Source organism: Homo sapiens, chromosome Y (assembly GCF_000001405.40).
Source record: "Homo sapiens chromosome Y, GRCh38.p14 Primary Assembly".
NCBI classification, from domain to species: domain Eukaryota; kingdom Metazoa; phylum Chordata; class Mammalia; order Primates; family Hominidae; genus Homo; species Homo sapiens.
This window is the reverse complement of record NC_000024.10, coordinates 19700885-19772973: the sequence shown is the minus strand read 5'-3', so window position 1 is coordinate 19772973 and position 72089 is coordinate 19700885. Positions and strand designations below refer to the sequence as shown.

Below are 72089 nucleotides of genomic sequence, written 5' to 3'. Positions count from 1 at the left end.
GAACTATTTTCCTTAACACTGAAGGTCACTGTAGTCTTGTTAATTGGACAAATTTTATTTAATTTTTTAATTTTTTAATTTTTATTTTTTTATATATATTTTTTATTATACTTTAAGTTTTAGGGTACATGTGCACAATGTGCAGGTTTGTTACATATGTATACATGTGCCATGTTGGTGTGCTGCACCCATTAACTCGTCATTTACATTAGGTATATCTCCCAATGCTATCCCTCCCCCGTCCCCCAACCCCACAACAGGCCCCGGTGTGTGATGTCCCTCTTCCTATGTAATTGGACTAATTTTAATATTGTTGTGTCTCAGGAAATAAGCAGACCAGAAAAAAGATAGATGGGGGAATGGCTGAACCATGGAGATGTCGGAAAACACAAATAATTTGTTAATTTTGTTTGCCATCTTATGTGAGAACATTTTGTGGCACCCAAAAATATGAACAATAAAGACATCAAGGATCACAGATTAGATTATTATACCCAAATATAATAAAAATAATGTTTGAAATGTTACAAGAATAATCAAATTGTGACACAGATAAATGAGCACATGCTGTTAGGAAAATGGGCCCAAAACATTTGTTTCACTCAGGTTTCCTCAAACATTCAAATTGCAAAAAAAAACGCAGTATCTTAAATGTCTGATAAAGCAAACCACAATGAAACAAGCTATCCCTGTATATTATATCTCTTTCTTTGTGGGGTCTCTGCTGAGAAGTCTGTTGCTAGAATTATTGCAACTCTCTTTTTAATTCTTCCCGCTTTAAGCATCCTTTGTCTTTGACAGTTTTATTATAATATGTCTTGGAATGGCCTTGTTAGGGTGCAGTCTAAAGACATTTTATTTTCTATATCTGGATATTTATTCCTTTTTATAAGTATGTTTATATTTGGAAAGTTTTCAGCTATTATTTAAGTAAACTTTCAATCCTTTTATTCTCCTTTTTAAAGCATCTATAACTCAAGTATTTGTCTTTTTTATGCTGTTCCATGACTTCCACAAGCTTCTTTTCTTCTTTAGTCTTGTGATAAGGAAAATCTGTTTTTCAGGACTGCTGGGATTCCACCTAATGCTGTGACATGTGTGGAGACCTCGTTTAATTGAAAGGCCTGATTTTTATAGCTATGGTTTCTAGCTTGGAACTAGGAGAAGATTGAGTTTCAGTGCCTTGTTACCAGCCAGGAGCCTGAAGCTGTAGGAGCTACCTGGTATTAAAAAAAGGTCTGGTTTTTGTATTTGGAGAGGCCAGACTGGCACCGGTAGTGGTGAATGCCACTCAGTTGGATCTGCTGCATGCCACAATATGTAGGATGGGGCATACAGGTGAGCAGGTACAGGAGCCAGGGTGAATGCTTTTGGGTGCTGCCAGAGGCAAACTCTGTGTGGGCCCCGCAGCAGTGTCTAGGGGTGGTGTCCATGACCCATAAAGTCCCAGAGAGAGTGTTACAGTGCTCTTTTAGCTCTAACATCCAAAGACAGCTTGAAGTGTTTACAGCTCAGTATGCCCATAGCTTTTTTGTGTGAGGCAGCTGCTGTCTACCAGCAATGGTTAAAGGTCAGTGTGACAGCAATTGGATTTGCACTCATGGCTCCCAAACTTTTGTCTAATATTGAGGAAAAATGAAGTTACACAGATGAATTGAATGATGGTAAATGTGGAGGATTTTATGTGATAGAGGTGGCTTTAAGTGGGAATGGGTGCTAAAAAGGAGGAGGGATGAATATTTCCCTTTACTCTGGCCAAGATTCAAATTCAGGAAATGCAAAAAAAACCCCAGTAAATATTGTGGATGATTTTATCTTCTACCCAGATCACTAAAGTCTCCAGCCGGATTCTTCTCCAAAGTTACACCATCAAGCTGTTCCTCTGAAGTCAATCCACTTTTCTCTGACATTCAGGTATAGTTTCAGATGTTCATCTACTTCTCTCCTTTCTGCTGGCTCCATCTGGGGGTTTACAGGCAAAGCCTTGGGAGTGAGATGGGGTCATGGGTGGTGTTAGAAAAGCCAACATTTGGCCAGGCGTGATGGCTCATGCCTGTAATCCTGGCACTTTGGGAGGCTGAGGTGGGCATATCATGAGGTCAGGAGATCAAGACCATCCTGGCTAACACAGTGAAACCCAGTGTCTACTAAAAATACAAAAAATTAGCCAGGCGTGGTGGCAGGTGCCTGTAATCCCAGCTACTTGGGAGGCTGAGGCAGAATGGTGTGAACCTGGGAGGTGGAGCTTGCAGGGAGCCAAGATCGCGCCACTGTACTCCAGCCTGGGCTACAGAGCGAGACTCTATCTCCAAAAAAACAAACAAACAAAAAAAGAAAAGGCAACATTTGAACAGGAAAACAGAAATTCAAATTATTATAAGGTAGATCTCATGCTGAAAATAATATTACTTCTTTATTTATGTAGCTTAATTTGACTAGATAATTTTTTATTGGAAATTTTTTTCTTTAAAATTTTGAATAGAAGTTCCCTTCTTTACTGGCTCACCGAGTTTCTACTGAAAGGTCTACCGTTAACCCGAAGGAGTTTCTTTTGTAGGTAACGTTACTTTCCACTTCTGTCTAGCTGCCTTTAGCATTTTTTTTTTCGTTTGAAACTTGCAGGTTCTGATAACTTTGTGTCTTGGGAATGGTCTCGTGTATTTTACTGGGGTTTTTTTTTGCATTTCCTGAATTTGAATTTTGACCTAACTAGTGGGTTCAAAAAAAAATTTCATCTTGTTATAATGAAATATATTATCTAAGTTGTTGCTGTCTCTCCCTGTTTTTCAGGAATGTCAATGAGGCATAGATTTGGTCTCCTTACATAATCGCTTATTTCTCAAAGGTTTTATTTTTCTTTAGGCTTTATTTTTTCTGAGTTACTTCATAGATCAGATTTTTACGTTCTGAGATTCTTTCTCAGATTGGTGAATTCTGCTTGTAATACTTCATCGTATTCTGAAAATTTTAATTTTAATACATGATTGAATTCTGATATTCTTGGCCGCTTTAATAATAGGGTTTTCTTAACCGTGAGAGTCCCCAGCTGACAAAAATGTACTGAATTTGCAGTGTCCACTGGAGCCTTTTTGCATTCCCTGAAGTACCAGGGGTTGACAAGAAAAAGGAATACAAACATTGAGCTTTACTCCCACTTATGCAACGAATAAAAAACACTTTTATATGATGCATAGGTGTCTCATGCTTTCTATTAGCATTCATGAAATTAGAAGGTTAATACGTTGGCTTAAGAAATGAGTAAAATCTAAGAAACTTGATATTTATTGACAGTTTTGGAAATGAGATTGGGATGTTGAGAGAAAAATGACTTTTTGGAAAAGAAATGGACACAGATCTTTGCAGGCCTGCTAAGGGAATATGACAGGGCTCCCCAGGACCAGTAGCAAATTCTCTCAGGCAAGCGGTGCACAAGATGGGATAAAGAGCCCCACGCTGTACTGTTAATGATGCTTATGTGTATGTGAGGTGGGATTGAAACAAGGAACCCGAGTGCTTTTGTTATTGTTTATTTTTCTCCTGCTAGGAAAAAGATAAAGGAGTCTCCAAAGCTGACCCTGAGTCTTTGGTGAATCTAAAGCTGTGGTAGTTGATGTGGTTGGAAATATGCCTTGTTTACCCGCATAGAGGTGCCCACTTTCTCAGCACTCCTTAATATCTCCCTCCCTCTGTATCTAACTTTGTTAACCTTAAAGATTAAACTAAATTTAAATGGGTATTTGACAGAGGGGAATAATGCAAACATTTACAGTTCTATTTGATACATGTGCCCAATTAAGCACCCTGTGTAGTCCCCTGGGATGCACAGGAGTTGTAGACGCTGAAGACTATAGGGTCTAGAGTGCTTCCAAGCAGGCAGAATGAACTAAGTTCTTGATCCTGCGTACTCTCAAAATGCTGGATGTACAAAGGAGAGAAGGCAGCACAGACCTGACAGAAAAAAACGATGACCCAAGCCCTCTCCCCCATGCTAGCCCGTTCTGGACTCTTGTGTCCCTATGCCCTTGCCAAGGAGATGGTGCAATCCTATGACAACCCCTGACTAGACAAATGTTAACCACCATGGTCTATTTTTCCACAGAAGGAGTTAATCATAGAATGAATTGGGCTATGTTAAGAGTCATTCATGACTCTGTATACTAAATGACAAATTTGTTTGGGTGACATATGAACATAAGAGTTTTAATTGGCATTATATGGTAATAATGGTTCTTGTATGATAAAGTACATATTCAATGAATTCTAAGCACAACTCCTATAGCATTTATTTTATTCTTAGGTCATCCTAGCAAAGTCGGCAAAAGTCAAGCCAGGTCCTTCTGCTTTGACTGGTGGTAGAGAGGCAGAGAGTGTGTGAGTCACCAGGGACTGGAGAATGGAGAGGAGCCAGCATGTGCTGTAGTTCACTGATATAACTGTCTTCCTCCTCTCATAGTCACTCTACAAAGTTCAGCAGAGTGTGGTTTTCACACCCTGTGACCCAAGGGATCAGGAGTTATGTGAGGACCCGGCTTGGCAACATCTTCGGGAAACACAATTAAGCATCTGACATGTATAGAAAAAGATGTATGCAGCTATTTATTAAGTACAAACTCGGTTTCAAGCACTGCAGTGAGCACAAGTTTATAGTCTCAAGTTGACTTCTGCTTGGGAGCAACTCAAAGATGAATAAACTCATTATCCCCATTTTACATCTGAGAAAAGTGCCACTTAGAAAAAATGAATATGAAAGATTACATGGCTGCTAAGTGGAAAATGGTATCTCCAAGTCAGACAATCTTATCCTGTACTTCAGATGAGCTGGGCAGCCTCTTACCAGCTGTCTTTGTAAAGGCCAGAGGCATAAGAGGGTGGCATTTGAGCCTTTGATACAGAGGTACAAATCTCAAAATTTGGTGCTGAAGGTAAAGGGGTTAGATAACTACACAACTTGATAAGATAACATTTTTTAATTTAATGCAGCCCATGAAAATATTCATAAGACTTACATATGTTTTGAGACTATCACTTGGGACAGCATTTATGCAGAAAATATTTTCTAAGACTTGTTTAGCCACTGATAACTCTATGTAGCTCTATAAAAAATGTGATCATTAGGTAGATGGTGTTTCATCTATGAGATGGATAAAATTGTGTTTCTAAGAAAATATACTTATAAATAATCCCAATCATAAATATTTAATTACTAACAAATGGAACACGTGTCTGGGACAAGGATATATATATATATATATATATATACACACACACACACACACACATATAATGTATATGTATACTTTAATATATAACATGTAATTATACATCTACAATATATATTTTATTACATATACGTTATATTTTTATATATATATTTTATTACAATACTATATATATATATATTATTACAATATTACAGCACTTTCTGTTATTGTGGGCTTCATTGCCCATCAGCTCCAAGGTGTTGCCCATCAGGTGCAAAGTTGCAGCAAGAAGAACAGGTGTGGATGAGCTCAGGCACTGGGCACAGCTGATCTCCCACAGGAGGTGTCCACAGGGCTTATGGGAACTGTAGTTCTGCTCATGCTGAGAGGGGGCAGGCCTACTTCCTATGTCTTTGAGAGCTCCAACATTTCTTTTTCGTAGTTCTGTGGTTTTGTGAATGCTATGATTTTGATGTAGACTGTCTACAACAAAACTCATTTTGAAATTCAATTCTCCATGGGACAGTATTGTAAGGTAGGATCTATTTGAGATTTGGGGTCATGGGTGTGGATTCCACATAAAGAGATTGATGTATTCCTGCATTGTAATTTCTTGCTCTCATTTTCTGCAAGAATGGGTTGTTAAAGAGTGTAGATTCCTTGGTTTCTCTCTCTCTCTTTCTTCCCCTCTTGCCATGTGTTCTCTTTGCACACACCTGATTTCCTTCCACTTTTCAACTTGAGTGGAAGCAGCATAAGTAGTATAAGGCCCTCCACAAGTTAAGCAGGTGCCAGGGTTGTACATCTTATTTATTATTATTATTTTTTTGAGTCAGAGTTTAACTCTTGTTGCCCGGGCTGGAGTACAATGCTGTGACATCGGCTCACCACAACCTCTGTCTCCCAGGTTCAAGCGATTCTCCTGCCTCCACCTCCTGAGTAGCTGGAATTATGCACCACCATGCTTGGCTAATTTTGTATTTTTAGTAGAGATGGGATTTCTCCACATTGGACAGGCTGGTCTTGAACTCTCAACCTCAGGTGATCTGCCTTCCTTGGCCTCCCAATGTGCTGGTATTACGGGCATGAGCCACTGTGCCCAGCCAATCTTGTAATTCTTAGGCTGTAGATCCATGGACTAAATAAACCTCCTTCCTTAATAATTTTTTTAGTCTCAGCTTCTGTTACAGCATCATGAAAAGGACTAAGTGAGCTTTGCTCCAGTTGACCCAACTTGACTCTCCACGTGGCCTTGGAGTCTCAAGACAGCAGTGCTCAGTCTCACCCACTGTGTACCTCTGGGCCAGCCCCTCACTGGTTAGGGATCAGCCTTTGTGACACCCTAGACATTGGGATGCCATTGGTATTCATTTAGCCATGATCAGATCTGGGACTAGAAGTTCCCATGATAAAAACCTGGTCACCTTAATGATGGTACCCTGTTCTTGAGAAAACTGTAACTTTTCCACTTGACTTTTTATAGTAGAAATGTGTTCTTCAATGGTAAGCCTGAGCCTGTCTAAATGACACCAATCCAGGTTATATGATTCTAGCCTGCAATGCCATTGAGTGCTTTTACAGACCTTTGTTAAGTTTTAGGTCACTGTCAGATGAGCATGGTGTCTTGTCCAATCGTCTCTCCTTTCACCCTATAATGAAATGAGTTTTCCCTGCATTTTTACATTCACTTAGATATTCATGAATAATACTCTTCTGGCTGATAGTGCTTTTTTTAAAAAAAAAAGATTATCATATCTGTTGGTCCTTCATTAGTTAAATATTATTTTACCATATGTTCTGAGTCTCATGACATTTTTTTAAAAATTATTTTTAAGCATATTTTACATTACACAGATATACCTAGTTGATTCATCTACCAAGACCAGGTATATTTCTATGACAGAGTTGCACTAAATACATGGCTGAAGCCTGAGTGTGTCTATTTTTGGCTTTCCTAGGTTACCCCAAAACACCAATACAACCTTGATGACTCGGCTTTGCTCATTTTACCTTTTCATTCTGTTCATTTAATGTTTCTCTGTGAGTGTGTGTGTGTGTTTTCTACACTTACATTTGCAGCTGGAAAGATGGTCTGCATTTTGGCAACAATTATCTTGTTTATTTTTAAAAATTCATTTTATTGATATTAAAATCATATAACAAAAATGTTGATCATGTTAAAATTTACAACTTAGTGTTTCTTGATGTATTCACAATTGTTAATATGAGGTAACTCCAGAACAGTATAATCACCCCCAAAATAAAAGCCATACAAATTAAGCTGTCCCTTCCTACTCTCATTCCCCAAGCTGGCAAAAAATTAATTTATTTTCTGTTTCTATGAATTTGCCTGCTCTGGGTATTTTATACAAATGGATTCATAAAGTACCTGGCCTTTTATGTGTTGCTTGTTTCATTGAGCATGTTTTCAATCTCCATCCATGTCGTAGCTCATATTGGTACTTCATTCCTTTTTATACCTAAATACTATTCCATTGTATGAATGTATCACATTTGTTTATCTATTCCTCCACTGATTGTCATTGTGGATTGTTTGCACTTTTGGCTATAATAAATAATGTTTCTGTGGGCATTTATGTACAAGTTTTTGTGTGGCTGTATGTTTTTGTTTGTACTGGGCGTATCCTTTGGAGTGGAATTTCTGGATTATATGGTAACTCTATGGTTACCTTTGGAGGACTTGTCAAAGTGTTCCCAAATGGCTGCATCATTTCACCATTTCACCAGCATTGTATTAGTCTCTACTTATCTCCACATCCTCACGCACATTTATCTATCTTCCTAACTGTACCTATACTACTAGCTATGAAGTGATATCTCATTGTGGTTTTTATTTGTATTTTCCTAATCAATAAGGACGTTGAACATGACTTTATGGGTTTCTTGGGCATTTTCATTGGTTATTTCCATATCCTGATGTGTTGCCATCATGAAGAGTTGAAATGTTCTCTGTTAATTTTTTTCTAAGTTAAATTGCTTAGAAACAATGTATAAGGGTATAAAATGATTTCCTCAGTGAATGTACTTGTCTCATTTAATTTGTAATGTATTTGATGATATGATTTGATCCTCTTACTGGTATATCGTATAATTCTGAAATAAACCATTTGTTATTATTTGTATACTTAGATACTAGTTGTATATCCAAGTCCATAATTTATATTGGCCTAGTTTTAAATCTTGCATGTTTTGAGTGTAATAGCCATATAAAATATTTCCATGGCTTTTCCCATTTTCCTGATTAGTAAAACTGCTTTGAATAAGGAATACCTAGACCTTAAAAATGGAAAAAGAATCATTTAAAGTAATGAGAACTTTTGATTAATACTTCCAAATATTTAAAATTTGTTTTTTGAGTCCTTGTTTATTCTTATTCTGGTTTTGGTAGCCTATAATTTACAGAAATTATTATTGTCTCTAGTTTTCTAATTTATTCCTATGTTTGTTTTCCTTAATCTCTAGGGGTTTTACAAACTCTATCAATAATTTTAATGCTGTTTATTCTTATTGTCTTTTCACATCTTACTCACCATTGCACTATGTGAATTTTATCTTAATTTTATTTTTGTATAAAATGTAATTATTCTAAATGTTATTAAATTATAATGTATTATTACATATTACTTGTATTCAATCTATACTTCATTTAATAAATTTCAAAGATTTACCTATAGCACATATTGTCAGGCATCTATTATTACAGTACTTAAATTTGTAGCTATCTTATTTGCCTAAATACTATAGAATACAGTTCACAGCTTTGATATGGAGAATCTCTATTGTGATTTACAAACAAAGTAATTATTCATTACAAGTGTCCCAGTTTCAATTTTTACTATTTAAGAAATTTAATACAGCATTTCAAAAATATTATTACTTATTGGGTAGTGAGGCTATATTCTATAATTAAAAGGTTATAATTTGTTATATAAAATGTCATAATTTGTTAAAATTTTTGAGAGGAAATAATTGACCCATATGTACTGAAAAACATAACACAAAGCTCAGGTTCAATATATGTCAGTTTAGGACAAGGCTTTTTGTTGTTCAAATTTTTGAATTATCAGTAAATTTTATTTGTATTATGTAATGATAATCAAAAAAAGGTCTGTTAAAATTTTTTTACTATGGTCAAATACACACATACCCAGTTTAATTTTTTCAAATTTTTTTTTGAATATTTCAAACCAAAAATTATTCCTCCCCCTGCTGAAAAATGGTGCCATGACCTTCACCCCCAGATACTTTGTGCTCCACTCCTCCATGGACAGTGAGCAGCTCCAACACAGATTTACCTCCCAAAGTTCAGAATATGCAGTCCATCCTGCTCCTGCCTTTCAGAATAGGTTAATGGAGATTATTGCTTGATACAGAACACTTTGATGTCTTCCAAAAACCAGCTGGTTTTCTTTATAATTATCATATTTATTAGATGAAAATTTAATTATAGTTAAAACCTCTCAATGTGACCCTTGTGCTCACTTTGTTCTATGTCATTTTCTTCATTTTTACGTAAAATATTTTAAAATATGCTAATCTCCCAGCATATTTAAAATACACTAAATTGCATATTTCAAATGACAAACTTTCTTCTTAAGACTGAAAGTAAATGGCCACCCCCATTTGCTGGTGTATGTATGCGTGAACAGATCTTGCTTTTGGTTGCCTACCAGCATGCATGTGTGTGCAACCTGCTGTGCCACTGCTGTTGGTGTTAGTGCATCTCACACCCTCCACTGGACTGCCACTGTCATCAGAGTGTTGGAGGGAATGAAGTCCACCAGTCCTGCCCCTGCCAGTGCTCCAAACCTGAAACAACACTGCTGCCAGCATAAAAGTAGGCACAGAAAACAGTGCAACCTACCACATCTGAGTGATCACCACTGCCCCCACAAATGCACAGAGAGGGCACACACAGTCCTGCATCCAAAAGAAAGCTGCCCCCATGCTAACACCCACCAACACTACAAATATGCACACAATCACCAACTGCCCTCCACATAACCTCCCATAGTGTGCTGCCACTGTCAGTGCTGCATATGCTTTCATGGAGACTGGAAACCCAGCACCCACTGACACCCTGGCACAACTGATGAATGTGCACCCCATCATGCTGCCACTGCTGATGCTGGTGGCATGTGAGTACGAAGATGAATCCTGCTACCACCCGCATATGAAGCACATTGGCTACTACCAATCATTAGAGTGTTGTGACCATTTCTCTGAGAGCATCTTGGTCCCTCCAGTGCAGCAGATTTCTAACCTCAGGGTGTAAAGGAACAAAGCCAAAGCTCATTCCCAGTCCCTAGAGTTACAGAACACCATCCAGAAATCCTGAGATAAAATATCTTTAAAATATTCTAGAAATAAAGCCAGTTGATTGAATTCACTGTTGCTACAAACCAACCCACTAAGTTATTAAATAGGATTTTTTCAAAAATCCAAAAGACAGCAACCTCAAAGACTGAAGAAACATCAGCCCATACAGATTTAAAAAAAAAAAAATCAGCTGGGCGTGGTGGCTCATGCCTGTAATCTCAGAACTTTGGGAGGCTGAGGCGGGTGGATCACCTGAGGTCAGTAGTTCAAGACCAGCCTGGCCAAGATGGTGAAACCTCATCTCTACTAAAAATACAAGAAATTAGTTGGGTGTGGTGGTGGGCGCCTGTAATCCCAGATACTCAGGAGGGTGAGGCAGGAGAATCACTTGAACCCAGGAGGCAGAGGTTGCAGTGAGCTGAGATCACCCCACTGCACTCCAGCCTGGGTGACAAGAGTGAAACTCTCTCTCAAAAAGAAAAGAAAAGAAAAGAAATCAGTACACAAACTCTGACAACTGAAAAATCTAGAGTGCCTTTTATTCCCCCGCAAATGGCTGCACTACCTCTCCAACAAGGATCCTTTACTGAGCTGAGATGGCTGAAGTGACAGAAACAGTATTCAGACTATTCACAGGAGCTAAGACCACTGAGATTGAGGAGGATATTGAAATCCAATCATAAAAAATTAAGACTGAAAATAAAAATAAATAAAAATAAAACAATACAGGCACTGACAGAAAAAAATAGCCAGTATAAAAAGGGACATAATCCTTTGAAAGGCTGAGGTGGGTGGATGAGGAGTTCAGGAGTTCAAGGCTAGCCTGGCCAAGATGGTGAAACCCTGTGTCTACTAAAAATAGAAAAATTAGCCAGGCTTGGTGGCAGGTGACTGTAATCCCAGCTACTTGGGAGCCTGAGGCAAAGAATTGCTTGAACCCAGAAGGCTGAGGTTGCAGTGAGCTGAGATCGTGCCACTGTACTCCACTCTGGGTAACAGTTAGACTCTAAAAAAAAAAAAAAATGGACATAATCAACCTGATAGAGCTGAATGACACACTATAAAAATTTCATAATGCACTTGCAAATATCAAAGCAGAACAGACTAAGCTGATAAAAAAAGACTAAGAGGTCAAATACCGGCTTTCCAAAATAAGACAACAATAAAGAATAAAAAGAATGAACAAAATCTCTGTAAAATATGTGCTTATGTAAAGAGACCAAATCTATGACTCACTAGCATTCTTGAAAGAAATGAGAAGAATGGAAACAACCTGAAAAACATACTTCAAAATATTATCTATAAGAAATTCCCCCATGTAGCTGGAGAGGCCAAAATTTAAATTCAGGAAACATAAAGAACTTCAACAAGACATTTCACAGAAAGATCATTCCCAAGACACATAATCATCAGATTCTTTAAGGACAAAATGGAACAAAAAATATTAAAGGTAGCTAGAGAGGCAGGTGAGGTCACCTACAAAGGGGAGCCCATTAGACTAACAGAATACTTCTCAGCAGAAACTCCACAAGCCAGAAAATATTGAGGGCTTATATTCAATACTCTTAAAAAAATTTCAACCAAGAATTTTACATATGCTATATTTTATATATTCTATAAAGGCAAATTAAGCTTCACAGGTGAAAAATAAGATCTTTTTCAGAGAAGCAAATCTTGAGAGAATTCATTAGTACTAGACCTGCTGTATAAGATCTCCTAAAAAAGCACTAAGTACAGAAAGCAAAGACCATTATCAGCCACTGAAAAAACAACAACAATAACAACAACAACAACAAAAACTCTTGGCATACACAAACCAATGACATGATAAAGCAATAACATAAACAAGACTGCATAATGAGAAACCAACAACATGACGACAGGATCAAATCCACAAATATCAATACTAACCTTGAATGAAAATAGGCTAAATATCCCAATGAAAAGGCACAGGGTGGTAATCTAGATAAAGAAGTAAGACCCCATTTTGTGCTCTGTTCAAGAGATACATTGCACCTGCAAAGATATCCACAGGCTCAACTAAAGAGATGGAAACAAATCTACAAACGAAATGGAGAACCGAAAAAGAGCCCAATCCTAACTTCAAACAAAACAGACGTTAAACCAACAAAAATTTAAAAAAAAAAAGATAAAGAAGGGCATTATATAATGGTAGGTATTGTAAATACATACTAAGACAGGAGCACCTAAATTCTTTTTTTTTTTTTTTTTTTTTTTGAGATGGAGTCTTGCTCTGTCACCAAGGCTGGAGTGCAGTGGCGCAATCCTGGCTCACTGCAACCTCCACTTCCTGGGTTCAATGATTCTCCTGCCTCAGCCTCCCAAATAGCTGGGATTACATGCTCCACCACACCTGGCTAAGTTTTGTATTTTTAGTAGAGACAGGGTTTCACAATGTTGGCCAGGCTGGTCTTGAACTCCTGACCTCAGGTGATCCACCCACCTTGGCCTCCCAAAGTGTAGGGATTACAGGCATCAGCCACTGCTCTGAGCCAGGAGCACCTAAATTCTTAAAGCAAGTTATTAGAAATCACTATAGAGATGTAGACTCCCACACAACAACAGTAGGAGACATCAACATTCCCCTGACAAAATTAGAGAGATCATCAAGATAAAAAATTAACAAAGTTATTCAGGACCTGAACGCAACATGGAGCCACAAGGATCTGATTGACTTCCCCAAAAACTCTTCAATCTGAAGCAACAGAATACACATTTTTCTCATCACCATCTACTCTAGAGTCAACCACATATTTGGATATAAAACAATCAGCAAATACAAAAGAACCAAAATCATATCCAACATACACCAAGGCCACAGTTCAATTAATAGAAGAATACAAAAAAACTCATTCAAAATCATGCAATTACATGAAAATTAAACAACAAGTTTCTGAATGACAGGTAGGTAATTATATTAAGGCAGAAATTAAAAAGTTATTTTAAGAACATATACAACATAATACCAATTATGAGATATGGCAGGGCAGTGTTAAGGGGGAAATTCATAGCACTAAATCCACATCAAAAAGTTAGAATGATCTCTATTTCACAACCTAACATCACAACTAATGAAACTACAGAAACAAGAGGAAACCAACACTAAACGTAAAGAAGACAAAAAATAACCAAAATCAGTAATCGATGAATTCAGGAGTTGTTTTCTTTTGAGAAATTAATAAGATAAACTACCAGTTGACTAATAAAGAAAAAAGAGAAGATCCAAATAAAGACAAAAACAACAAAATGCATGTTACCACTAACACCACAGAAATACTAACAACCATCAAAGAATATTACAAAAAACTCTATGCACACACATAGGCCCGTGATGCCTGCCTTAGCCTCAAAACCAGCAAATTTTTATTAAGGCTTTCAAAAGGGGAGAGGGTGTAAGAACAGAGAGTAGGTACAAAGATCACATGCTTCAAAGTGCAAAAAGCAGAACTACTGATAAGGGTCCAACAAAGATCACAAGGCAAAGGGCAAAAACAGAACTACTGATAAGGGTCTATGTTCAGCAGTGCACATATTGTCTTGATAAACATCTTAAACAACGGAAAACAGGGTTCCAGAGCAGAGAAACTGTCTGACTACAAATTTACCAGGGCAGAGTTTTTTCCCCCACCCTAGTAAGCCCGGGGGTACTGCAGGATACCAGGGGGTATCTCCATCCTTATCTCAACCGCATAGGACAGACATTCCCAGAGCAGTCGTTTATAGGCCTCCCCCCAGGAATGCATTCCTTTCCCAGGGTATTAATATTAATATTCTCTGCAAGGAAAAGGATTTAGTGATATCTCTCCTACTTGTACGTCCATTTATAGGCTCTCTGCAAGAAGAAAAATATGACTCTTTTTGCCCAACCCCACAAGCAGTCAGATCTTAAGGTTGTCTTCCCTTGTTCCCTAAAAATTGTTATTCTGTTCTTTTTAAGGGTCACTGATTTCATATTGTTCAAACACGTTTTACAATCAATTTGTACAGTTAACACAATTATCACAGTGGTCCTGAGGTGACGTACAGCCTCAGCTCACAAAGGTAACAGGATTAAGAGATTAAAGAGAGGCATAATAAATTATAAAAGTATTATTTCGGAAATGATAAATGGCCATGAAATCTTCACAATTTATGTTCCTCTGCCATGGCTCCAGCTCAGATGTGATCCTTGACAAAGTCAACAAGAACAAGCAATAAGGAAAAACCTCTATACTCAATAAATAGTGCTAGGATAACTGGCTACTTATATGCAGAAAATTGAATTGAACCCCTTGCTTTTATCATATACAAAAATAATCTAAACATATATTGAAGATTTCACTATAAGCCTAAAAATTTAAAAACCCTAGTAGAAAACCTAGAGAGTATCATTCTGTACATAGGCCCTGGAAAATACTTTATGACAAAGATTCCAAAAAAAAATTGCAACAAACACAAAAATTGATAAGTCAGACCTAATTTAACTGAAAAGCTTCTGTATAGCAAAAGAAACTGTAAACAGAGTAAACAGACAACCCACCCAAGGTGACAGCATATTTGCAAACAATGCATCTGACAAAGGTTTAATATCCAGCATCTATAAAGAAATTAAATTGCCAGGCGTGGTGGCTCATGCCTGTAATCCCAACACTCTGGGAGGCCAAGGCGAGCGGATCACCGGAGGTCAGAATTTCGAGACCAGCCTGACCAACACGGAGAAATCCCGTCTCTACTAAAAGTATAAAAAAAAAATAGCCAGGCATGGTGGTATATGCCTGTAATCCCAGCTACTCGGGAGGCTGAGGCAGGAGGAACCCAGGAGGTGGAGGCTGTGGTGAGCCAAGATCACGCCATTGCACTCCAGCTTGGGCAACGAGAGTGACACCCCATCTCAAAAGAAAAAAAAAAAAAAAAGAAAAAAAAAAGAAATTAACTCACAGAAAACAATCCCATTAAAAATGGGCAAAGGACATATACAGACACTTCTATAAATAATACATACATGCAGCCAACCAGCATATAAAAATGTTCAACATCATTAGTTATTAGAGAATTACAAATCAAAACACAACGAGAGGTAATCTCACACAAGTCAGAATGGCTATTACTAAAATACCAAGAAATAACAGATACTGGCAAGGTTGTGGAGAAAAAGGAACATTTATACACCGCTACTGATTATGTAAATTACTTTAGGCATTGTGGAAATTTGTTTGACGATTTCCCAAGTAACTTAGAACAAAACTAACTTTGACCCAGCAATCCCACTGCTCAGCATATACTCAAAGAAATGGAAATTATTCTATGATAGAAATACATATACACATATGTTCATTACTGCACTATTTGTACTAGCAAAGACATGAAATTAACCCAGGTGTCCATTAACAGTAAGCTGAATTTAAAAAGTACATACATAAAAATAAATATATGCACAATGGAATACCAGACAGCATAAAAAAAGAATAAAATTATGTCCTTTGCAGCAACATGGATGCAGCTGGAAGGCATTATCCTAAGCAAATTAACACAGGAAGAGAGAACCAAATAGCATGTTCTCACTTACATGTATAAGCTTAAAACTGAGTACACATGGAAATAAGACAATAATGGACACAGGATCTACTTCAGGGTGGAGGGCCAGAAGAGGCTGAGCAAAGAAAACTGCTTACAGCATACTGTGCTCATTATTTGGGTAACAAGATAATCTGTGCACCAAATCTACACAACTTGCAGTTTATCCATGTAACAAACCTGCATCTGCATCCCTTGAACCTAAATGTTTGAAATCTGAAAAGTAAAAAACAGAAATGAGCAACAAGTCATCTGAAGTTATAAAACTCAATGTTACTAGTAAATACACAAGTAGAAAATACTGTAATGTTACAATCGTGTTGTCCAAACCACTCATATCTTTAGTAGAAAGACTAAAGAAGCAATATGTTAAAACTGATAATTACATCATTTAAGAGACAGATAATATACAAAGACAAGACAACCAAAAGACATAAAACAGAGGAGAATATAAAGTGTAGAGATTTTTACTTTTCTATGTTTTAAAATTTTGATTATAGTTGTTTTTATTTAAAATAATTGGTTATAACATGTTATATGTAAGCAAACTAGTAAGCACATATACAAAACCTATAATTGATACACAATATATAAAAATAAAGAAATTAAACCCTAGAAGCAGAAAAAAAAGTCACTTGTATAAAACGACATGAAGAAAAAAATGACTAATAAAAAAATACAAATAAACGTCAGTAGTAAGTCCCTGCTCATCTATAATAATGAATGTAAATAAACTAAATTTTTTAACCAAAAGATGTAGAGTAGGTGAATAAATGAAAAGGGAAGACAACTACATGCTGTCTACAAGAGAATTTACCTCACCTTATAAGGACACAAATATGTGCCAACGGAAACCAAAATAGAGGAGCAGTAGCTATACTTATATCAGGTAAAATAGATTTCGAGACAAAAGTGAGGCCATTAAATGATGATAAGGGGATCAATTCAGCAAAAAGATATAACAATTTTAAATTTACATGCACCCAATGCTGGAGAATCAAGATTTACAAAGAAAAGATTATTAAGCTAACGAGAGAGATAGACCCCAACACAATAATAATTGTCGACTTCAAAACCCCACTTTGGGCATTTAATGGATCATCTAATGGATCATCTAAATAAATACTTAAACAATAACAACAACATGAGTAACAAGTGGCCAAGTGAACCTCCCCTAACACAGGGAAGTGGTGAGCGAATGTACACCCTGGGAAATAATACTCAATGTTTCTCCTAAGGATCTTTTAACACTCCAGTTAGGAGATCCCCTCATGATCCCACTTCACTAAGGCCTTGGGTTTCATGCACAGAGCTGTGTGAAGTCTTGGCAGAATAGCTGCTCAGGTACACACAGAGTATCAGGAGAGGCTGGCACACTTTGGGTCCAGGATCACCAGCAAAGGTAGCTGCAACTCAGGCAAAGTGAGAGATAAGATTTTTGTACATAACCTTAGGAAGAGAGCTGAATCCAGGAAGCTGAGCAGCATCCTTCTGTGGGCCCCACTTTCATGGCACCTCATAGGATAAGACTCACCAGCTTGGAATTCCAGCCAGCCCCTGGCAACAGTGTTGGGCCAAGCTTGAATGGGGCAGAGTTCTTAGGAGAAAGGGAAGGTTGTCATCCTTGCTGTTTGGATGGCTCAGCTGTTCCAGCCTGCAGGTTTAGGAGAGCGCAAACAAAACTGACCAGGGGATGAAAGGGACTCCCTGGCACACCACAGCTGCTCTACCAAAATGTGGCTAGACTGCTTCTTTAAGTGGGACATCAATCTGCTTCTTATCTCTGGGGAGGGGCCTCCCAACTGGGGCCTCTAGCCACCCCCACCTATATTCTCCAGCAGTTTTAATTTCTCCCTGGATGGAGTGCCTAGGGGAGGGGTGGGCCATGGTCTTTGCTGTTTGGAAAACTCAGCCATTCCAGCCTGTTGTCTTAGCAAAGTCCAAACCATGCAGGGGCAGACAGTACCCTAGTACAGCACATTATCTCTATGAAAGCATGGGCAGAATTATTCTTTAAGCAAGTTCCTATGTGTTCCTCCTTACTTGGCGGGACTTCCCATCCAGGGCCTCCAATCACTCCCACTGATGTTCTCTGGCCAAGAGAGGTTTGAAAACTTCCTGGGACAGACTTCCTAGAGAGAGGAGAAGTTGACTTTTTTTTTGCTTTTTTGTCACCTTAGCAATTCTGGCCTGCAGGCTTCACAGAGTCCAACCTGATAAGTTCTGCAGAACTCTGCATCAAAACACAACAGAATATACATTCTTCTCATTGTCACATAGCACTTCATCTAAAATTGATAAAATAATTAGAAATAAAACACTCGTTAGCAAATTCAAAACAACTGGAAATAAACAGTCTGTTAGACCACAGCACAATCAAATTAGAACTCAAGACTAAAAAATTCACTCAAAGCCATACAATTTGCATAGACATTGGATGGCCTGCTTCTGCATGACTTTTGGGTAAATAATGAAATTAAGGCAGAAATCAAAAAATTATTTGAAACTCATGACAACAAACCTACAATGTGCCAGAATCTTTCGGATGCAGCAAAGGCAGTATTAACAGGGAAATTTATAGCATAAATGCCCACTTTAAAAAAAAAAAAAAGAAGGTTGTCAGGTTAACACCCTAACTTCATAACTAAAGGAACTAGATAACCGACAGTGAATGAACCCAAAAGTTAGCAGAAGACAAGAAATAACCAAAAATTCTTTTGAGGTCAGGCCAAATGTTCCTATTCAGTCAGCCAAGAAGGCCGAATAGGAACAGCTCCGGTCTACAGCTCCCAGCGTGAGTGACGCAGAAGACGAGTGATTTCTGCATTTCCATCTGAGGTACCGGGTTCATCTCACTAGGGAGTGCCAGACAGTGGGCTCAGGACAGTGGATGTAGCACACCGTGCATGAGCCAAAGCAGGGTGAGGCATTGCCTTACTCAGGAAGCGCAAGGGGTCAAGGAGTTCCCTTTCCTAGTCAAAGAAAGGGGTGACAGATGGCATCTGGAAAATCGGGTCACTCCCACCCTAATACTGTGCTTTTCCAATGGGCTTAAAAAACGGTGCACCAGGAGACTATATCCCGCACCTGGCTTGGAGAGTCCTACGCCAGTGAGGTCTCGCTGATTGCTAGCACAGCAGTCTGAGATCAAACTGCAAGGCGGCAGCGAGGCTTGGGGAGGGGAGCCCGCCATTGCCCAGGCTTGCTTAGGTAAACAAAGCAGCCGGGAAGCTCCAACTGGGTGGAGCCCACCACAGCTCAAGGAGGCCTGCCTGCCTCTGTAGGCTCCACCTCTGGGGGCAGGGCACAGACAAACAAAAAGACAGCCGTAACCTCTGCAGACTTAAATGTCCCTGTCTGACAGCTTTGAAGAAAGCAGTGGTTCTCCCAGCATGCAGCTGGAGATCTGAGAACGGGCAGACTGCCTCCTCAAGTGGGTCCCTGACCCCTGACCCCAGAGCAGCCTAACTGGGAGGCAGCCCCCAGTAGGGGCAGACTGACACCTCACACGGCTGGGTACTCTTCTGAGACAAAACTTTCAGGGGAACGATCAGACAGCAGCATTCACAGTTCACGATAATCTGCTGTTCTGCAGCCACCGCTGCTGGTACCCAGGCAAACTGGCTCTGGAGTGGACCTCTAGTAAACTCCAACAGACCTGCAGCCGAGGGTCCTCTCTGTTAGAAGGAAAACTAACAAACAGAAAGGACATCCATACCAAAAACCCATCTGTACATCACCGTCATCAAAGACCAAAAGTAGATAAAACCACAAAGATGGGGAAAAAACAGAGCAGAAAAACTGGAAACTCTAAAAAGCAGAGCGCCTCTCCTCCTACAAAGGAATGCAGTTCCTCACCAGCAACGGAACAAAGCTGGATGCAGAATGACTTTGACAAGTTGAGAGAAGAAGGCTTCAGACGATCAAACTACTCTGAGCTACAGGAGCAAATTCAAACCAAAGGCAAAGAAGTTAAAAACTTTGAAAAAAATTTAGACGAATGTATAACTAGAATAATCAATACAGAGAAGTGCTTAAGAGCTGATGGAGCTGAAAGCCAAGGCTCGAGAACTACGTGAAGAATGCAGAAGCCTCAGGAGCCGATGCGAACAACTGGAAGAAAGGGTATCAGTGATGGAAGATGAAATGAATGAAATGAAGTGAGAAGGGAAGTTTAGAGAAAAAAGAATAAAAAGAAATGAACAAAGCCTCCAAGAAATATGGGACTATGTGAAAAGACCAAATCTACGTCTGATTGGTGTACCTGAAAGTGACAGGGAGAATGGAACCAAGTTGGAAAACACTCTGCAGGATATTATCCAGGAGAACTTCCCCTATCTAGCAAGGCACGCCAACATTCAGATTCAGGAAATACAGAGAACACCACAAAGATACACCTCAAGAAGGGCAACTCCAAGACACATAATTGTCAGACTACCCAAAGTTCAAATGAAGGGCAGCCAGAGAGAAAGGTCGGGTTAACCACAAAGGGAAGCCCATCAGAGTAACAGCGGATCTCTCGGCAGAAACTCTACAAGCCAGAAGAGAGTGGGGGCCAATATTCAACATTCTTAAAGAAAAAAATTTTCAACCCAGAATTTCATATCCAGCCAAACTAAGCTTTATAAGTGAAGGAGAAATAAAATACTTTACAGACAAGCAAATGCTGAGAGATTTTGTCACCACCAGGCCTGCCCTAAAAGAGCTCCTGAAGGAAGCGCTAAACATGGAAAGGAACAGGTGGTACCAGCCACTGCAAAATCATGACAAATTGTAAAGACCATCGAGGCTAGGAAGAAACTGCATCAACTAACGAGCAAAATAACCAGCTAACATCATAATGACACGATCAAATTTACACATAACGTAAATGGACTAAATGCTCCAGTTAAAAGACACAGACTGGCAAATTGGATAAAGAGTCAAGACCCATCAGTGTACTGTATTCAGGAAACCCATCTCACGTGCAGAGACATACGTAGGCTCAAAATAAAAGGATGGAGGAAGATCTACCAAGCAAATGGAAAACAAAAAAAGGCAGGGGTTGCAATCCTAGTCTCTCATAATACAGACTTTAAACCAACAATGATCAAAAGAGACAAAGAAGGCCATTACAGAATGGTAAAGGGATCAATTCAACGAGAAGAGCTAACTATCCTAAATATATATGCACCCAATACAGGAGCACTCAGATTCATAAAGGAAGTCCTGAGTGATCTACAAAGAGACTTAGACTCCCACACAATAATAATGGGAGAATTTAACACCCCACTGTCAACATTAGACAGATCAACGAGACAGAAAGTTAACAAGGATACCCAGGAATTGAACTCAGCTCTGCACCAAGTGGACCTAATAGACATCTACAGAACTCTCCACCCCAAATCAACAGAATATACATTTTTTTCAGCATCATACCACACCTATTCCAAAACTGACCACATAGTTGGAAGTAAAGCTCTCCTCAGAAAATGTAAAAAAACAGAAATTATAACAACTGTCTCTCAGACCACAGTGCATCAAACTAGAACTCAGGATTAAGAAACTCACTCAAAACCGCTCAACTACATGGAAACTGAACAACCTGCTCCTGAATGACTACTGGGTACATAACGAAATGAAGGCAGAAATAAAGATGTTCTTTGAAACCAATGAGAACAAAGACACAACATACCAGAATCTCTGGGACACATTCAAAGCACTGTGTAGAGGGAAATTTATAGCACTAAATGCCCACAAGAGAAAGCAGGAAAGATCCAAAATTCACACCCTAACATCACAATTAAAAGAACTAGAAAAGCAAGAGCAAACACATTCAAAAGCTAGCAGAAGGCAAGAAATAATTAAAATCAGAGCAGAACTGAAGGAAATAGAGACACAGAAAACCCTTCAAAAAATTAATGAATCCAGGAGCTGGTTTTTTGAAAGGATCAACAAAATTGATAGATCGCTAGCAAGACTAATAAAGAAGAAAAGAGAGAAGAATCAAATAGAGAGATTCTCTATTTGAGAATAGAGAGAAAAAAATAGAGAGAAGAAAAATAGAGAGAAAAAAATCTCAGGACCAGGTGGATTAATAGCTGAATTCTATCAGAGGTACCAAGAAGAGCTGGTGCCATTTCTACTGAAGCTATTTTTAAAAACTGGAAAAAAGGATCCCTTCCCTAACTCATTCTACAAAGTTAGCATCACCCTGATACCAAAATCAGGCAGAGACACAACCACCACCACCACCACCACCTCAGGCCTGTATCTTTGATGAACACCGATACAAAAATCCCAAACAAGATACTGAGAAACCAAATCCAGCAGCATGGCAAAAAACATATCCACCACAATCAAGTAGGGTTCAGGCCCAGAATGCAAGGTTGGTTAAACATATGGCAATCAATAAATGTGTTTCATTGCATAAACAGAACTAAAGATTAAAACTACATGATTATCTCAATAGATGCAGAAAAGACTTTTGATAAAATTCAATATCACTTCATGTTAAAAACTCTCAATAAACCAGTTACGGAAGGAATGTTGTAGGATTTATTAAAAAATTACTATAAGCAGATGGGAGGGAAAGGGGTCCTTCAGAAGTTTTTTTCTTTGAAAGCAGCTCCAGAAATGTTTCTTGTCTACCTGAATAGCCCCTGCTCAGAGAGCCGGGCAGCAAGCTATGATATGAAAATGCTGCCCATCAGAAACTGGGTCCACCCAAACATAACAATTCCTGCCCTTTTCTTCCTTGCCCCTACATGTGCCTGGCAAAATGACCACCCCCACATACCCTATGTGTGTAGAACATCATGGTGCCCTACATTTGCATATTAAAAGGCTAGGGTGGAAGGGCCAGACTTTTTCTGGGCTATGTAAATGGCAAGCCTGGTCAAACCAATCTCCTGAACCCTAAGCAAATCAGACACCACCTCCACCAGCTTTCCCATATAAGCAGCAACTTTTCTCTGCACACAGGATTTTCTCTTTGTTAGAATCCCTCTTCCCCAACTCCATATCTGTAAGGGTACCTGTTTGCTTCTTCCTTGCTTCTTTCTTATTAAAGTTTCCACTCCTTAAAACCACTCACGTGTGTCCGTGTCATTTTATTCAATTCAGTGCAAGAATAAGGATCCTAGTGCTACTCCACTTATCGGGGCCATATCTGGAACATACCTCAAAATAATGTAATGAAAGTCATGTATGAAAAACCCACTGCAAACATCATACTGAAAAGGCAAAAGCTGGAATCATTTTCCTTGAAAACTGGCACAAGACAAAGATGTCCTCTGACACTACTTGTATCCAATATAGTATTGAAAGTTCTGGGCAATCAGGCCAGAGAAAGGAATAAAAGATATTGAAATAGGAAGAGAGGAAATCAAATTATCCCTGTTTGCAACCAATATGATTCTATATGCACACAAATCCATCATCTCAGCCCCAAAGCTTTTTAAGCTGATAAACAACTTGAGCAAAATCTCACAATACAAAATCAATGTGCAAAAATCATTAGCGTTCTTATACACCATCAATAGTAAAGCCAAGAGCCAAGTCATGAACAAACTCTCATTCACCATAGCCACAAAAAGAATAAAACACCTAAAGTACAGCTAACCAGGGAAGTGAAAGACCTGTACAGGAAGAACTATTAATACAAATCACTACTCAAATAACTAAGAGATGACATAAACAAATGGAAAGTATTCCATGCTCACAGATAGGCGGAATCAATATCACTAAATGGCCACTCTGCCCAAAGCAATTTATAGATCCAATGCTATACCCATTAAATTACCATTAACATTCTTCACAGAACTAGAAAAATCTATTTTAAAATTCATGTGAAACCAAAAAAGAGACTGTACAGCCAAGGCAATTTTAAGCAACATAATCAAAACTAAATTCATCATGCTTCCCAACTTCAAACTACACTACAGAAGTACCGTAACCCAAACAGCATGGTACTGATAAAAGAACAGACACATAGACCAAAGGAATAGAATGGAAAACCCAGAAATATGACTACATGCTTACAAGTATCTGATTTTCAAGAAAATTTACAAAAGCAATGGTGAAAAGACTCTCTATTTAATAAATGGTGCTGTGAGAAACTGGCTAGCCATATAGAGAAAATTGAAACTGGACCTTTTTATTACTCCATATACAAAAATTAACTCAAGATGGATTAAAGACTTAAATGTAAAACCCAAAACTATAAAAACCCTAGAAGCAAATCTAGGCAAAACCATTCAGAACATAGGCAGGAGTAAAGACTTCTTGAAGAAGATGTCAAAAGCAATTGTGACAAAAGAAAAAATTAACAAATGACATCTAATTAAACTAAAGAGCTTCTGCACTAGCAAATAAACCATCAACAAATTAAATAGACAAAGTACAGAATGGGAAAAAATTGTAAACTATGCATCTGACAAAGGTCTAATATCTAGCATACACAAAGAACTTATACAAATTTACAAGGAAAAAACAAAGAACCTCATTAAAAAGTGGGCAAAGGACATGAACAGACAATTCTCAAGACATACACATGTAGACAACAAACATCTTAAAAAGCTCAACATCACTGATCCTTATAGAAATGCGCATCAAAACCACAATGAGATAGTATCCCAAACCTGTCAGAATACCTATTATTATAAAGTCAAAAAATAACAGATTCAGGTGAGGTTCTGGAGAAATAGAAATGCTTTTACACTGCTGGTGGGAATGTAAATTAGTTCAGCATTATGGAAGACAGTGTGGCAATTCCTCAAAGACCTAAAGATAGAATTATCATTCAACCCCACCAATCCCATTACTGGGTATATCCCAAAGGATTATAAATCATTCTGTTATAAAGATACATGCACATGTATGTTCACTGCAGGTATTCACAACAGCATATGTACATTCACTGCAGCTATTCACGAAAGCAAAGACAATGGAATCAGCCCAAATGCTCGTCAGTGATAGACTGGATAAAGAAAATGTGGTAAATATACACCATAGATTTCTATGCAGCCATAAAAAAAGACAAGATCATGTCTTTGCAGTAACACAGCTGGAGACCATTATCCTTAGCAAACAAACGCCAGAACCGAAAACCAAATACTGCATGTTCTCATTTATAAGTGGGTGAGTGGAGCACAGGAGGAGGGAGAGAAGCAAGAAATATAACTAATGGATATTAGGCTTAATACCTGGGTGATGAAATAATCTGTACAACGAACCCTATCACACAGGCTTACTTATAAAACAAACCATCATATAGTGCACATGAACCTCTGAACTTAAAAGTTAAAAAATATATGTATTACAATAAATGAAGTTAGCAAGGTGCCAGAACACAAGATCAACATACAAAAATTAATCATATTTCTGTGTATCACTAACAAACCCTTAATAGGGGAAATCTTTTAAAAATTTGATTCATAGTAGCAGAAATAGAATAAGATAATCTGAAGTAAATTAATTTCAAATATATATAATACATACTAAATACTAATATACAAAAAATACCAAAAACTATAAAACTTTGTTGCAGGAAACCAAAGAAGACCTAAATAAATTGAAATACATGCTTTGTCCATGTATAGGAAACTTAGATGGAAATATTTCCTAAATTTGTCTGTAGATTCAACATTTCTGTCTCAGTCCCAGCTTGCTTGTCTGTTGAAACCCCAGCTTGTTTCTCTGTAGAAACAGGCAAGGTAATAAAAATACAAGAAACAAATAATAGCCAAACAGTCTCGAAAAAAACAAGAAGAAAGTTGGGATTACTCACTTTTCCCAATTCAAACCTTCCACAAACTACAGCAATAAAAACAATATGGCATTAGAATATATACATACATATAAATATGGAACGAAATTGAGAGTCCAAGAATAAACCCATACATTTATGGCCAACGGAATGTTATCAAGAGTGCCAAGAACAATTAATGAAGCAATAATAATGTTTCCAACAAATTCTGGGACAACTAGATGGCAACACGCAAAAATATTGAGTTGGATCATTACTTCACAGTGTTTACACAAGTTAACTCAAAATGTATCAAAGACTTTAATGTAGAAGCTAATACTATAAAGGTCCTAGAATAGAGGAGAAGAGTACATCCTTGTGATTTTGGGTTAGACAAAATCCCCTCAGAGGCAACACTGAAAGTACAAGTGACAATAGAAAAAAGCAAACTGGATAAAGATCAAATTAAAAATCTTTCTGTTCAAAGTTTACTATTAGGAAAGAGAAAAGCCAGCTTACAGAATTATTTTTTATAAAAATCAAATATTTGATAAAAGAATCAGATAAGATTACAACTAAACAAAAAAAGACAAACCAATGTGAAAAGAGCCAAAAATTTTGAATAGACATTTCTCCAGAGAAGGTATATAAAGCATATGAACAAGCCAACAACCTTACGAAAAGATGCTCAACACTACTGTATCATTAGTAATTCAAGAAGTCCAACTCAAAACTCTATGAGATCTCATACACATTGTAATGGTCAAATCAGTAAGTCATGTAATTATAGTATTGGTGAGGACATGAAGAAACTAGAACGGTATTCCACTTTAGATGGAAATTAAATGATGAAGATGCTTTGGAAAAGAAAAGTTTAAACCTAAAGTTCCCATATAACCCACTAATTCTACTTGTAGGTGTATACACACGAGAAATGACACTAAGCATGCACACAAAAACCGGTACACAAATGCTAATAGCAACATTATAATAGCTAAAAGTAGAAATTGAAATATCTATTTACTAATGAATTCATAAAATATAAAGCTGTATTATAATGAATTATCTTGAACAGAGAAAAAAGATCTCATCATTTGAAATAATACAGGCTCTATAACTAATTTTATGAAATAGAACTCTATAACTCTAACTTTATGAAACAGAAAAAGTATGTAGATAAAACTAGGAAAAAGAAAGCAGAAAATTAAGTAACAACTTTTGAAACAGGAATATATATGTAATGTAGTATAATAAACTCATGAAGCCGATAATCTAGATGAAATGGATAAATTGTTAAAAAAAAAAACGGAAATGCCAAGAATCGTACAATACGAAACAATTGTCAAACTATCAAACTTTAAGGCACTTCTGGCAGTGCCCTTCCAAATAAAATCTACCATTTGATTTTTAAAACTTACCTTTTGCGTATTTTTCAAAAATATATGGAGAACAAAAAGATACTACAGTAGTGAACTGATTAAAAAAAAACAGAATAGCAATGTAGGGGGATTTTTGCTTAACGGGTGTAAAATATTGTAAATAAAATTATAGGAAATAAAGTGTAACATCTTGTTTTGAAATAAAACATCGCAATAAAGTATAATTTCCCTTAAAAACAGCATGATATTTCCACATCAAAAAACGGATCATTAGCAGTGTGTTTCTTTTGATTTATGGTACGTGTGTTTAGCGATGTTGAAGGTTTACTGTAATCTGTCCAGGTCTTTGTGATCATTTTAAAATTTAGGGTGCTCCTAGGTAATTTTTAAGGGATGTTTATCATGTGCAGTAAAGGTTTTATTCAAAAACATTTAGCACTTCTTTTCCCCGTCCTAAAGTCCAAGCTCGAGTTGGTAAAAAATCCAACGACAAATGTGCCCACTTGAAGTGCACTGTTAATGCAACAGTTTACAAGAACATAAATACATTGTACCGGCATCCTGCCTCCTAAACGTCTTGTGACAGGAACGTTCTCGAGCTGAGAACCCAGTGAGTCTTCAGAGAATGTTAGTAAACACTTTCACATGAACGGATATCGCCGGCGGTTTGTCCTGGCAGGAAAAAAAAAAGGTGCGTTTCTACGGACATTTCCGCAAAGGAGGAATTTTCTCCGAGAAATCCTTCGTTGATCAGCACCACAGCCTTTTACGGTCCTTCCCTGCAATACGCAGGCGTAACTTGCGCAGTGGTCCCATTTTAAAAAAGATCCGGCCATACTATTTTTATCTTGCTTTTTCGTTCTGTCGCAGTACTGTTTAATATGAGTCCAGCGACGGCTCTGTGACTGTTTTCCTCTGGTAAAATCGCTCTTGCGTCCTCAGCGTTTATCTCAGGTGCGGAAGGTCTCACAGGTTTGGAAATAGCGCCGGAAAAATCGATCCGCGGAGTGAGACGGCTCGTACCACACTGCAGGGCCCGGAGGTCAAGATGGTGGCTGTAAAACTAGGATCCCTGACGATTGGTAAGCAGCTACGGGATTAAAGTAACCTTGAAATTCTCAAGAAAATGAAATTTTCATAGGCCTTTTAGTAGGAGGAACCAGCGCGTCATTAAAGACAATGTGATTCTTATTTTACAGCTTAGCATTAAGGCCCGACATGGAACCGGGGTGTGACGAGTTCCTGCCGCCACCGGAGTGCCCGGTTTTTGAGCCTAGCTGGGCTGAATTCCAAGACCCGCTTGGCTACATTGCGAAAATAAGGCCCATAGCAGAGAAGTCTGGCATCTGCAAAATCCGCCCACCCGCGGTAAGTCTTTGAAACAAAATTTGGGAATGGGTAGCCTTTGGTTTGAACGTTGGGGCAGTTTACCACTTGGCGAGGCGTTATTTACACTCATGACCAGAAACCCTTAGCACCAAATTTCTCATTTAACTTTTCTGACCCGAACAAGCTGGCATCAGAATATTAGTATCAGATCGCCACATTCCACGGGGTTCTAAACATCTGACTGCTGTAGGGACAAAAATATAAGATTCAAATATTTCTACGTTCTGCTGTTATTAAATATAGTTTAGGCATACACAAGCTTTTATTACATTTAACCGCAAAAAAATAGCTTACTCAGAAGTACTTGATCTATGACAGAAGCAAGTTATATAAGCTTGTGTGTTAACCACTTGGACTGGTGTTTTCTTTCTTTGATATGACCTTAGATGTATGTAGCAAATATAGCAAATAATGGGAGTGATGTGGCATCCTTTGCCATCAATTAAATTTATTATTAAACGTAGACCATTTTGGGTTGCTATACTGAAAACTACTAAATGAACCTCGTAGAAGTTTGACTGAATTAAGAATGTAAACTGAAATAAGCCTGGGCTGTCGTCGTGAACAACTAACACAATATTCAGAGAAGTCAAAAAGTTTTCGCAGAGCATACAGCTTTTTTCTCATATATTGAACCAGGCTGCAACGTTATTTTTATGTGGATGTTCGCACTTCTCAGCATTTGCAATTAAACTTTTTCGTACTGCTGGGAGTGGGAAGAGATAATGGCTTAGGTTTTAAAAAGTGAAACAATTTTTTATCTGCATTACATTTATCTTCATTTTAGTAAGGACTCATAACCCAAATAGCATAGTGTTTGTTCAGATGTGCGTCATTCCTTGGAAGTCGAGTCGCTTTCTAGCCTTGGGATTATAGAGGTTTTTTTTTTTTTTTTCGTCTGTTACGAAGGACACATATCAAGGAGAGTTTTGGATTTGCAGGGTTTTTCCTTTTTTTTTTTTTTTTGCAGTTAATCTTGATTATGAAGAAGGAATCATTTGAGGCCCTTGTGTACAAAAATGGTTACCAGAAGACTTTAAAAGAGTGGGAACAAATGATTGTGGTTTTCACTATCTTCATCCTTTACTGTGCCATAGTTACCAGGTCCTTACACTTTCTTCTAGGATTGGCAGCCTCCTTTTGCAGTAGAAGTTGACAATTTCAGATTTACTCCTCGCGTCCAAAGGCTAAATGAACTGGAGGTAAGATTGGGAGGCACACTTTTTTTAAAGGAATCTGATCTTTAATCTTGCCGTTGTAGTTTCATAATAATGTAGAACTTAAGTTTTGAAATCTAATGTATTGAATTTGAACCCGAACTCCACCATTTTCCAGAATACTGATTTTGGAGAAAGTCTTCTATAAAATACATAATTTATGTCCACAAAAATGGTAGAACACAAAGGCTTTAAATATCTGAGGAAGAATGATGCATTGTTTCGCTGTTCAATAGTTTCAGGTTAGAACTATCAAAATGACAGTACCTTTCCCATTTTGTCTTCTCGTACTCACATATTTAATGAATGAATTTTTTTTTTTGAAACAGAGTCTCACCCTGTCTACCAGGCTGGAGTGCAGTGGCGGGATCTCGCCTCACTGCAACCTCCACCTTCCAGGTTCAAGGGATTCTCTTGCCTCAGCCTCTCAAGTAGCTGGGATTACAGGTGCACACCAGCAGGCTCAGCTAATTTTTGTATTTTTAGTAGAGATGGAGTTTCACCGATTTGGTCATGCTGGTCTCCAACTCCAAACGTTAGGTGATCAGCCTGCCTTGGCCTCCTAAAGTGCTGGGGTTACCGGCGTAAGCCCCTGCACCCAGTGTGACTAAATTTTTTTTAGTTCTTTAACAGAAGCAGAGTTCAGACAAGAAATAGGATCTTTTAAATATCCAGCAACAGAGTGATGGTATTACATATGTTCTGCTTTAATAAAATGTCAGAGGCAAACTTGCTCTTTAAAGCAGTCAACTCAGTCTTCACAGTTTAGTATTCAATATAGAAAGTATATGAATGATTTGTCATTTTCTTTTACTCTTAGGATTTTGACTATGATCAGTAGCTAGAAGCTGTGTATGAGTTAGAGTAAGAAAGCAGTGATTCAGAAACTGGTTTTGTGTCCAGCTCTTTTACATGAACTAGAAAAATATTTTAATTCTTTGAATTATATATCAGTACATTCTAAATGAGTGTCTTGATGATATTGAGTCTAAATACTGTTGGAGCCTACATATTTTTGGTCAAGCCACCTTTAAGTCCAAGAATAATTCCTTAAATTTAGACATGATGTTGATCCTAAGACGGCACATTCTTAGCTCTTTATAGATTAAAGACTCAGCTTATTTGAGCTTTTTGTGGACCCCGCTGGTGAGATAAGACAGTGAAGCTGGGGCTCCGGCACGTTGGTGGAGAAGTGTAGATAGCATAGAATAATACTTGTTCATTTACTGCATACTCGATGAAGTCAGGTTAAGGAGTATGCCAATCTTATAAGGCCCTCTCTTTCCCAGGCCCAAACTAGAGTGAAATTGAACTATTTGGATCAGATTGCAAAATTCTGGGAAATTCAAGGCTCCTCTTTAAAGATTCCCAATGTGGAGCGGAAGATCTTGGACCTCTACAGCCTTAGTAAGGTAAGAGTAGTCTACTTTCTAAAGGAAAAACAAAAAGCCTTGCCTCAAGGATCTTCTGTGGTAGAAACAATAGGCAGGAAAGGAAAGAACACAGAGCCTGGCAGCGTTTCTTGACGTAATCTTTGAGTCTTGCAATGATTGGTGTTGGGGGAAGGGCACAGCCCCCCATATTCAAGTCTCATTGTTGTGTTGGTAGCCCTTTCCAGTCTGTTCACAGTTCATCCATATTGTTTCTTATACTTTCAGATTGTGATTGAGGAAGGTGGCTATGAAGCCATCTGCAAGGATCGTCGGTGGGCTCGAGTTGCCCAGCGTCTCCACTACCCACCAGGCAAAAACATTGGCTCCCTGCTACGATCACATTACGAACGCATTATTTACCCCTATGAAATGTTTCAGTCTGGAGCCAACCATGTGGTGAGGGCCCTTAAACTGGTTTGTGGCCTGATGTGATTTTGTTTTCTTTTGTATTTTTTCTTTGGATTGGACTTTTCTCTTGAGTAGTCAGGGTCTATAGATTCTAAATCTCTAGAGTGAAGATGTTCCAGGAATTGGCCCTAGAAAATACTTTGCAGCCTCTTTATGTGGCATAGTTTTATTCCTGCTATACATAAGTAAGAACTAGAGTAACCTTTCTATCTTATGAGGTTGATGTTTACTAAGATCTTTTTATGGAGAAGATCTTAAACTAGAAGTTAGAGGAAACCATTTCCTATTTTAAGTATCTTACATGAAAAAGATAATCTTTTTTTTTGAAATGGAGTGTTGCTGTGTTGCCCAGGCTGGAGTGCAGTGGCAGGATCTTGGCTCACTACAAGCTCCTCCCGGGTTCACGCCATTCTTCTGCTTCAGCCTCCCAAGTAGCTGGGACTACAGGGGCCTGCCACCACGCCTGGCTAATTTTTTTGTGTTTTTAGTAGAGACATGGTTTCACCATGTTAGCTAGGATGGTCTTGATCTCCTAACCTTGTGATCTGCCTGCCTCGGCCTCCCAAAGTGCTGGGATTACAGACGGGAGCCACCATGCCTGGCTGAAAAAGATAATGGTGTTCCTAAGCTTTCATGAGGCTGGTTCACTTGAAGATAGTTTAGGTTAAAAGCTTGGTGTGACTTGGGTTTAACTCAGGGTGTGGAAACTGATTTAGCAGGGTAATTTTACATAATAAGTTAATTGTTTTTGTTTGTTTGTTTGTTTGTTTTGTTTTTGAGGCAGCTTATCACTCTGGCCAGGCGGCCTCCACCTCCTGGATTGAAGTGATTCTCCTGCCTCAGCCTCCTGAGTAGCTGGGGCTACAGGCGCGTGACTATGCCCACTCATTTTTGTATTTTTCGTAGAGATGGGGTTTCACCATGTTGGCCAGGATAGTCTCGATCCTTTGACCTCGTGATCTACCTGACTCAGCCTTCCAAAGTGTTGGGATTACAGGCATGAGCCACCACGACTGGCCAGTTTTTAGGTTTTATTATCCGTAAAACTTTAAAATATTTTATAAAAACTGTGTATTTATGTTTATAAACATGTTTCACTTAGCGTACATAATTCTAAAGATTCAGTATTTTTGTTTTGTTTTGTTTTTTGAGACAGTCTCACTCTGTCACCCAGGCTCTACTAACTTTTGTATTTTACCGAGACAGGGTTTCACCATTTGGCCAGAATGGTCTTGATCTCTTGACCCCATGATCCACCTGCCTCGACCTCCCAAAGTTCTGGAATTATAGGCTTAAGCCACCACACCCAGATTGAGTATTTTTATTACTTGTTTTTCATCCAGGAAATTGAAGCACAAAGAGAGAAGTTCAGTATGTTTGCTGAAAGCACACAGAGAATAAGAGTAAAAACCCAGATTGATATCAATACAGTCCAAAGACCATGTTCTTTCATATTCTGTGATGCTCATTCATAAGCAGAGGCACGAAAATTGTCAGGATATGTGCTCTATCCAAAGAACAAGAGGAGTGGACCTGTGTAATTTAGAAAGAACTACAGCTTTATTTGCTAGAGTTGTAAATGAAGGAATCACTTATTACAAATATGACTCAATTTCTGATTCTATATATTTTTTTCTCTCTAGCAATGTAACACACACCCGTTTGACAATGAGGTAAAAGATAAGGAATACAAGCCCCACAGCATCCCCCTTAGACAGTCTGTGCAGCCTTCAAAGTTCAGCAGCTACAGTCGACGGGCAAAAAGGCTACAGCCTGATGTGAGTGACTGTTACTCCTGTTATTCTTCCTATAGCTGAGAAGGTTCATCTAGACCTTGATATTGGGGAAAATTCATTGCTGAATGCATTGTTTTACATATGTCTGGTTCAGGATAAAATTAATTGAAATGAATTATTAATTATTTTGTTCATAGGTCTGGTTTATAATATTTTGTCTTTGTAGTTTTGCTTTTATAAATTTTAAAACATATTGCTATTGTTTTAAGTGATGGGGTCTTGCTGTGTTGCTAGGCTATTCTCGAACTCCTAGGCTTAAGTGATTCTCCCTCTACAGCCTTTGGAGTAGCTGGGGTTACAGAGGTTAGCCATCATGCCCGGTTATAAGGTATTGTTAATTTCTGTGAATCTTGGAACGATTTTTGCAAAGCACACTGTACAAATCAGTTATTGTTAACTGTTTGTTCTATTCTATGGTCTTCCATGTGATGGTCAGTAGGTGTGACCACAGAGACTCAGGAAAGCAAAGTTTATTATTATCACAGGCCTTAGAGAGGTAGTCACTATATGCTACACAGTGCTAGAGAGGAAAACCTATCTTGGATATGCAGAAGAAGCAGGAATAAGAAAAGCACCTAGGCCATAGCCTATATTGGGTTTACCAAGGGAAAGGCAAGACAGAGCAGGATAAGAAGTATGGGATTGGCTAGTTTGAATAATTTTGGCAGGCTCTAGGCTACAGCAGTATTCCCTAGTTGCCTGACCCTAGAATTAAAGCAGAGGAACTTTGCCTCATGAATTGTATGGGCTGAATAGATAAGGATTAGCTTTGGATTTGTCAGTGAACATATTAAAGACACATTAAAGTCATACTCCTGGGTGAGCCATTTGGTATTTGTAGGAGTAGCTAACCCTGGGAGGACAATCTGTCATAACCAGAAAGATTTAAGATGTTAAAACATCATAATATTCAGAAAATGAAAATACAAACAATATATTTTTAATAACTTTTATATAAGTGTGTTTTCACTGCTCCATATGCAACATTTTCATAAGATTTGGATGTTTTTATTTCTGAAATACCTTAAATAAGGCAATGCTGTGTTATCTTTAGGTGTTTTCTGGATAATTCTAACAATATTTAAATTTTGAGATATTGTAATATTAGAAATTAGACCAAAGTGAGAAATTTTATCTAGTTAAGATTATTGAAATGCAGATGGATTCTGTATTAGTACTTTAGTTCTTTATAGTAAGAATTATGTCTGGAAGAAACTGAATAAGAAAAATGAACATGTAATAACTAGGAAACCAGTAAAATTTGTTTCAAGTTGTAAATACCAGTAAAAGGTCTAAACATTTTTCCAGATAAAATGGATCCTTAGACACTTTTTTGGCAGGGAGAGTTCATTGTCCATTTTGCAGGAAAGGTTTTAAAAATTGTTGGGCCAGGCACAGTGGCTCATGCCTGTAATCCCAGAATTTTAGGAGGCTGGGTTGGGTGGATTACCTGAGGTCTGCAGTTCGAGAACAGCCTGACCCATGTGGTGAAACCCCATCTCTACTAACAATATGAAAATTAGTTGGGTGTGGTCGCAGGCAATTGTAATCCTAGCTTCTCAGGAGGCTGAGACATGAGAATCACTTGAGCCTGGAAGACAGAGATTGCAGTGAGCCAAGATCATGCCACTGCACTCCAGCCTGGGTGACTGAGCAAGACTCTGTCAAAAACAAAACAAAATTTAAAACTGTACAGTGTACAAAAATCGACAGTACTTCCAAAATATAAAGAAAAAAAAAGTTACAAATTCTGCATAAAGCAAGAAAGGAGAAATAAGGACTAACACATCTTTTCTATTTTATGTGTGTTTGTAATTCAAGAATGGGTAGTAGACTGTCCGAAATGTAGAGTAGTATGGTATTACTTTATTCTAAAACAAGCAAATACCAGCTCTTTTAAAAAGTATTTAATGGTTAGAAACAACCTATGTAACATTAATGTAAAATCTATAATGTACATAATACAATATTTTGTGTATAAAATTATATATTGTGCTTAAAAGTTGTAGAAGCACGAAACTGATTGAATCTTTTCTTTTTTATCATAGCTTATTTTCAGGTTTCCTTTTCCAGCAACCCTGATGAATAATAAATCAAAAGTGTTTAACCTCACTTATACATTGAAAATATGAAGTAACCACATATCCCTTTCACATAACTGGTTAGGAAATGGCCAAAATGTGTCAAGGATATGAGGAACTAGGCATTGTGTGCACTCTTTGTAGTAGTGAAGGGTTGTATTAAAATTAAAATTTGAAGTTACTAAAATTTTAAATGTTTACATCCTCCTGCTTAACTTCTGTTAATTGTCTTTTGAGAAGAATAATGCAGCAAGTACATAGGTACTAATGATTTGTGCCCGAGTCTTAATTTATAGACATGATTCAGTAATGGTGAGATGGAGAGGTCAATGCTAAAAGTTTAGTGTTGCTGACTGTTTATTTCCAAATGAGATGTACAACATACCCCACAGAGCCACAGTAATCAGTCAGGAGGTAAAAGGTAAGGTGAAAGGCACAGGTCACAGCCTTTATTGGTATTTCTGTGAGACAGGCAAGGCAGGGCAATCAAATGTCAGAATTGGCTAGTTTGTTAGAATAATTCCAGGGATCTGTGAGGCATAGTGGATGCCGGTAGGTTTTTGGTACATGGCTCTGAGTTGGTTTACAGAAGGGGAAATACTGGTTCTATATGATAGTTAAATAAAGGAAATAGTTAGAGGTTTGGACTCGGGATTGTTTGGTTTATATGGTAAAGGTATAGTTTAGTTTAGCCAGCTCTGAAAGAGCTGGTCTCCCTAGCCCACAAGGTACCCCAGAAATGTCAAAACCATATAAGGTATATAAAATAAAAATTAGATTAATACAGTTAGTTACTTAGCTCTTCAGAATGTCAAAAAGTGGGAAACAGCCTCAATGTTGTATAATTAAAAAGTTAGTTAAATGATTGCTGGAATAGTATTATAATAAGCAATGTATTCTCATAGACGTAATGCAATATACGTTTCTGCTTCCAGAAATTGCCGTGGGAATAAAAAAAAAGCATAAAATATGTTACTGTGTCTCTCTGTGTATACATGTATGTTTATATATGTAAATAGAAGAAAACTTACCTCTGTATAGAAAATTTGTAAGAATAAAGCTTTAAAATAAACGGAAAATGTAATAGAGCTTAATTTCAAAATATAACAAATTATTTTAAACAATGATAAAATATATTTTACAGTGTCCTCTAAGAAGAGACAAGTGCTGAAAATGGTATATAATATATGTGGCATATGATTTGTATTTTGATACTTAATGAGTTTCCATTTTCCCAGGTTTGTGATTATATTGTGGTCTGAAAGCAGTTATGATTCTAATGATATGAGTTTAAATGGAATAGAATTTTTCCTGTCTTAACTGTTTCCATCTTGAACTCAGTTGGAGAGGGGGGCTTATTTTTAATTACAAAATTCTCTGTTGTAAGGTATAAATTTCTGACATTTAAGCTTCACTAGCCTTGGAAGCCTTGGATTATTTTGTCATTTTTTTCATAACATGAAAAAAGTTGAGGAAATTCATTACTTTCCAAATTTATCCATTTGCTCCTACCTGGCCATACCACACTCACAGTAAAAATGTGGTTAATAAACATTCAAAAATGGATAAAGGATGTTAGTTGATTTTAGCCCATCTGACTTGTCCAGACCTTGCCTATAAAGTATTTATACCTGCATAAGTAAAGCTAACTTCGTTGTTTGAATCTTTTTTAAAACAGCCAGAGCCTACAGAGGAGGACATTGAGAAGCATCCAGAGCTAAAGAAGTTACAGATATATGGGCCAGGTCCCAAAATGATGGGCTTGGGCCTTATGGCTAAGGATAAGGATAAGACTGTGCATAAGAAAGGTGAGGAACTTTAACAGATTGGGGAAGTGTGAGGGGTAAAATAGTAAAGTTTCATGGGAGAAATAGTTTGGTAATCTTGATGCAGGAGAGGATTGGTTTCATAGTTGTTTTTTACTTCCCTAGTCACATGCCCCCCAACTGTTACGGTGAAGGATGAGCAAAGTGGAGGTGGGAACGTGTCATCAACATTGCTCAAGCAGCACTTGAGCCTAGAGCCCTGCACTAAGACAACCATGCAACTTCGAAAGAATCACAGCAGTGCCCAGTTTGTAAGGACTCATGATTTTGTAATATTCTACTTTGAACCGTCAAGATTATATTGAACCTAAAATGAATTCATCATACTTTTCTTTTTTTCTTCCTTCTTTCTTCTTATTTATGAGCCCTTTTATCTGAAGAGACGGGTGGCTAGAAATGGGAGGAAATGTTTTCAAGATAGCTAAAGTCAAAAGCAAAATTTTTATGTCTTTTTAGATAGAACTTTTCACCAAACTATACTCTGTTTTTCAACTCTATTAGCATTTTCTGAACTTTTACAGCTTAATATAGGAGATAATGTGATCCAATATAAATTATGTTAAAGAGCTGTTTATTTGTTTTTGGCAAATTCCTCCAGACTCTCAAATCATCACATTTCATATAGTAGTGACAGTTTTCTATTATCTTCTTTTACTTTTGTCCCTTGTATGTTTACATCTTCTTTTATTCTTTCTACATCTCACTTGGAAGATTTTTATAATGTCTTACATATTTAAGTCTGCACTACAAGAAAAAAAAAAAGACAAAAATTCCTACCTTCCTCCTTACTCTTTAGCTAATCTCACCCTGTTTTGATAATTTTTGTTTGCCTTTCCTTTATGTAAATGATGTTTCCAGAAATTTTGTTCTCAAACAGACTTCTGTTTTGAGCTGCAAATTCCTGTGTTTCTCTTAGTCATTTCCACCTGATGATTGGGAGATCATGTTTACTACCACTGTCCTGTTCCCACTTGTCTCACTGTTTTGCATTTTATAGACACAAGGTAGAGCTGTCATCAGTCTGGAAGTGTAGGAGTCATTGATCACTACTTTCTAACCCTTACAGCTAGTAGTTAACTTCATTCCATTGCTTTTGTTTTTATTTCTGTGTATCACCCATACACAAAAATATCTGGATTACTTTTACTTGTTCGTGTACTTTCAATTAATCACCTCTTTTGTATTGGCTTCTTCTTTTAGTGGTTCAAAAAATGCATTTATATGGTTCTATTAATGCTCACGCTTGTGTTCTATTAAGTGTAGTTTTGTTAGGCATAGCTTTTTTTCTATCTGTTTTACCATTCAACTTTTGGTAGTTACCAATTTTTGGCTATTTCAAGTAATTCTGTGGATATTAAAGTATATGTTTCTAGGTAACGTATGTAGACATTTCTGTTACCTAGATAGACAGGATAGAATTGCTGTGACTGAGACTATGTATATTTTCACTAGTGGATTATTGTCAGACTGTTTTTACAAATGATTGACGAGTTTATCAGCTAGTATTGGATGCCAGTTCTGGTTACCACATGTCCTCACTAACACTTAGAATTGACAGTTTTGTTTTCATTTTAGCCATTCTGGGAGGTGTGTAGTATTTCATTGTAATTTTTATTTGCATTTCCCTGGTTTACAGTTTTTTATATTGAGCATCTTTCATAAGTTTAAAAGATTTTTATTTTATGAAACCTTTTCCTGATAATTCTGTTGAATTTTTTTCTTTTTTTCTGAGATGGAATCTCGCTCTCGCCCAGGCTGGACTGCACTGGTGCGCTCTCAGCTCACTGCAACCTCCGCTTCCAGGGTTCAAGCAATTCTTCTGCCTCAGCCTCCCAAGTAGCTGGGTCTATAGGTGCAAGCCGCCACACCCTGCTAGTTTTTTTTTTTTATTTTAGTAGAGATGAGGTTTGACCTTGTTGTCCAGGCTGGTCGTGAACTCCTGAGCTCAAGCAATCTGCCCACCTTGGCCTCTCAAAGTGCTGGGATTACAAGCTTGAGCCACCGCACCTGGCCTCTTATGTTTATAAATATTCTGATTTGTCATATGCATGTGTGTATATGCGTGCATATGTATGTGTATATATGCATGTATATATGTATATATACACATATAATTTGTGTGTGTATGTTTGTGTGTATATATATTTAAAAATATATTTATATTTTCACACAGTTTCTTCTGCTCTTGAGTTATCTTTAAAATTTTCTCTTTATTGATCAGTTTACTTCTAGATTCTTGTAGAAAAGCCCATCCTACTTATTGAAGGTAATTTTTTCAAAATGTAAGTGTACCCTGCTAAAAATCTTACCACTGCGTTTTCTTTTTAAACTGGTAATTATTACTAGATTTTTTTCAATAGTATGTAAGAATCAAGTTATTTAGCCTTTGCTTCATGTTTCTCTTCTGTGACATACTACTTGAGTGACTATTTATAATTCATCATCTAATCTAAGATAACCCTTTATAATGAAAGTATATGTCTATCAAACTTTTCAACAGAGGAACAACTATAACTGGATATTCGGTCACTTGACCTTTTTATGTTCAACTTGCCCTCTGTGCCAGATAAATTTTTAACTATGTAATTCTCTGATCTATGCTGCTTTATACCTTTATGATTTTTGTTTACGCCGTTGAACCTCTATAAAAAGTCTACTTTGCCCCCATGGTTTCTTTATTAACTTACTGTATTATAGTGTAATTATTTCCTGTCATAGTTTGCACTAGGTAGTAAGCTCATAAATACAACACTGTATAGTTATTGACTAATGATAGATGTTCATGAATGGTCTAGAAACCTGCGATAAGGTGTCAGGGAACAAGCAGCTAAATTTTTTACTTTTTTTTTTTTTTTGGTAGATTGACTCATATATTTGCCAAGTATGCTCCCGTGGGGATGAAGATGATAAGCTTCTTTTCTGTGATGGCTGTGATGACAATTACCACATCTTCTGCTTGTTACCACCCCTTCCTGAAATCCCCAGAGGCATCTGGAGGTGCCCAAAATGTATCTTGGCGGTAAGATCTGTCTGTCACAGATGCTTTATTTTTGGTTGGTGATTTTCTGTAATCTCCCCTTCTGGGTTTTGGGAAGGTAGTTTCTGCCCTTTTATAAGTTAATATTTGTGTTAGGTTTTGATTAAGCTATCAGTGAGCTACTATACAAGAACGATTGAACACACTAACTCTAGAATGATAGAGACTTGACTGAACCAGAGGCAAGGGACTATAATTCAAATGGCATGAAGCATGTAAGGAAAGATTATAAAATAATGTTTAATACCTACTGAAGAAACAAACCTACCTGGAAACATATGAAAATGCAGAATTATTGCATGAGATATTGAATGTAACATGAAAAATTTATCTCCCCTTAGCTCTCCTGTTTTTTTGGATCTTTATTCCCTTTGTCTTGCTGAAATATATTTTATTTCAGGAGTGTAAACAGCCTCCTGAAGCTTTTGGATTTGAACAGGCTACCCAGGAGTACAGTTTGCAGAGTTTTGGTGAAATGGCTGATTCCTTCAAGTCCGACTACTTCAACATGCCTGTACATGTATGTGATCTGAGGGCTGGACTATAGGGATTCTGTTGTGGTAGTCTTAGTTCTCATGGAGACATGAGTCCAAAGTATAGTGGGCTATGATAACCTTTTACATGTGTTTTCACAGATGGTGCCTACAGAACTTGTAGAGAAGGAATTCTGGAGGCTGGTGAGCAGCATTGAGGAAGACGTGACAGTTGAATATGGAGCTGATATTCATTCCAAAGAATTTGGCAGTGGCTTTCCTGTCAGCAATAGCAAACAAAACTTATCTCCTGAGGAGAAGGTAATACGGTTGGTAGTTCATGTTAACATTAACTAGGGAAACTCATTTTAGCATGTAAAATTACTTTCCTAGGTTCTCCCACACAGTGTTGTCTTCACATATTTCGGATAATAATGAGGTTTGATGATACTGGTTCATGATCTGTCAGTGAACCGGAATATGGACAGTCATCGTATTTTTTTTCTCTTGAAACTCTGATGGAGATAGATAAAAGGAACAGTATAAATCTTGATATTATCAATGAAGAGCTATAGTGTTCCTTCACCTTTCCTTAAATCTAAATATTGGAAGCTTACCATCTTTTTATGAAAAGCAAGTACTATGACCAGCTTATTTTGAAATATTTGGAAGGGCGGAAAGAAGTATCTTTGTTAAGTGTATCAATTTGTGTTCATGTCGAACATACGGAGTAATGCAGAAACCACTGATTTCATTCATTACAAAGTGATTTCTTGTATTAGTCAAAGAAACCCATACAGCCATCCTAAATTCTGACTCATCACATTTACATTTCTCCTGTAGTGGAGAACCAAAAAAAATAATGCCTGAAGTAACATAATTTGGGGAGAGAAAGCTAAAATGTAGCCGTCCTTATGCATTATTTGAACATTTGAGAAATTAATTCTATTTCCTGTTTTACCATGTTGGCCAGAACCAAAAGAATTAGTATTTGGCATTGTATATAGATTAGTCTTACAAGAGGGTTGATCCAGACAGAAAAAATAGTGGTTTGAGGATAAACTTAGCTAATAGCTGTGACTAACATTTTTAGGAAGTCTTACTCTGATTTTTCTGTATATATACTGTTTGTTCATGGAGATGTCTGTATCTGGATAAGCGCTATTTTATAGTCGGTCATATGCTGCATAACATTTTGAGTTTAATAAAGGAGCAATACTGTACTTTCACTATATCTTTTCTGTGTTTAGAGGCACAGATACTTAAACCATTGTGTTACATGGCCTATAATATTCAGTACAATAGTGTCGCACTAATTTGTAGCCTAGGAGCAATAGTTATATACCATATAGCGTAGGTATGTAGTAGATTGTTTCTTCTTGGTTTGTGTGAGTATACTCTATGACGTTCAAAAAAGGACAAAATTTACCTCTTTTGTTAAGAGATGTGTAGCTGAGTATGATAGTGCTTAAAAGTCTTACAGATAGTTTGGTTATAGTTCTTAAAATAGAAGTAAGTTAAAATTACTGAGGGATTGAAACTATAAATTAAGTAATTGGAAGGCAATCACCTATAGCCTCCATTGGTAACTTTGGTCTGTTTCTAATTCCCTTTTTGAAACAACCAAAAAACAAATTGTATTTTGAAGCCATAGACAAGTCCTTTTGTCGGTATAAAGCATGGTATTAAGTAATATCCCTGAGCTAACTTTTGAACATAAGAATTGAAGTTTTGTGAGATAATATCTCTCCACAGGCTTTTCTGCAAGTCATACCTCCCTCTTTCTCTCCACTAACACCTAAATGTTCCACCGTCATGGGTTTGTCATAATAAAAAAAAGTGTAGTGTTTGATTACATATGTATGTATTTTTAAAAAGAATATTAATTTTCAAGCTTTGCTAATGTTACGTTGTGTGTTCTCTGACTTGTTCTGTCAGTATTGTGTTAGGAAAATTCATTTATATTGTTGCTCATAGCTTTAAATTATCTGTTTTTTCACTATTATATAATATTGCATGCTGGGATTACATCTCATTTATCTTTCTTTCTGTGGATTGCTTCTGGTGTTTAGCTGTTACTAACAGTGTATGAGCATTGTTTTACAGGTCTCCTGAAACAACAGTTTCTAGGTTCTATGTTTAGAAGTGGAATTGAACGATACTCTGAATTGTTTTACAAAAGGATTCTGACAGGTTACACTGAAACTAATGAGAGAACTGGTCATCCATATGTTTAACAGAGCACTTCATACTGTTACCTACTTTTGTGGGTATGATATGTTCCCACGTAGCACTATTTCATTGATTACTAAGGTCAAACACTTTCCATTAGCTTATTCCAATGGCAAGCCTTTAAGAGCATCAGATTATCCCATCTGCTAAATTATTGGACACACCATTTATGCTTAACTAATACATATATATGTGTATAGATATTTGAGTATATGCAGAATATTTGTATTAACCCCTTTCATAATGAATTTGTACTGGTATTAATTTTTTAACTTTTATAAAACAAATAAATACTTTGGTCTCTATACTGCCCCTCAGTCCCGTTCCTGCTAGTTTCCTTTGGATCTTAGATCTAGTTTATCTTTCTGTATACATAGGCTTTAAATGTTTAACTTGTAACTAATGCAGAATTGATTTTTTTAATCCAGTGAGTTTTTATTTTTTAATTAGTTAATTTTCATTTATTGTGACTGATGATTGCATCCATTTTTTGCTATCTTATTTTGAACTTAGTTTCTGCTGCCTTTTCTGTTATCTTTTTTTTGCCTTTCTTATTCCATTTTAGCCACTTGTAAGTTTAGCAACTTTTGTATGCTAGTTTTAATACTATTTTATTTTATTTCATTTTATTTATTTATTTTTTTTTGAGACGCAGTCTCGCTGTGTTGCCCAGGCTGGAGTGCAGTGGCATGATCTTCCCTCACTGCAACCTCCACCTCCCAGGTTCAAGCAATTCTCCTGCCTCTCAGCCTCCCAAGTAGCTGGGATTACAGGCGTCCACCACCACGCCCAGCTAATTTTGTGTATTTTTAGTGGAGATGGGGTTTCGCCATGTTAGCCAGGCTGGTCTCGAACTCCTGACCCCAGGTGATCCACCCACCTGGGCCTCCCAAAGTGCTGGGATTACAGGCGTGAGCCACGGTACCCGGCCTAATACTTTATTTTACATATAACCTAACATTTAATTTTTTTTTTACTTCTCCCAAGTAATATTAGACTATATAACTTACTCTTCAGTTCTCTTCTGACCTATAAAATTTTTGTGCATGTTTTTAAAGCTTTTTGCTCAACAAAATGGATGCTGTTTTTGTTTTTATACTGCATATAGATTTATCCACACATGATTTTTTCTTTTGATTATTTGAAATTCTTGCAACCATTTTCTTTGTTGCTGAAGTAAATTCTTTAGAAATTTCTTAAAAAGCCCAGGCGCAGTGGCTCACGCCTGTAATCTCAGCACTTTGGGAGGCCGAGGCAGGTGGATCACGAGGTCAGGAAATCAAGACCATCCTGGCTAACACAGTGAAACCATGTCTCTATTAAAAATACAAAAAATTAGCCAGGCGTGGTGGCGGGCACCTGTAGTCACAGCTGTTAGGGAGGCTGAGGTGGAAGAGTGGCATGAACTTGGGAGGCAGAGCTTGCAGTGAGCCGAGATCGCACCATTGCAGTCCAGCCTGGGTGACAGCGTGAATCTCTGCCCAGAAAAGAAAAAAGAAAAAAAGACATTTATTGAACAGAGGCATTTGTGAATTTTTATTCTTATAAAGGTATTTCTCTGTATATATACGGATGTGGTTTGATAATTGTCTTTTCACAGTACATTAGAAATCTGTTTTGGCTTTTGACAAGTCAATTCTGAATCTTACATTAATTTGTAGTAGTCTATTTTGCTTTTTCTATTTGACTGCTATAATATCTCTTTTAGTGTCTTGCAAGTTTTCTTGATGTGTGGAATGTGACTTTTTACTTAATATTTCTGGGAATAGATAGGAATTCTCAAACTTGAGAATTCAGCTTTTACCACTTCTGAAAAATTCTTGGTCATCAACTTTTACAGTCTGTAATTTATTTCTCCTGTTAGCTAGAACCTTACTGTTCTAAGGTTCTCTTGTATGTGTTTCTTCACCTTTCATTTTTTTTTAATTCTTTTGCTGCTGTTGTCTTTTAAGTAACTTACTTAAAGCAACTTAAAAATGTACCAGTTTTTAAAATACCTAATCTATTAAACAACTTAGTTTATAATTTTTAATGTTATGTTTTTATCTTTAGAATTTCTGATTATTTTTCAGACTTTCCTAGTTAATATTGAAAACCTTTTTCTGCTCATACTTCTTTTATCCTCTTATTTAAATTAAACTGATTTTATCTTCAACACCTAGTTATTATAGCATATTCTGAGAACTAATTATAGCTTGATGTTTTCTCAACAAATTTTTACTCATTTTACAACCCCCGCTCCATATTTTATGGCTTTGATTTAATTAGTGTTTTTCGTTGCTGTTGTTTTTGTTTTCTGATGAACTTGTATTTCTTTGAACAACATGTATGGGAATTTTTTCAGAAACCTAGATTTTAATGTCCAGCTACAGAATAGACTGTTTCTGTTTAATGTTAAGGATTCCCTTAAGACGATAAAAAATTTTTAGCTTCACATTTCCAAGTAAATGTGAATAGTTGTGTTTTCAAGTAAATATGAATTCTTGTGTGGATGGCTGATAGATAAGAACTCTTAGGAGTATCTTTCCTTTTCTTCTTGTGGAAACAGTACCAAGATAAGGAAAGTATTTAATATCTGTTTCTTCAGGATGTTTTTCACCTCCTTCAGTTTTATAGCTAAAAGGATAATAGTACTGTCACGTTGTAAGTTAAAGACCCTAATATGACCTTCTTTGGAAGCTCCAAATTTTCTCTTTTATGGTTGACCCGAATTGTCATCAGTTTCAGAACTTTAATTTGTACATGTTATTTCTTAGTGTTATTCTCTGAGGATTTTCCTTATTTTCTAAGCAGCTGAGCCAAAACATTTAAAAAATACATTTTCTTATCTAGCATGTTGAGGTCCTTTGTGATTCCTCTGAACGTCTAACCACAATGTAGTTGAAAATTGAAGTTGTATGTATTAAACTTGTAATTCAGAAGTTTTTGGAACTATTGTTTTACAATACTGCAGATAAGTATAATCATATAATTTTCTTAGTTTGTATATTTAGCTTTTTTTGGAATTTTTTTCAAATATATTCCTGTCATGTTAATTATTTCAAATAATAAAACATACTGAACACATGATACTTTTATCAAAAGAAATATAATATGGCCTTTTATTTGACCAAAAATTCTCCTATTATTCTGTAGTTTATTTATTTATTTTTTAATTATACATTAAGTTCTGGGTGCATGTGCAGAATGTGCAGGTTTGTTACATAGGTATGCATGTGCCATGGTGGTTTGCTGCACTCATCAATCTGTGATCTACCTACCTTAGGTATTTTCCCTAATGCTGTCCCTCCCCTAGTCCCCCAGCCCTGACAGGCCCCCCAGCCCTGACAGACAGATGTTCCCTGCCCTGTGTCTATGTGTTCTCATTGTTTAACTCCCACTTAGGAGTGAGCACATACGGTGTTTGTTCTTCTGTTCTTGTGTTAGTTTGCTGAGAATGCTATTACCAGCTTCATCCATGTCCCTGCAAAGGTCATGAACTCATCCTTTTTTATGATTGCAAAGTATTCCATGGTGTATATGTGCAACATTTTTTTAATCCAGTCTATCATTGATGGACATTTGGGTTGGTTCCAAGTCTTTGCTATTGTGAACAGTGCTGCATTAAACATACATTTGCATGTGTCTTTATAGTAGAATGATTTATAATCCTCTGGGTGTATACCCAGTAATGGGATTGCTGGGTCAAATGGTATTTCTAGTTCTAGATCCTTGAGGAATCGCCACATTGTCTTCCACAATGGTTGAACTAATTTATACTCCCACCAATATTGTAAAAGTGTTGTTTGTCCACATCCTCTCCAGCATCTGTTGTTTCCTGACTTTTTAATGATTGCCATTCTAACTGCCGTAAGATGGTATTTCATTGTGGTTTTGATTTGCATTTCCCTAATGACCAGTGATGATGAGCTCTTTTGAAATATATTTGTTGGCTGCATAAATGTCTTCTTTTGAGAAGTGTCTGTTCATATCTTTCGGTCACTTTTTCATGTTTTTTTTTTTATTCTTGTAAAGTTGTTTAAGTTCTTTGTAGATTCTTGATATTAGCCCTTTATCGGATGGATAGATAACAAAAATTTTCTCCCATTCTGTAGGTTCCTGGCCTGTCACCCTGATGATAGTTTCTTTTGCTGTGCACAAACTCTTTAGTTTAATTAGATCCCATTTGTTAATTTTGGCTTTTGTTGACATTGCTTTTGGTGTTTTAGACATGAAGTCTTTGTCCATGCCTATGTCCTGAATGGTATTGCCTAGGTTTTCTTCTAGGGTTTTTATGGTTTTAGGTCTCATGTTTAATTCTTTAAACCATCTTGAGTTAATTTTTGTATAAGGTGTAAGGAAGGGATCAAGTTTTAGCTTTCTGCATATGGCTAGCCAGTTTTCCCAACACCATTTATTAAGCCCATTGCTTGTTTGTGTCAGGTGTATTAAATATCAGATGGTTGTTGATGGGTGGTGTTATTTCTGAGGCCTCTCTTCTGTTCAGTTGGTCTGTATATCTGTTTTGGTACCAGTACCATGCTGTTTTTCTTGCTGTTGCCTTGTACTATAGTTTGAAGTCAGGTAGCTTGATGTCTCCAGCTTTGTTCTTTTGGCTTTGGATTGTCTCTTGGCTATGCAGGCTCTTTTTTCATTCTGTATGAAATTGAAAGTAGTTTGTTCCAGTTTTGTGAAGAAAGTCAGTGGTAGCTTGATGGGTATAGCATTGAATCTGTAAGTTACTTTGGGCAGTATGGCCATTTTCACGATATTGATTCTTCCTATTCATGAGCATGGAATGTTTCTCCATTTGTTTGTGTCCTCTCTGATTTCCTTGAGCAGTGCTTTGTAGTCCTCCTTGAGTAGGTCTTTCATATCCCTTGTAAGTTGTATTCTTAGGTATTTTATTATCTTTGTAGCAATAGTGAATGGGAGTTCACTCATGATTTGACTCTCTCTTTGTCTGTTATTGGTGTATAGGGATGCTTGTGATTTTGGCACATTGATTTTGTATCCTGATAAAGTTGCTTATCAGCTTAAGGAGATTTTGGGCTGAGACGATGGGGTTTTCTAAATATATAACCATGTCATCTGCAAACAGAGACAATTTGACTTCCTCTTTTCCTAATTGAATATTGTTTATTTCTTTCTCTTGCTTGATTGCCCTGGCCAGAACTTCCAATACTGTGTTGAATAAGAGTAGTGAGAGAGGGCATCCTTGTCTTATGCCAGTTTTCAGAAGGAATGCTTCCAGTTTTTGCCCATTCAGTATGACATTGGCTGTGGGTTTGTCATAAATAGCTGTTATTATTTTGAGATAATGTTCCATCAATACCTAATTTATTGAGAGTTTTTAGCAGGAAGGACTATTGAATTTTGTTGAAGGCCTTTTCTGAATCTATTGAGATAATCATGTGGTTTTTGTCATTGGTTCTGCTTACGTGATGGATTGTGTTTATTGATTTGTGTATGTTGAACCAGTCTTGTATCCCAGGGATGAAGCTGACTTGATCATTGTGGATAAGCTTTTATTTTAAGTTCAGGGGTACAAGTGTAGTTTTATTACATAGGTAAACTTGTGTCATGGGGATTTGTTGTACAGGTTATTTTATCACCCAGGTATTAAGCCTAGTACCCATTAGTTATTTTTCCTGATCGTGTCTCTCCCCCCACCCTCCAAACTCCAAAAGTCCCTTATGTGTCTGTGTATTCTCTCATCATTTAGCCCCTACTCATAAGAGAGAACATGCAGTGTTTGGTTTTCTGTTCCTGTGTTATTTTGCTAAGAATAATGGCCTCCAGCTCCATCCATGTCTTAGCAAAGGACATGATCTTTTTATATGCTTGTTGGCCACTTGTATATATTTTTAAGAGGAGTGTCTACTGATGTCCTTTGCCCATTTTTAATGGAGTGATTGTTTTTTGTTTGTTGATTTGTATAAGTTTGCTGTAGATTGTGAATGTCAGGATTTTATCAGATGTATAGCAAATATCTTCTCCATTCTATAGGTTGTTTATTCTGTTGACAGTTTCTTTTGCTGTGGGAAGCTCTTTCACTTAATTAGGTCCCACTTACCTATTTTTGTTGCATTTCCTCTTGGGGGCTTAGCCAAAAATTATTTGCCAAGGCCACTGTCGAGAAGACTGTTTCCCTAGGATTACTGTAGTTTGAGGTTTTATGTTTAAATAAATCTTTGGTTCATTCCAAGTTAATTTCTTTTGAGACACGATTTCTCTGTCACACATTCTGGCGTGCAGTAGCACAGTCATGACTCACCTTATTGCAGCCTAGAACTTCTGAGCTCAAACACCCCTCACACTTCAGCCTCCCTAGTAGCTGGGAGCTATCACAATAAAAGTTTTATAAAATAAGAAATTTTTACAAAGTTGTTATTTTTTACATTAGTAGCTATTATACTTTTTTAATATTTTTAAATTTTTTTTTTAGAGACAAAGTCTCACTGTGTTGACCAGGCTGATCTCAAGCTTCTGGGCTCAAGCAGTCCTCCCACCTTGGCCTCCCAAAGTGTTGGGATTACAGGTATAAGCCATCATACCTGGCCTTGAGTTACTTTTTGCACATGGTGAAGTATAGGTGTCCACCCTCAGTCTTCAGCATGTCGGTAGCCAGTTACTCCAGCACCATTTATTGAATAGGAAGCCCTTTCCCATTACTTACTTTTGTTGGCCTTGTCAAATAACAGATGGTAGTACGTGTCTGGCTTTATTTCTGAGTTTTCTGTTCTGTTCCATTGGTCTTTTTGTTGGTCTTTGTTACAGTACCATGCTGTTTTGGTTACTGTCGCTTCATATTATAGTTCAAAATTTGGGTAGTGTGATGTCTACATCTTTGTCTTTTGGCTTAGGTTGGCTTTGGCTAGTTGGGGCTCTTTTTTTAAGTTCCAAATACATTTTAGAATTTTTTTCAACTTCTGTGAAGAATGATGTTGATGGTTTGATAGAAATAGCGTTGAATCTGTAAATTGCTTTGGGTGGTATGGCCATTTTAATTATATTGAATCTTTCAATATATGGGCATGGAATGGTTTTCCATTTACCTGTGTTATCTCTGATCTTTTATAGCAGTGTTTTCTGGATTTTCTGGTAGAGATTTTTCACCTACTTGGTTAGCTGTATTTCATAGTATTTCATTTTCTTTATCTTTTGCTCATTTTTAATTAGTTTTTTTTTTTCCTATTGTATTTGTTCAGTTTCTTACGTTTTGGATATTAACCTTTTATCAGATGCATAGTTTGCAAATACATTTTTCCATTCTGTAGGTCGTTGCCTTATTCTGTTGATGTTTCCTTCATTATGCAGAAGCTTTTTAGCTTAATGTAATACCATTTGTCTGTTTTTGCTTTTGTTGCTTATACTTTTGAGGTCTTAATCCACAAAATTCTTGCCAAGATCAATGTCATGGAGCTTTCCTCTTATGTCTTCTTTTAGTAGTTTGATAATTTTGGATTTTACATATTTTACATTTAAGTTTTTACTTCCTTTGGGGTTGGTTTTTGTACATGGTGAAAGATGGGTCAAGTTTCATCCTTTTGCATGTGGATATCCAGGTTTTCCAACAATGGATACTGAAGAGACTTTCCTTTCCTCTCTGTGTGTTCTTGGTGTCTTTGTGGAACTTCTGTTGGCTGAAAATGCAGAGATTTATTTCTGGGCTATTATTTTCCATGGAGCTGTGTGTTTGTTTTTAATGGCAGTACTAAGCCCTTTTAGTTACTATAGCTTTGTGATATAATAGTAAATTAGTGTGAATACTCTCAGCTTTTTTGTTTGTTGGTTTGTTTTGTTTCACATATTGCTTTGGGTATTTTGAGTCTTTGGGGTTCCATATCAATTTAAGGGTTGCTTTTTTGAAAATTTCTGTGAAGGATGCTGTTATTTTTGACAGGGATTAAATTGAATTTCTAGATCAGTTTGGATAGTATGGACATTTTAGCAATATTAATTCTTGTGGTCTGTGAGGACAAGGTGTCTTAAAATTTCTTTGTGTGTTCTTCAGTTTACTTCATCATTATTTGTATAGTTTGCAGTGTAGTTATTTTTTTACCTCTTTAAATTTATTGCTAGAGATTTTTTTCAGCTGTTACAAATGAAGTTTTTATTTTGTTTTTTTCAGATAATTTTCTACTAATGTATACAAACACCACTGATTTTTATATTGATTTTGTATCCTGCAAATTTACTGAATTTGTTAGTTCTAACACCATTTTTACGGAGGCCTTAGCATCCTCTTAAAAAAGAAGTGTTTTCTTTAAGACTTTTTTATAAATCTTCAAACAGGGATAACATAACTTTCTCTTTTCCAATTTGAATGTTTTTTTAATTTCTTTTCCTGCCTCATTGCTCTGGCTGGGACCTCCGGCACTGTGTTAGTTGACAGTGGCAAAACAGGGCATTATTTTTGAGTTTACAATATGGACCTCTTGTGACCAGGAATACCAGAGGCAGCATGTTCTAAGACACAGTTGTCTTCTTATGTATGTTTTGCTCAGTTTGCCTCTCCTCATCGTATCCTACTCCCTACTCACTCTGGCAAATCTCTGACCCAACAGGAGTATGCGACCAGTGGTTGGAACCTGAATGTGATGCCAGTGCTAGATCAGTCTGTTCTCTGTCACATCAATGCAGACATCTCAGGCATGAAGGTGCCCTGGCTGTACGTGGGCATGGTTTTCTCAGCATTTTGTTGGCATATTGAGGATCACTGGAGTTACTCTATTAACTATCTGCATTGGTGAGCATGACCCCAATGGCTCAGTTGGATATCAAGACTGCCCTCATATGCAACGATGTATATAGACTTGACGTGTCTTCTGTCTACGTGAGCAGGGGTGAGCCGAAGACCTGGTATGGTGTACCCTCCCTGGCAGCAGAGCATTTGGAGGAGGTGATGAAGATGCTGACACCTGAGCTGTTTGATAGCCAGCCTGATCTCCTACACCAGCTTGTCACTCTCATGAATCCCAACACTTTGATGTCCCATGGTGTGCCAGTAAGTACCAAGGATCAAAACAATTTTAATTTTCTTCCCTGGGGTGAGAAGGGAATGAGAAAGAACTTAGTTTTGGAAGAAATAAAACCATATCCATTTTGCTATGGAGATTAGGCTTAGCATCACACCTCTTTGCCTTCCCTTGCTGACTTCAAGTTGCAGATCAGTACCGTTAGCTGGGACACTTAAGAGAACAAGTAAAAGAGAGATTAGATAATTACTTAACAGAATAGAAATTAAAACTTGGATCCTGGCCTTTTTATCTGCCTTCTAGTCTAGGATTGGTTTTCTCTTAATATTTCTGAATATAATTCTTACTTTGCAAAACCCAGGAGGGACTGGTTTCAGACTTTTGAGTATTTCTAGGAGTGGATTGTATCAGCTCATTTTGCTAAAGAATAAGCTAGCAATGTGTATGTGGTACATGGACTGGGTCACTGTCTTGTTACATGCTATGCCTTTTCTCCTTTGAAATTCTGTAAGCTTTGAGTTAACCGCTTTATAAGCTTTTATAACTTTCCTGGCCATCTTCCTCAGTTTTTTCATCTCAACAAAATGTGCTTCATGTCTCCAAAGGCCCTCTTCGTTTCCTGACATTTTATACATTTTATGAATTCTAACTTGTACCTTTTTTTTCCTAGTATTCCTCGTCTCACAAGAAAAATATATTGATGATAATGAGCTCATCAAGCAATCTAATTAACACCATTTGTCTTGCTTTCTGATTCTAGTTCTGAACTAACTATATTTTTTTTGTCTCTCGTGCTGTATATGTAATACTAACTTTTATATTTTTTTTATAGTTGCCTTTCTCAGGGGTATTACTTTCTTTATGTAGCTCTGAACTACTCAGTAATATCCTTTCATGTCAGCCTGAAGGAGTCCTTCTGTTTTCCCTGTAGGCACATCTTCTGGAGACATACTTCCACAATTTTTAATTCTCTGTCAATTTATTTAATTTTTTTTCCCATTGCATGACTTTTAACGTGTCATCCAACTGGCTTCTGGCCTCCGTTATTTCTAATGAGAAATCTATTGATAATTCTATTAAGCATCCATTATATGCGAAGAATCATGTCTGTCATACTGCTTTCAAACTCCATCTTGGTGTCTTACCTTTTGTTGGTTCGACTATGTTGTGTCTCCTGGAGTTTATCTAGTTGGAGTGCACTGAGCTTCTTGGTTGTAGACTTTCAGGGCTTTCCACAAATTTGGAAATTGTTTAACCATTTTTGCTTCAACTGTTCTGCCTTTTTCCTTCTCTTTTCTTACGAAATTCCCATTCTGCATATATGGGTGCACTTGATGGTGTTACACAGGTCTCTTAGGATCTGATTAATATTCTTCTCTTTTTACCCCCTGCTGATTTATTTCAATTGACATGTCTTAGAGTTTTCTGATTCTTTCTTCTGCCTGCTCAAAGCTCCTGTTGAAACCATCTTGTGAGTTTTTCACTTCTGCTATGGGACTGAGAGCTTCAGAATTTTGACTTGTTTCATTTTTGTAATTTTAGTGCCTTTCTTGAAACTCTTATTTGGAGGGACATTATTCTCCTGATACCCATTAGTCCTTTGTGTGTTGCTTCTTAAGGCATTTAAGCCTGTTTGAGAGTTGATAGACTTTAGTAAGTAAGTAAGCCTGGGCTATCTGAGAGCTTTTTTCTTTTAACCGAAGGGCTATACTTCTTTCTTTTTTTTTTTTTGAGACGGAGTCTCGCTCTGTCGCCCAGGCTGGAGTGCAGTGGTGGGATCTTGGCTCACTGCAAGCTCCGCCTCCCGGGTTCACGCCATTCTCCTGCCTCAGCCTCCCAAGTAGCTGGGACTACAGGCGCCCGCCACTACGCCCGGCTAATTTTTTGTATTTTTAGTAGAGACGGGGTTTCACCGTTTTAGCCGGGATGGTCTCGATCTCCTGACCTCGTGATCCGCCCGCCTCGGCCTCCCAAAGTGCTGGGATTACAGGCGTGAGCCACCGCGCCCGGCCAGGGCTATACTTCTTTTCTTTGTATGCCTACTAATGTTTTAAACTGAACACTTTTCAGAGTATTGCTTCAACTCTGAAAATCGTATTATCCCCCTTGTCTTCTCTCAAAAAATTTGTTGTTGCTTTTATGTACAATAGTTGTTGTTTGGTTAGTAAATTTTCTGAACTGGTTTTTTTGGGGGATATGTTTTAAAGGTGAAATTCACATAACACAAAACGAACCATCTTAAACCGAACAGTTTGGTCTCATTTAGTACATTCACAGTGTTGTGCAACCACCGTGTCTACTTAATTCTAAAACATTTTAATTTCTCCAGAAAAGTCTCAATACAATTTATTTCTCATTCATCCCTGCTTCTAACCTTGGACCACAGGTTTACTTTCTGTTTCTATGAATTTATTCTGCGTATTTCTTATAAATGGAATCATACAATATGTGATCTTTTGTATCTGACTTCTCAAAGTTCATCTGTGCTATGGCATGAGTCAGAGTTTTATTCCTTTTCCATGGCTGAATAATATTGCATTGTATGGACAGATCACATTCTACTTATCCATGGGTCTGTTAAAGCACATTTGTGTTGTTTCCACCACTAAGCTATTGTGAATATTTCTACTGTGAACATCTGTGTGCAAATATTTGTTCAAGTTCTTCCTTTCAGAGTTTTGGGTATATACCCAGAAGTGGTATTGGACAGTCATATGGTAGTTCTCTGTTTCAACTTTTTGAGGAACTTACTGCTTTCCATAGCAGTGTCATAGCCATTTTGCATTCTTACCAGCCATGCTCAAGGGTTCTAATATGTCTGCATTCTTGCCAACACTGTTATTTTCTACCTCTTTTTGTATGGCAAGAAATAGTATCTTGTGTGGCAAGAAATAGTATCTTGTGGTTTTGATTTGCATTTTCCTAACAACTAAAGATAGTGAGCAATTCTTTGTATACGTGAGTAATCTTTTAGTTTTATGTTCTTTTTCTGCTTTCTGTTAGCCTGTTGGTCATCTACCAACCTAACAAACTCTTTCTTAAGCCAAAACAATAATGATAATAACTAATAATAGTATTAACTACCCAGTCTTTGCAGATTGTGTCTGATTGGTGAAACTTTTTCGGGGCTACTTTAAAAACTATTTTAGACTCCACCTTCTGCTTCGGAAGAGCATGAAAGTCAGATAGAGGTGACGTTAGGGTCTTAGATCTTTTCTGAGCATGTATCTTGCCCTGGATGTTTAATGTGGCTTTCTCAGTTCTCAAATACTACGTGGAAGCTTTTTTAGAATCCCTTTTTCCCAAAATATCTCTTTCTCTAGGATTTGCCTCCCAGGCACTTAAAATTATCTGTTGTTTTTCTAGTCTCTCTCTTTCTCTCTCTCTCTCTCCTCCCCACCCCCACCACCCCATTTTAAAGCTGGAGGTGGCTGTGACTAATACGTTTGCTTTTTTATACTTTCCAAAAACACAGCCTGGGAAGTCTCCTGTCTTCTAAGCGAACTGTCAGGCAGGTGAAAGAAAATCAGGCCCTTGAGGTAGTCCTCCAGGAAGCCACCAGACAAGTCAAAACACACCACCTTAGTTCTTCGGGAAAAAGGTTCACATCATGGTTCCTGGCACCAATCAGCTGCACCAGCATCTCAGGTTGCTTTCCCACAGTAGCTGCTTACATAGGAATTGGGGCAAGTGTGTGTATGCAGGGAACTTAGTGCATTATAGCACTCTTGTACCACAATGTAAAAGCTTTTAAAAATCCATTAAGTGTTCTCCTGATTTGGGTTTTTTATTTTATTTTATTTTATTGCACTGCTCTGAACATTTCAGCACTAGATCATTGTTTGAGTAGAGGGACAAAGTTGTGGAGTTTCCAACTTCATCATTTTTGGTGACTTAATTCTATGACTTTAAAAATTTGCATTTCTTTGATTATAGAAGCAAAGAGTCTTTTCACTTGTTCGTGGACCCCTCTATATTTGTTTTTTGAATTACACATATTTTGAGTACTTTTCTATGAATACCACTTTTAAATTCACAATCTCATTTTTCTTTTAGGACACGTACTTGAAGATAGAGCCTTTCCACTCTTCCTACATCTGTTACAGCATCTAGAGACATCTTTGAGTTCACATCTGGCCCATTAGTTCTGACCCACACCTCTTTCTGCTTTTTTCTCCTTTTTAGGTTGTCCGCACAAACCAGTGTGCAGGGGAGTTTGTCATCACTTTTCCTCGTGCTTACCACAGTGGTTTTAACCAAGGCTACAATTTTGCTGAAGCTGTCAACTTTTGTACTGCTGACTGGGTGAGTGAGCATGCAGTGGGCCTGCAGGTAGAAAGTATAAAGAATATGGGTAAGGATTATTGTGGAGAAGCTATGCATTGTGGTCTCCAGATAGCCACACACAATCTTGAACGCACTTGCAGCTACCTGCTGGACGCCAGTGCATTGAACACTACCGCCGGCTCCGGCGCTATTGTGTCTTCTCCCACGAGGAGCTCATCTGCAAGATGGCTGCCTTCCCAGAGACGTTGGATCTCAATCTAGCAGTAGCTGTGCACAAGGAGATGTTCATTATGGTTCAGGAGGAGCGACGTCTACGAAAGGCCCTTTTGGAGAAGGTGGGTGGTCAAGAGCAGAGCTTAGGGATTTAGTCACATATATTACGTTACAGAGACACAGACCAACATTGAGTAACCACTGTGTGCCTGATCTTTAAGTCATGCATTTTGAAATGTAAAGACAGAGTCTGTATGTGTTTATATTTTTTCTTCCAATTTCTCTACAGCTTTCCTTACAAGGTTGAGTCCACATCAGGGCTCAGTGTTGGCTGAGGTGGGGTGTCCACAACCCTACTCCTAGTCTTTACAGTATATGTGGGTTGAACACCCCCAGGGCGTCACGGAGGCTGAGCGAGAGGCTTTTGAGCTGCTCCCAGATGATGAACGCCAGTGCATCAAGTGCAAGACCACGTGCTTCTTGTCAGCCCTGGCCTGCTACGACTGCCCAGATGGCCTTGTATGCCTTTCCCACATCAATGACCTCTGCAAGTGCTCTAGTAGCCGACAGTACCTCCGGTGAGCATGGGAACACTGTGGGGACGTGAAGGAGGTTTTAGAGCTGGGCCAGATGTGTACCCTTCCCGGCTTTCTTCCTCTAGGTATCGGTACACCTTGGATGAGCTCCCCACCATGCTGCATAAACTGAAGATTCGGGCTGAGTCTTTTGACACCTGGGCCAACAAAGTGCGAGTGGCCTTGGAGGTGGAGGATGGCCGTAAACGCAGTGAGTGACAGGAAATGGAAGGAACCCTTGTGTAAGCCTTATTTCTTTCTTTTGGGTATTCTCAACCTTCCTTTTCTGCTAACACTGCCTACCTGTTGCAACTTACACTCTCCAGGCTTTGAAGAGCTAAGGGCACTGGAGTCTGAGGCTCGTGAGAGGAGGTTTCCTAATAGTGAGCTGCTTCAGCGACTGAAGAACTGCCTGAGTGAGGTGGAGGCTTGTATTGCTCAAGTCCTGGGGCTGGTCAGTGGTCAGGTGGCCAGGTACGTGAGAGGAGAAGGCAAAGAAGGGTGTCAGTGTGTGAAAATGAATAACAAAAATGGATAGACTATAAACACACAATCCTGTTTGAGGCTGAGGCAGGAGAATTGTTTGAACCCAGGAGACAGAGGTTGCAGTGAGCCGAGATGGCATCATTGCACTCCAGCCTGGGCAGCAAGAGCAAAACTCCATCTCAAAACAACAGCAAAAAAAAAGAAGCACAGACTCAGATTTTACTGAGAAAGAGTAGATAACACATGGACAAAAAGCAGTATAATAGAAACTAGAAATTACTGAACTAAAGTTTCTAACAAAATAATGTGGCAATAAGATATAAATATATACTAGCAAAATTGCAGTTTTTTCCTACTTCTTAGGAAATCTCATAGCGTTATGCAGACATCGGAATTTCCACAAACTTTACTTTTGGCTGTGTAGTTAGGTAAAACTTCAGAGGTTAAAATAATCCTAGAAATTTATTTAACTGTTAGTTTCCAAATGTGTAAGACAATAGATACATATAGTTTTTAGATTGAAAAGTAAGTGATTATGTACAGTCAGGCATCACTTAATGATGGAGATGTGTTAGGAGAAAAGCGTCATTAGGCGGTTTTGTCATTGCTGCATACGCACCGTCTACTTACATAAACCTGGATGCTGTGACCTCCTACACACCTAGGCTGTGTGATAGAGCCTGTTGTTCCTAGCCTGCAAACCTGCACAGCGTGATACTGTACTGAATATTGTTGTCAGTTGTAACACTGGTGAGTATTTGTGTATCAAAATACGCAAATGTAGAATTACTACAATAAAAGAATTGTGGAAGACATAAAATATGGGGCACTTACCATGAATGAAACTTGCAAGACAGGAAGTTTCTCTGGGTGAGGAACCGACTGGTAAGAGAATGTGAAGACCTTGGACATGACTGTACACTACTGTAGACCTAATAAACGCTTTACACTTTGGCTTTGTTAAATTTATATAACGGTATCTTAAAAAGAGATAGTAAATTAGCCTCAGCTACTGTAAATTTTTAAAACTTTTTTTCAGGGTACATGTGCAGGTTTGTTATATAGGTACATTTGTGTCATGGGGGTTTGTTAACCCCATGTACATAGGGGTTTTATCACCCAGGTATTACATTCAGTACCCCTTAGTTATTTCTCCTGATCCTCTCTCTCCTCCCACCTTCTACTCGGTGATAGTCCCCAGTATGTGCTGTTCCCTCTATGCGTGCGTCCATGTGTTCTCATCATTTATCTTACACATATTAGTGAGAACATGTGGTATTTGATTTTCTCTTCCTGTGTTAGTTTGCTAAGGATAATGGCCTCCAGCTCCATCCATGTTTCTTCAAAGGGCATGATCCTGTTCTTGTAATATCTGCATTGTAATTCCATGGTGTATATGTACCAGTTTTTCTTTATCCAGTCTATCATTAATGGTCATTTAGGTTGATTTCATGTCTTTGCTTTTGTGAATGGTGCTACAGTGAACATAACACGTGCATATGTCTTCATGATAGAACAATTTATATACCTTTGGGTATATACCCAGTAATGGGTTAGCTGGGTCAAACGGTATTTCTGCCTCTAGATCTTTGAGGAATTGCCACACTGTCTTCCACAATGGTTGAACTAATTTTACACTCCCGCCAACCCTGTATAGCAGTTACTTTTTCTCCGCCACCTCACCAACACCTGCTATTTCCTGACTTTCATAATTGCCATTCTGACAGGTGTTATCAGGTGGTACCTCACTGTGGTTTTGTTTTGCATTTCTCTAATGATCACTGATGCTGAGCTTTTTTTCATATATCTGTTGGCTGCATGTATGTCTCCGTTTGAAAAGTGTCTGTTTATGTCCTTTGCCCACTTTGTAATGGGGTTGTTTTCTTCTTGTAAATTTGATTAGGTTCCTTTATAGATGCTGGATATTAGACCCTTGTCAGATGTATAATTTGCAGAAGCTTTCTCCCATTCTGTAGGTTGTCTGTTTACCCTGTGTGTAGACAGTTTCTTTGTACAGGAGCTCTTTAATTAGGACTCGTGTCAATTTTTGCTTTTGCCGCAGTTGCTTTTGGCGTCTCCATTGTGAAATCTTTGCCCATGCCTGTGTCCAGTTGTCTTCCAGGGCATTTATGGTTTCAGGTTTTAAATTTATGTCTTTAATCCATCTTGAACTGATGTTTGTATAAGGTACATGGCAGGGGTCCTGTTTCAGTTTTCTGCATATGGCTCAGCCAGATTTCTCAACAGGATATACTAATTAGGGAGTCCTTTCCCCATTGCTTGTTTTTGTCAGCTTTGTCAAAGATCAGATGGTTGTAGGTACGCATCCTCATTTCTGGGCTTTCTATCATGTTTCATTGGTCTATGAGTCTGTTTTTGTAAACTGTTTTTGTAAACATTTAATTTCTATTTGAATGTTTTACTCTTTTCTAATAATGGTTAGCTTAAAACACAAATGCATCATAGAGTTGTACAAAAATATTTTCTTTCCTCATATTGTCATTCTGTAAACTTTTCTGTGTAAACAATTTTTAAGTTTGTTTTCCATTTTAAACATTTTTGTTAAAATCTAAGATGTAAAGACACACATTGGCCTAGGCCTACACAGAGTCAGATTCTGAATGTTACCATCTTCCCCCATCTATATCTTATTTTAGTGGAAGGTCTTCAGGGCACTGACACACGTAGAAAGGGATCTGTTAAGATAACCATGCCACTTCCTGGAATACTTCCTGAAATACTTTTGAGGCTGCCTGACAGTTAACTTTTGTTTATAGTAGGAGTATATTCTAAAATAATAGTTTAGAAAAATGTGGTGTCAAGCATTAACCAGTATATGGCTGTTTGTTATCAGGTATTATGTGATGCATGTGCTAGACAGATTCTTACATGATGGACAGTGCATTGGGTTGTTTATATCAGCATCACCACAGACACATGAGGAATGTGTTGCTACTTTACAACTGCTACGATGTCAGCAGGTGATAGGAATGTTTCAGTACTGTTATAATCTTACAGGCCCACTATCATACATGTGATTTGTCATTGAAATGTCATGTGGTGCATGACAATGTTAAATCATGTATTTGTAGAAACTCTATATAAAAAATAATAAAGCTGTGTTAGTAGGAAGGAATTTTAGATAAACTACTCTATTTAAAAAAAATAAAGCTGTGTTAGTAGGAAGGAATTTTAGATAAAGAAGGGATTTTTTTGTCATTAGGTTTAAGGGTCAGAATAAAGGTATCAAGACTCTAAAGCAAGGGTATACATTTGAACCAGTTTCTACTTGAGAATATAAGTAATTTTTTCAAAAAACTTTAAGAAAACATAGAAAGATTTTGAAGTGGAGAAGTACATAGCAGAATGGATATTTGAAATTTATTATTTTGGGCCTATTTGGAGGATGGGTCCCACAGGATGTGGCATGGTCTGATTTAAATTAAATAAACTGATAAGGAAGCTTTTTAAATAGTCCATCACATAATTATTAGCCTGAGCTATAATTGAGATGCTAGATTGCCTTTTTGGCTTTTCTGTGCCACCTAGATATTCAATGACCCATGCTTACTTAGCTTAGTTTCTTATGTTTTGTCTTCATTCTCATGTCTGTCATATTTTAGAGACACATTATTTCAAATATTCTTTTTTTTTTTTTTGAGACGGGGTCTCACTCTGTCACCCTGGCTGGAGTGCAGTGGCACGATCTCAGCTCATTGCAAGCTCCACCTCCCGGGTTCAGGCCATTATCCTGCCTCAGCCTCCCAAGTAGCTGGGTCTACAGGTGTGTGCCACCACACCTGGCTAATTTTTTTGTATTTTTAGTAGAGATGGGGTTTCACCATGTTAGCCAGGATGGTTTCAATCTCCTCACCTTGTGATCTGCCTGCCTTGGCCTCCCAAAGTGCTGGGATTACAAGCATGAGCCACCGTGCCTGGCCCATTATTTCAGTATTTCCTACTTGTTCTTAACCTTTTTTCTCATTGCTGCCTCTCTTTAAAACATGGAAACTTAAAATTTTAGAATAAATTTCACTTTTCTGGATAACTCCTTTCCCTACTGTGGTTCAGGAGAAATAAGGCTTTTCCAGATTGAACCCATGATACCCAAATAACATGCCCTGCATTTCCATTTTAATCTGCCTCAAGTTTTCCTCATGCATTTAACTTCCTGGCCTCTTCAGTTTTCTTTGTCTTGTAGGCAGTTGGAACCAAAGAGTAAATCTCAGAAGTTGTCATCCTGTAGTACTATTTTGCTTCTGACATAATGAACTCTCATTTCTTGTCTAGAATAAATTTATTATTCTGACCATACTTATCATCACTTAGCCCTCCTTTCTTCGTAATCCTCCCATTGCATTTGTACTTCAGTTTCTGGCTTAATAGATGTTTTGTCTCACTGTGAAAGCTACTACTTCTGAATCCTAATGGCTGTTTTTACATCTCTTCCTCATTCTTTAACTCTTAACTGGATGACTGATGAAAATATAACTTAAACCATCCAGGGGCCTTTTCACATGTTTCTTTTCTCTTGCCCCACCTATTTGTATTTATTTCTGTTCTTCTGTGGAATGGTACTAGCCAGGTAGTACCGTGGTGGCATGGTATTAGTAGCCATAGTGGTAGCAGATTAATACTGTTAACGTTTTCTCAGGAAGCTGGACTCTCTGACTTTGATATCTGTAGTCTCTATTAACTGCTGTCAAACGCCTACGGGTGTTTTTTCAAATCTTAACTTGTCAGTATCGCTGAACTTAGAAAAAAACCTTTGTGGGTATTACTGAAATATGAAAGGGAAGGAAGTATATTAAAAGTCTCAAATTGTTTGAAATGTGACATTACGAGGTGTTCCTTCTGGCTCCTATAGGATGGACACTCCACAGCTGACCTTGACTGAACTCCGGGTCCTTCTTGAGCAGATGGGCAGCCTGCCCTGTGCCATGCATCAGATTGGGGATGTCAAGGTAAGGAGGGGCCTGGAAAGGTGGAATTCTTGTTAACAGCAAATACTCAGGAAGTCTGACATGTCAGGAAAACTTGAGAACCTAATTATTCTAAACAACCTTCTCATAATAACAGGTTCTTTCCTGGAAGTGGCGGAGATATGTGTTCCCATACCATCTCTGTGTGTACAGCATGCAAGGAAATATCCTTCCAGACTGAAATAATTAAAAACTCTAAACTGGGCCTACATAAGACACTGGCTCTTGGGAATGGGGTGGAGAGGACTGATTGGTTGGTTGGTTGATTTCCCTCCAGACACCAGAGTCTTAGAAAGCTTACTAGATGGATAAGATTGTATTAAAGTGGGTTTGGAAAAAGAAATTTAGGTAATTAAAGGAGAAAAATGTCATTCTAGGTAAACAGAGGGCCTTTGTTATTATCAGATAGATCATGTTTTAGGATGTGGTTGAGAATAAGTATTAAGCAATAGGAAATGCCTATAAGAGAAGATGAGAAGTGGAGCAAATCTAGGTGGTTGAGTATTTATGTGGCTAAAGAATCTGCATTTTATCCTATGTCCTTGCAGGATGTCCTGGAACAGGTGGAGGCCTATCAAGCTGAGGCTCGTGAGGCTCTGGCCACACTGCCCTCTAGTCCAGGGCTATTGCGGTCCCTGTTGGAGAGGGGGCAGCAGCTGGGTGTAGAGGTGCCTGAAGCCCATCAGCTTCAGCAGCAGGTGGAGCAGGCGCAATGGCTAGATGAAGTGAAGCAGGCCCTGGCCCCTTCTGCTCACAGGGGCTCTCTGGTCATCATGCAGGGGCTTTTGGTTATGGGTGCCAAGATAGCCTCCAGCCCTTCTGTGGACAAGGCCCGGGCTGAGCTGCAAGAACTACTGACCATTGCAGAGCGCTGGGAAGAAAAGGCTCATTTCTGCCTGGAGGCCAGGTGGGGCGTAGTCTCTCCCTGTCTGTATCTTGACTATAATCCTCAAAGTTTTGGGGTGACCCTAAGTATTTCTATGGTGACCCTTGGGCAACAGACTCCCAGTTGGGCATCTACTAAACTCTAAAGGATTGGCATGACATATCATGTACTCCCATCTATATGACATGTCATGTTGATGTTTCACTGTTGTAAAGGCAACAATTGGGGAAATGTTCTTGGATGACTTAGTTCTCAGGTGAATGGATGCAGCATGTGACTTACAAGAGATCTATATAGCCCCCTGCAATGTTAGAGAGTTCCTCAGTGTGGCTTCCTTACTTTGTCATGCAACACTTTTTATTGCTTATGTTTTTAGCAAGGAAACCTAGGACTTAGAAAAGGGGCATGTATACCTGTAACATGTAATGATAGATTTCTCTTTTTCAAAAAAAATTTAGGCAGAAGCATCCACCAGCCACATTGGAAGCCATAATTCGTGAGACAGAAAACATCCCTGTTCACCTGCCTAACATCCAGGCTCTCAAAGAAGCTCTGACTAAGGCACAAGCTTGGATTGCTGATGTGGATGAGATCCAAGTGAGGATCAGTATTTCTGCTTTACTGCGTCAGGCCAGCAGTTAGAAGAGAGATAGATATACTTTATAGTTTTTACTCGGTTGGGTTGTGCTAGAAAGTGAAGGTGGGAAGTTGGAGGATTCCTTGAGGTACCTGAGCGTGTCAGAATAGGAACCAAGGGAAGAGAAGCATGAATATGGGTGTATACCTAAGCAGAGACTATTGATATATAGAAGTGTACAGAGGAAGCAGGTTACAACAGAGTAACTTGCATATGTGGAATTTTTGGTCTGAGCCAATTAAAGTAGGAGTTCTGAGAGAAAAGAGTTTCTATCACATTTTTCTGTTGCAGAAAACATCTCCAGATTTTCAGCCCTGGGATTATGCAGTATAATACCCAGTATTACTTAGGACAAATTTAGACACAATATTGTTGACATAATTTAAATAAAGTTTCTTTCCCCTATTCCAGAATGGTGACCACTACCCCTGTCTAGATGACTTGGAGGGCCTGGTGGCTGTGGGCCGGGACCTGCCTGTGGGGCTGGAAGAGCTGAGACAGCTAGAGCTGCAGGTATTGACAGCACATTCCTGGAGAGAGAAGGCCTCCAAGACCTTTCTCAAGAAGAATTCTTGCTACACACTGCTTGAGGTGAGGTCTGAGACCCTGACCCACAGCCTCTTCTTCATCTGGCCTGGCTGCTGTGAGATGGCGCATATAATGAGAACATAGATTTTTTTAGTGGGCACCTGGGTAGGAAGGAGAGGGTGTAGTTGGTGAGGGAAGCCTGGTCATTTCCTGTATGTCTGCCTGCCTGCCTCAGGTGCTTTGCCCGTGTGCAGACGCTGGCTCAGACAGCACCAAGCGTAGCCGGTGGATGGAGAAGGCGCTGGGGTTGTACCAGTGTGACACAGAGCTGCTGGGGCTGTCTGCACAGGACCTCAGAGACCCAGGCTCTGTGGTAAGGAGCATGGCCCAGATGGGGAAAAGATGGGTTCTGGGTTTCTCTCTGAAAAGAGGAGAGCTGCTGATGATAGGGTGTCTGAGCCCTGTTACAGGTCTCCTGGTTTGGGAGCTGGGCATTAGGATGCCAGACAAGGGCGAGGGTGGACTGCTGACCTACTTTCCCCCTCTTCTGGATATGGCAGATTGTGGCCTTCAAGGAAGGGGAACAGAAGGAGAAGGAGGGTATCCTGCAGCTGCGTCGCACCAACTCAGCCAAGCCCAGTCCACTGGCACCATCCCTCATGGCCTCTTCTCCGACTTCTATCTGTGTGTGTGGGCAGGTGCCAGCTGGGGTGGGAGTTCTGCAGTGTGACCTGTGTCAGGACTGGTTCCATGGGCAGTGTGTGTCAGTGCCCCATCTCCTCACCTCTCCAAAGCCCAGTCTCACTTCATCTCCACTGCTAGCCTGGTGGGAATGGGACACAAAATTCCTGTGTCCACTGTGTATGCGCTCACGACGGCCACGCCTAGAGACAATCCTAGCCTTGCTGGTTGCCCTGCAGAGGCTGCCCGTGCGGCTGCCTGAGGGTGAGGCCCTTCAGTGTCTCACAGAGAGGGCCATTGGCTGGCAAGACCGTGCCAGAAAGGCTCTGGCCTCTGAAGATGTGACTGCTCTGTTGCGACAGCTGGCTGAGCTTCGCCAACAGCTACAGGCCAAACCCAGACCAGAGGAGGCCTCAGTCTACACTTCAGCCACTGCCTGTGACCCTATCAGAGAAGGCAGTGGCAACAATATTTCTAAGGTGAGCTTTCCAGGCCAGCCATTGTCCTCATATTTCTGTCTTCTAGCCCCTGTCCTTCTTGTAGCTCCAGTCTTGTCCCTGTTCCCCAGTTTTCAATCTCCTTTGGCCTAGTCCCTTTGCTCCATTCTATACCTATCCAGATCCCTAAACTCTGATCCCTGTTGGAAGCCTGTGTCTACTCTGCTTCAGGAGATAGAGGCTCCCAAGTTTTGGAGTTGTGGGAGGAAAGATAGGACCTGGTTCATCAGCTCAATTATTGTTACCCATTCTTTTTTTCCGATAGGTCCAAGGGCTGCTGGAGAATGGAGACAGTGTGACCAGTCCTGAGAACATGGCTCCAGGAAAGGGCTCTGGTAAGACAGGTGTGGTTTGGGTAGGCTGTTGGCTAAACATAACTGAGTGACCCATGTATTTGTCACCTCTGTTGTGGCCATGGAGGATAAGACCAAGAGTGGCCTCTAACCCAGTCTGTCCCTGCACCTTTCACCGCACCACCTTCCGCCCAGACCTGGAGCTACTGTCCTCACTGTTGCCGCAGTTGACTGGCCCTGTGTTGGAGCTGCCTGAGGCAATCCGGGCTCCCCTGGAGGAGCTCATGATGGAAGGGGACCTGCTTGAGGTGACCCTGGATGAGAACCACAGCATCTGGCAGCTGCTGCAGGCTGGACAGCCTCCAGACCTGGACAGAATTCGCACACTTCTGGAGGTAGGAAGCGGGGTCACAGGCAGGGCAGGAGATCAGGTCCAGCAGGCAGGGATCCCAGTACTGACGTTTTTCGCCTTGTGTGGGTATGATTGCAGCTGGAAAAATTTGAACATCAAGGGAGTCGGACAAGGAGCCGGGCTCTGGAGAGGCGACGGCGGCGGCAGAAGGTGGATCAGGGTAGAAACGTTGAGAATCTTGTTCAACAGGAGCTTCAGTCAAAAAGGGCTCGGAGCTCAGGGATTATGTCTCAGGTGGGCCGAGAAGAAGAACATTATCAGGAGAAAGCAGACCGTGAAAATATGTTCCTGACACCTTCCACAGACCACAGCCCTTTCTTGAAAGGAAACCAAAATAGCTTACAACACAAGGATTCAGGCTCTTCAGCTGCTTGTCCTTCTTTAATGCCTTTGCTACAACTCTCCTACTCTGATGAGCAACAGTTGTGACAGTGGCACCAAAGGTCATTTGTGGTTGTTTTTGTTTGTTTGTTTCTTAAATCCTACTATCTCCTGGCCTGGACCTCAGAAGGAGCTTTTTGCTTATCTATAATTTTTCACTGCCAATTTTTGATATCCTCTCTCCTAGAGTTACTGTTAAAAGGTTGGTTCGTAAAGTCCACACCCCGATGCTCAGAAGTGTCTTGCCAGCAACATTCCTGCTAGCATACAGGAGTGATTTCCTAAACCAGTTTCATTCTAGTCTGAATAGGGACAAACAAATCTTGAGGAAGCCCAAGTGCGTACCTTTATTTTTGCCCCCACCACCCTCTTTCTGTACTTCAATTTTTGTTTGTTTTTTGTTTTTTTGTCCCTGTCATAAAATATTTTGGTGCTTCAAAACTTGTACCTTCATTGTACATCCTTTTCTTTTCTCCCCTTGGGTCTTATTATAAAAGAAGACAATGTACGTTGTAATTACCAAAAAGAATAGGGAAAAACAAGAATTTCATGACTCTACCTGTGGTCTATCTTTAATTTCATTTCTTTTGTTAAAAATAAAACAATGAGTATGTTTGGATACTATGAATATGATTTGAACTTCTTAAATTGTACGAGTGAAGGACTGAGGTTAGGAAACAACAGTAGCATGGGTCAACGTAATTTTTAATAGTCTTTTTCGGGGCAGTGGGGAAGGGTAAATTTTACTTAGAAAACATACATGAGACTTAGGCCAAGGTTAATGTTTTCTCAAAGGATGTCCAGTTGACCCAGCACCAGCAATAGAAAACTTACCTGTCCTACACTTAATTGCTTTGTGCTTTTTATTGAAAATCTGTTGGCTGGACTTGCATGTGCCAATATCTGAGTTAACTTGTTGCATTGCATCATTTAACTATGTGTCTGTCCCCTGTGGCCAGATCACAATGTCTTGGTTACAGTCGCTTTATAATAAGTCTTACATCAGGGTAGACAGATTCATCTCACTTTTTTGTTTTTCAGATTGTTTTAGCAAGTTAAGTCACCAGCTCTCTTTTTCATTATGTAGTAGCTTTTGTGTCCTAAATCTGATTAAGTTGCACTGACACAAGTTATCTCCCTCAATATTTTCTGTTCTTTCAACTGGTGAATACAATAGCTAATCTAAATCATTTGTTGTAAGAATTCAGTAGGATTGATGTGTAAATATTTCAGGTAAAACCACTCTATTAGTATACCACTAATTCAATTCACGGTTCTTGTTTTGTGTGTCTCTGGGTGATCTAATAATACAGACTGTATTATACTTCTTTTAATCCCTTTAAAGGTGAACGCATTCTGTCATCCTGGATTGAATCTCTCGCTTTTCCACCTACTCCTTGCTGACTTGAGTCAGTGTAGAACACGTTATTACCCATAGCATTTCTCATGCCTATAATCATACCTACCTTCCTTATTGTCTACTCTTTTCACCTCTTTCTTTCTTTGATACTGTCATAGGGAACTATAATTAGCTTTCCCAGTAACAAAGCTATGCTTGGTGATGACCTAGTAGAGTAGAAATTGCTTCACCTGTCCAAGTACAGTGTACTTTACCTTACCACACCATAGGGACCAGGTAAAATATATAGAAAATCCTGAGATAATTTATCTAAATCTGAGAATTGTCTTCGAAATTTCTTTTTTCTCCTCTTCCATAAATAGGAGGAAAGTCATGATTCTCAAGCCATTACAGATTCTCTGACACTTGTTAACGGAAAATTCTGATGAGGCATGATGAGAACTTCTGCCTATAAAAATCTCACTAAAGTTCTGAGTCACAAATTGTTCACATACTTCACAGTAAGCAGGCAATCCAATGTCAGGACAGTTGTACACCTTTCTTAGGTTGCCTCCCCTAATTGGGGCTGTATTTGACATGAGGGGCCAGTTTTGACACTTTTTAAAACCATACACAAGGATGCAGCACTAAGTTTTTGCACATAGGCAAGAATTTATCTTGTGATTAGAAGTTAGTTATATGTTCATTAAGAAACATGACGAAATCTGCAGCAAAAATTGAATTTCATAGGCCATTCAGTGTTCTCTGCGATAATTCTAATTCAGAAAAAAATTGAATCTTGGTTTAAAAAAATTGTAATAAAACTTTACCACTGGTAAGCCAGCTGTCTTGGTCTCTTCTGCTGTGAGAAAAAAATATATCAGACTGGGCAATTTATAAACTTAAATATATTGCTCACAGTTCACGTTGTAAACATACACAGCATAAACTTCTGGAGGGACCTGCGCCATACCTGGGCCCATTTCAGCCACAGCTAATAGAGCCAAGGAGTGCTGCACCAGAATTTCGGAAATCAAGGTTTAGGGTGGTACTGTGCAGTGAGCCCCACGTCCAAGGGCACTTTGGGCCTCCCCTTTAAAACTGTCAACTTTCAAGACCCTAACTAACACTCTGGGCCTGTGATGGGTATGACATCAAAGAACTCCAAAATATTTTATGGTAATTCTTGTTAGGATGAATACCATCTGACTCCCTTATGTCTGCTAATCTTAACAAAATGTTCCCATGGACACACGCCTATTTTCTCCTGAACACGCTTTTTCATTCTTAACATGGCCCAGCTGAGAACTTTCCAAATCTTTAAGTTCTGCTTCTTTTTCAGTTACAAATTTGATCTTTAATTTATTTCTCCTCACATTTTACTGTAAGCAATCATGAGAACCATGCCACACCCTTAACCCTTTGCTTAGTTACTTCTTCCACATGTGTTAGTTTCATCACTGTTCATTTCTGCCCTTCAGAAACACTAGGACACAAAACTCTGCCAAGTTCATTGCCACTTTCTAACCAGGATGGCCTTTCTCCAGTTTCCAATAAGATAATCTTTATTCATCTAACATGCCATCAGATTTTTTTCTTCACCCAGTTTTTTATTTTGAAAAGTTTCAAGATTTCATAATTTGAACAGGACAATGAACATCTCTGTCCTTCACATAGATGTACCAGTTAATATTCTGTGCCCATGGACTCACTTCTCTCTCTCTCTCACTCTCTTTCTCTCTCCCTCTTACATGCATGAACACACACACATAACACACACACACATTTTTTGATGAACCATTTGTAAGGAAGTTCCAAAAACCATGTAATTCACTCCTAACTTCTTAATTATCTCCTAAGAACAAGAACATTCTCCTACCTGTTTTCATTCATCCTCAAGATAATGATGTTCAGCTCGCAGATGCTATGATTCTCATAAGCCAGTAAGAAAAATGGTGTCTGTTTTCCCTGTAACACAGGATTCACTCAATGGAATTAATTCTACTCTGCCTACTTCACAGGGTGCATTGCCAGAGGTCTGCTCTCTGTAAGCCTCTCGAAGAATAGGAAAGTATTTCTGCCCTCCAAAAGCTTACAGTGCTGTGGAAAATGTTGGCAAATCAGATGAAATAATACATATGCAAGTACTTAAGTTTTATCAACTTTTAATGCCATTATATACATGAAAGACACTATTTTTCTCTCTATTTTCTCTCAAAGAAAATGGGATTTAGGAAAATGGGAAAGCATCAAAAAACATCAGAGGGACTGTAGTAGCATTTGGAAAACAATGACAGTTTTTTTAAGATATTCAAAGGCATAGTATGTCTTAAAACTATTATTTTTTTCTTATCAGAGGAATATAATGTGATTGTACTGCCTTGTAATTTCAAGTATTGTGCACCCTATTAACTGGTGTTCTTTTTTTAAAATATTTATTTCTCTGCATATAACCTTGCTTTTTTCCTTCAACTTTTAAGTTCTGGGGTACATGTACAGGATGTGCACGTTTGTTACATAGGTAAACATGTGCCATGGCGGTTTGCAGCACACATCGTTCCATCACCTGGGTATTAAGGCCTGCATGCATTAATTCCTCCTGATGCTCTCCCTCCCTGATGCCGGAACCCCTTGCACTGACAGGTCCCCATGTGTGTTATTCCCCTGTCCCCACCCATGTGTTCTTACCATTCACCCGCCACTTGTGAGAATATGCAGTGTTTGGTTTCCTGTTCCTGCATTAGTTTGCTGAGGAAAACGGCTTCCAAGTCCATCCGTGTCCCTATAAAGGATGTGATCTTGTACTTTTTATGGCTGTATAGCATTCCACGGTGTATATGTACCGCATTTTATTTAGTCTATCATTTATGGGCATTTGGGTTGATACTATGTCTTTGCTGTTGTGAACAGTGCTGCAGTGAACATACATGTGCATGTATCTGTATAAAAGAATAATTTATATTCCTTGGGGTGTATGCCCAGTAAGAATCATAATACTGACTCTTCAATCCATGAGCATGGAATGTTTTTGCATTTGTTTCTGTCCCCTCTGATTTCCTTGAGCAGTGGCTTGTGTTCTCCCTGAAGAGGTCCTTCACTTCCCTTGTTAGCCATTTTCCTGGATATTTTATTCTCTTTGTAGCATTTGCTAATAGGAGTTCATTAATAATTTGACTCTAGGCTTGCTTGTTGTTGATGTATAGGAATGCTTGTGTTTTTCACATTGATTTTGTATCCTGAGACTTTGCTGAAGTTGCTTATCAGTTTAAGTAGCTTTTGGGCTGAGACTATGAGACAATTTGACTTCCTCTCTTACTATTTGAACACCCTTCATTTGTTGCTCTTGCTTGATTGCCCTGGCCAGAACTTCCCACACTGTGTTAAATAGGAGTGGTGAGAGAGGGCATCCTCTCCTTGTGCAGGTTTTCAAACGGTATAATACTGGCTGTGGGATTGTCTTAAATGGTTCTTACTGTTTTGAGGTCTGTTTCTTCAATACCTAGTTTATTGAGTTTTTAATATGAAAGGATGTTGAATTTTATTGAAGACCTTTTCTGTGTCGAGGTAATCCTGTGTTTTTTGCCTTTGGTTCTGTTCAAGTGATGAACTACATCTATTGATTTGCGTATGTTGAATCAACCTGGATCCTGGGAATGAAGCTGACTTGGTAGTGGTGGATGAGCGTTTTGGTATGCTGCTGGATTTGGTTTACCAGTATTTTATTGAGGATTTGTGTGTCGATATTCATCAAGGATGTTGGCCTGAAGTTTTTTTGTTGTACCTCTGACAGGATTTGGTACCAGGATGATGCTGGCACTG

General features: G+C 38.3%; 1 protein-coding gene and 1 long non-coding RNA gene across 17 annotated transcripts; one reads left to right on the top strand and one right to left on the bottom strand.

Annotated features, from left to right (window-relative positions):
* Positions 1-13902: 13902 nt before the first annotated feature.
* KDM5D-DT (KDM5D divergent transcript) lies at positions 13903-28218 on the bottom strand. 3 transcript variants are annotated; one of them, XR_007068464.1, is made up of 4 exons: positions 27261-28136; positions 18159-18247; positions 17650-17769; positions 15525-16331 (listed from the first exon to the last, which is right to left on the bottom strand). It is a non-coding gene; the product is annotated as a KDM5D divergent transcript (long non-coding RNA). The 3 variants fall into 3 exon arrangements; XR_938630.4 differs by having other exon boundaries at positions 13903-17769; positions 27261-28189; XR_001756067.3 differs by having other exon boundaries at positions 15418-17769; positions 18159-18348; positions 27261-28218.
* On the top strand, positions 28248-69109 carry KDM5D (lysine demethylase 5D). Of its 14 annotated transcripts, NM_001146705.2 has the most exons (28): positions 28248-28303; positions 28421-28589; positions 29735-29812; positions 31117-31239; positions 31486-31656; positions 33312-33446; positions 37224-37353; positions 37477-37622; positions 40232-40390; positions 40809-40928; positions 41044-41202; positions 49541-49633; positions 51663-51844; positions 51940-52102; positions 56259-56378; positions 56501-56695; positions 56970-57151; positions 57235-57359; positions 57475-57622; positions 62502-62598; positions 63165-63523; positions 63961-64099; positions 64551-64730; positions 64903-65040; positions 65228-65827; positions 66111-66180; positions 66334-66533; positions 66629-69109. In NM_001146705.2, exons 2-28 carry the CDS (start codon positions 28440-28442, stop codon positions 66977-66979), a joined length of 4713 nt encoding a protein of 1570 aa, NP_001140177.1. In that variant the 5' UTR covers positions 28248-28303; positions 28421-28439; the 3' UTR covers positions 66980-69109. The 14 variants fall into 14 exon arrangements, with proteins under 14 accessions (NP_001140177.1, XP_047298720.1, XP_005262618.1 ...); XM_047442764.1 differs by lacking the exon at positions 49541-49633 and having other exon boundaries at positions 63396-63523; positions 64551-64652; XM_005262561.4 differs by lacking the exon at positions 49541-49633 and having other exon boundaries at positions 63396-63523.

Excerpts from the sequence above, each read along its gene's own strand:
- KDM5D (NM_001146705.2), top strand. The coding sequence starts at position 28,440 with ATGGAACCGGGGTGTGACGAGTTCCTGCCGCCACCGGAGTGCCCGGTT. Across the intron at positions 31,657-33,311 it reads AGTCTGGAGCCAACCATGTG|CAATGTAACACACACCCGTT; the intron begins GTGAGGGCCCTT and ends TTTTCTCTCTAG. Across the intron at positions 62,599-63,164 it reads ATCAGATTGGGGATGTCAAG|GATGTCCTGGAACAGGTGGA; the intron begins GTAAGGAGGGGC and ends ATGTCCTTGCAG.